The following is a 72089-nucleotide window of genomic DNA, read 5'->3' as shown; positions in this document are numbered from 1 at the left end:
TAGGACACTTTGAATAAAAGTTCCTGAGTTGCAGGTTGCCGAACTGATAAGTGATTGATTATCAAGTTGATCCTTAGATTGTTGACACCTTAGTTCCCCTCGAAGACCGCTGTTAAGACTATTACCATATACTATTATGTCCTATCCATTATGTTATATCTATATTATCTATGATGGAGCCATACCCAGCTCACTCGTGTAAACAATTTGAAGCACATAAAAGCGATTAACGAGTCTCTATTAATGATAATATGAAATCCCAGACCTGTCCCCCATACTCTGATATTAAGAGCCCAGCCCACCTTCATATTCTCTATGCAAAAAGTAAATTTAAGACAAATTTGTAAATCAATGCACAGTCTCTCTATTGTACTAATATTTGTGATTTCATTAATTTTCAGTATTTTGTATAATTAGTAATAATTAGTAAACCTAACCTACTGAGGCAACCTTGAGGCATTTCCTTTTAGGAAATTAATTAAATCCTCAAACATAACTCTTAATTCAAGAGTTTGTAACTAATACAATCATAATATAATATGAGTATAGTACATTTCGTAATATTTTTTTATAATATTTACTGCTAGTGAAATATTAAGTTTGTATTTCTAATATAATACCTATATGTTATGATATTTATGGACGACACTTGCACCATGGTCCCTCGATATAGTAATGTGGCGACCCGGCACATCTCTTTTAGATAAATGATTAAAGACTTAATCAAGTCTTCCAATTTACTAAACATTTATGTTTTGTAGATAATTTGAAGAAAAATTTAAAATTGAAGAGAGACTGTGTGAATTAACAAAATTTGTGGTATGAAATGTTTATTTGAACACCTGTTATAATGTATTATATTGAACTTAAGTTAATTTTTTATAATGTACTATAGTAAACATTTGAACATTTATTACAATATACGTATATTATACATAGATTTCAAGTATGATTTTTTTTAGTTTTTTGTGGAATAACAGTTCCTAACCTTCTATTATAATTTGTTATGAATATAATATTTTAAGTAATAACTCAAATTTAGCACTTTTACGGTACTTAATACATTTTCCTAATATTTTAACAGAAATTATGGAGCTAAAAATATAGAAATACCTATATTATGTCATGGTCCATAGTTGATAGTTTTATTTCATTTATAATAATAATGCTTTTTAATATACTTTTTCATAAATTAATATTTATTAAGGTTGGCTTTTATGATTTGTTTGAACTATTAGTACGTATTTTTTTGGGGAGATCCCTATTATTACAACACCGTTACCAATATGCGTTTTTTTCTGGTTAGTTAATATAATTGCATGTTTTCATGATTTTTTCGTATTTATGCTTATTTTCGTAAAATGTTTTTATATTTTCGGTTCATCCGTTACCTACCTACCAAGTGTGTAAATAAAGAATTTTTTTGTAAACCAATTTGAATTATTATTTATTAATTTAAAAAAATTTTAATAAAAATGTTTTCATTCAGTATTTTTTTGAATATTTTATTATTTTTAATATTTTTGAATATTTCAGTGCATATATTTGCCTGTTTTTAGTGCATACATGCAGGCAAATATTTAACACTTAAGAGGATGTCAGATTTTTAGCGCACCATTTATTTCTCTCTCCGACCCACGCACAATCATTTTAGTGTTTTCTTAATCGTACATTTGGTATGCTACGCGTGGGTCAAAGATGGAAAACAAATAGTGCGCTGACATCCCAACCAGCAACAAGTTTACACGAGTGAGCTGGGTATGGCTCCATCATAGATAATAAAGATATGGATAGGACATAATGGTCTTATCAGCGGTCTTCGTCCTTCGAGGGGAACAATTGAGGCCAAATAAAGTATACTCATATCGAGTATCGACTATCAATATAAAGGAGCCTCAATTGCCTTCCCCTCCGGGAACGCGGCCTCAAATGTATTTAACATAGGCGTGGACTATCCATGGTGTCAACAATCAGAGGATCAACTTGATAATCAAACACTTAAGTTCGGCTACCTGCAACTCAGGATCTTTTTATTCAAATAGTGTCCTAATGAGTCATAAGGTTAGTTAGGTAAACCTATGGTTAGTTGAAGCTAGTGGCCTTTGCAATTCAAGATTTTTTCCTACGTATTCGGCATTGTTAACATAACTATTCTACCTTTACACTTTTCCTTCCCCCGTCTCTCACAGCTATATACAGGTTCAGCCACTCTCATTCCACACCTCCATATGATCGGTATTCTGTCTATCCATCTCTTCTTCAGTCTTCTCACCCCTCATTTCCCACCTAAATTAACTAACTTCTATAGCCACTCTCACTATCTCTTATCATACAGTGACCGAACCACCTAAACCTATTCTCTCTTGTTTTCACTACAATATGTACACTAACCTACACTACCCTTAATTAATTAATTTCTTATTCTATCCTCTTTTGTACCTTAACACCTAACTTATTATTCTCATATCTGCTACCCTCACTCCACTTACCTACCCTAACCTTACATTTCTTTTTCATCTTTCCCTTTCATACACCAAACATTCTGAAATCCTGTTGACCCATTTCCTTATCTTCGCCATATTACACACTACCTAATTCCTATTCACCCAGTCTCTAGTTACCTACAAGTCATCGTACTTGATTATCGGTGAAAATATTTAAATATCATTGAGCGAATACCCTACTCGAAAGAATTACTTAAAAAAATATCATACCTCCCAATTTTCTAATTTTTAACACGACTTTATTGATAGCCGGAATAGTGTTATACCAGTATAATTACATTACAAATATTGAAAAATTTCGGGCAATACAACCTTTGATCAATTAACAATAATAAAAAAAAAAACCTACTGAGAAATAAGAAAACACATACCCCGTGACGGAATCTAGAAATCCAGAGGTACTAGAAAACTGAGACGAGTGTGTTGAATGAAATAAATTAAAAAATTGATTAACACAACAATCGCTTAAAAATTAATTTAATTCAAATAATGAGATGAACCTTATTAGATCATTTAAATTTTCCAGAACAAGCCCCCAGTTGTTGGTCGCATGCCAATTTTAACCATATACTAGACCACAAGTTTATAGACATTCTATAATGCATTCTGCTGCCGGTGGCCCTAGACACTGTTGGGGAAATTATATTTCTTTAGTAATTAAATTACGATATGAATTATAAGTTACGTAGGTACTTGTCCAATACTCGACTACCAGAATTTAAATTAAAGAATGTGATATACCTAGGTAACATATCGATCGATTCTAAAACAGAAACTTAACCTAGGTACAAATAATATCACAATATCAAATAGTGAAATGTGAAAATTTGAAGAAAATTTCCTATAGGTATATCCCGTAAAACCCCCAAAATAAAACGTACGTTTGAGGTGTTCTCTTAAAACCCAAATATTTAATGCCCGCATCCCGTATGCATAGAAAATGTATGTTTCACATTTAACGAAAACTAAAACTATCGTGACAAAACTGAATTACGAAGAACGTATAAAACAAAAATAATCGTCACCAAGTGATAGGTATAATCTGCTATGTATTTACAAATCATATTAAATAACATTAATCATTATGCATTTTCTTATTTTGTTAGGTAGGTATAAAAACCTACCTTCCTACTTATAAAAGCATTACCTAATCATTGATTAAAAATTTTAAAAATTATTCTACTATAACAATAAATTAACAGTTGTAGGCAAAGTATTATAATTTAAGGTATTTTTCATAATATCCTAATTTTTGTACACCTATAACAACTGGATTTTAAAAACTACTCTACGCCTAGCGAGTATATAAGTTTGTCTGACAATAAATATTTACATAAAGTCTACCGTCCTAATCATAGAAAATATATATATGGTCCTAACCAATGGATGATGGATATTTTTACATTATCTTCAAAAAAACATTTATTTGTTTCTACTAGACGCAAATGCGGTAAATTGAATTCAAATTTATAATATAGATAACGGTTTTTTTTCTTGGTAACCATTTATCTATTACTTGGCTTATAAACAAATTCTAATTGATATAAAATAGTAATTATATAAAAATAGTTTTATTGATCCCAATATTTAAAAATAACGTTTCAAATAAAATAATAAAAAAAATTTAAGAAATACCTATTAATTAATATGTATTACCTAAATAACAAAATAACTAAATAAATTCGTGTTTTTTTTTAAACATTTTCACGTCCCCCCTCCCCCTTACGAAATTGTGTCACTCCTCCTTAGAGTGGTGCGCCCCTTAGGTTAAGAGCCCTTGAAATAGTGCATGTTAAAAAATCAGCCATATCCTCCCCCCCCACCCACTGATAAAATCATTTGACTCATTTAGCTACTTTATGAATGAAGAACGATACATTGAACGTACAAAACTGTACCTACTTACATAATAGTTATCAACCTATTAACCCATCAATATTATTATATTTTTTATTGTGTACACTAATCGATTGGTATATACAAAATAACGTTAAGTTATAAATAGGACGTGGATTGAAATGCATTAAAAATAAGAAAAATGCCTTAAAAATACGATTTAATGCACTTATATTACAAAGCTTAATAAAATGGCCAGAAAAATTAAAAGTCCAATTTAAACGAATATAAAATAGAATTTAGATAAGTGTATAGGTATAGTGTATTCGTTATATTTTGAGTTTCATTATAGCACATCAGTCGATCAGATGCTATTTAATATTTTAAAATAAAAAAATTCGCCAGTAATTCCATATTGGCAAGTGTTGTTTTCTATAACTGAAGACTGAAGTTATAGTATCGAAGTATTTTTTTCTAATAAGTTTTTAGTTTTTATAAAATTGACTTTATCCCATATAAATGTTCTAATTTCATTTTTCAATTCGTTGATAATATATGAAACGAATTCTTTAGTTGGAAAGCTATGTTTTAGAAAATTCAGAAAATGCAGTTTATATTTAAATATTATAAATAATAATTTCTGATGCATTGATGCGGAAGAGTGAGGGGGTGGACAATCAGCCGAACCGAAATCTAACATCTTTAACACTTAATATAAACAATTTTTCACACACGCGTCATGGTATGAAAATAAAATATATTTATAATTCATATTTATACCGATTTTCTACCGAAAAAATAAATTACTTTAATCTCAATATTATTTATTAGTCAACGATATCTTTGCTCAGAATCGTTTTTCGTTTTGTATTTTAATAATTTATACGTGGATATATTATTATTACTAATAATTATAGTAGTTGTGTTTGTTTTATTTCATTAATTTATTTAGTACTATACCAATAAATTATATATTAATGAATAATTTTTAAAACATTGTGTTCAAAAAAATAAAAAAAAATGTGATTTTAATTAGAGTCTTGTAATGTACCTACCTATATTTAAAAAATAAATAAATATAATAATAACTGTTGAACTTTTAGGAACATAATAGGTAACACCTTCGTGTATGTAGTATTACACTATTTATATAGGTATATTTATATACCTATACGAGTATATGAGTAGGTATATTATTCATAAGTGCGCACACGTCAGAATAGGCAGTTGACCATTCCGTGAATATACTTTTATGTGTACATGGTTATACATCCCTAATCCCTATGATATAGAATATAGATATTAGGTGAACAACAGAAGTTAAGTATGTGACACTAAATTAATAGTTACCTATAACTTATAACGTTGTATTTGGAAACAAAATTACCAGTTATTAATTAAAATTGTATCTTATGACTATTATCAGTTATAAGTCATAACATATATTTCTATAAATTAAACCAAAATATTTATATATTTATATTAAGTACCCTGTATAGGTATGCACCTATTAATTATAATTATTCTACTAACAGGGACTGGAAAAACGACGACGGCGTTTATATCTCGCGTATTTTATACATTTCTAGTCCGGAACTAAAATATGCGCCTACAACACTTGGATAGCACATTTTTCCTGACATTAAATATTTGTTTTAAGTCTTAAAAATTAAATTTAAGCCCCAAAAAAATATAAAAACAAACTTACTTTAATTATCGACTCCTTCGGCGGAATCCGTGACGTGTGTGAACTGCGACGGCCATGAGGAAACGCTCCAGAATACAGCCAGAACTTAGAATATAGTGATTTATGAAAAATAAAATTATACGAAACGCAGTAAGTTTTTTGCTCATATCTTCTTTGCTTATTGAAATTTTAGAATATTTAATCGACTGTGTCTTCTGCAACGACTTTGAGATTTGCCATAGATTAAATAAATAAATGATAGATATTATACTAGGTACGTCAATATGATGAATCCACGGATATAATATAATGCAACTTTTTATATCAAAGAGTTCTGTGTTAAGGACCAATTTGTTCATTGAAATTTGATATGATAATAAACCAAAATAGTTTATAATTTTGAATTTGAATTATAATAATATGATATATAGGTATTATTTAAATTATTATTTTCGTTTATCAATTTAATTATTGATTAAGGTGGTGAATAGATATCAGAAGCACAAGAATATTTTTATAAGAGCACATTGTATTAGCAGTAATCTTGTTCCTTTCACAAAATGTTTTTTAATTATTTTTTATTTAATTTACATTTATCCCAAAGTGATCTCTGAATAATCATTCAATGATGAATTTAATAGTTACATTCTCGGTTACATTAATTGGATTATAAATTAAAATAAACTACAGTTTACAGCTTATACTACAACATTATTTTATATTTTATTTTATGTTTTTAATTTTTTAAACGCAGTCTGCACCTTGTGTTGGTGATTTTACACGTAATATAATAAAATTGATACTAGTGATGAATAGGTAAGTACCTTATTGTTTAATCAAATTATTTACACGATTATTAACTAAAAAAATATCTATGAAATATAAACATCCGCATTTCCATTAACTATAAATTCATAATTGTATGAGCTATACATGTTACAAATATTTTTCGAAAAAACTATTTAAAAAAACAAGAATAATTACTATTTGATGTCACACGGGTTGATCTAGCAACTGACTGCTACGACAACTGTGCAATTTTTTTTAAGCATAATACGTTTTGAAAACGTCCAGAAAAGAGTTTGTTTTAAGACTGTCTGTCTTGATAACAACTAATTTAATTTAGAGTGTATTGTTATATTATATTATAATATTATATAATTGCAAGACATTTAATACCTATATCTATAGCCATCTAGGGTATAAACTACACTAAAAAAGGTGTGAGTATGCTAATAAAACATATGAGGTGTATAATGTATTTATGTATATAAAAATATAAAATATAAAGATTAATAACATTATACTGTTTTAAATACTTCGCGCAAACCTAAGGTGATACCCGGCGTATAGTATAACATGCAAAAAGGTGCTTATTAAACTTGGCGTGGTGAAACGAAGACGGTCTCTCGTATTTTATACATTGCGCTATTGGGATTAAACTTATAAATGCTTCTACGTCACCTAGTTAACAGATTGTCCGTGGCAATAAATATTTAATTTAAGTCTAAAAAGTAAATGTAAAATAGTAGGTAATAATATGAAAACAAACTTACTCGTAAACATCTACTCTTCCGGTGAAACGTAGCTAGAGTGCCGCCATCGCCGAAGAAACAGCTATCTTCATCCATCTTTATCTAATCATCTCACTCCGATGAGCTGAAACTTGAAAGTTTCGAAATATTTTATGAAAATAACCGGATCAAACGAAATTTGCGAGTTTGTGTTACAACTTATCCGGTTTAACGAACTGTCCGTTTATATTTATTATTTTTTTGTTCACTGAAATCAAAATATACAATATATTATATTTATAATACAATAGTATTGCTGAAATTATTAGAATTGTTAACCGTCGCCGACGAATTTCGACAATTGACGATTGCCATAGATATCATAAAATATATTATTTACTATGATAAATCCAAAGAACTTATATATTATTATATAAGTACTCAGTATACCTTATACCTATACGGTATATTTATAAATCGTATAATGTTCTTTTACAGAAATCTTTGTGATCTGCAATGCACCTATTCTGGTTTTCTATTTCAATTATAGTTCGCATGCCAAATTTAATTATACAAACTGGTCCGCAAGTTTATAGACATTATTCTAATACATTCTCCCGCCAGTGCTAATAGACAAAGTGTTTGAGAAGTTATATTTTTTTGGTACCTAATTAATTTACAATATGAATTATTATAAGTTACCTATGTAGGTACTTGTTCAAAACCCGACTACCTGCAAATCATTGGTTTTTATGGTATAGCAATACGAAGTTCACGATTTTCGGTGTTTTACGCACCCGTACAACGCTTAAAGTTTACCGAGCTTAAGTATTACAAATTAATTTTTTTTTAAACTAGGTAAATCAACGTTTAAAAATTGATGATGCAAAAATAATTCTGACACCCACCCATGGTGGTTTTACATAACAAGTCGAGGGATGTTTTTGATTTTAATTGTTCGAGCAAGCGCAGTGTGGTACACCGGGTACATATAAAAATACCAAAAATTTCAATTAGTTATAATACATATAACTTAAAAATAAGACTGACCGCCAATAAGTTCAGACTTCCCTGTCGTTTTCAGTTAAAAACTAATGATTTCCGGCAATTATTTTTTGCAATATCGTTCTTAATTCGTTGTTACTTGTAATATATACATATTATGCCTATTTTAAAAATATTATTCGTGGATTATTGAAAGTTGAAACGTCTAAAATATATTATCATATACAAATACGATAATAAACAAATAATAATAATTCAACTTAACCGGGTACGATATTAATAATATTTAATAATATCAATATAAATATAGTATACAATATCCTAGGCTGACAAATCGTATCCACTTAAAATCGTTTTTCGTATCCTATGATATTATACCATTGAATTCAAATTTAACACTATCCATAACAGTCACCCACTTGTAACCTACTGTTCAGCAGCGTTACTTCCAATTTTTTTTTTTAGATTCTGAGGGAAGCGATAAATGTATTGATTTTACAATGATGTGTGTTTTTTTTTATTTTTTGTGTCTGTCATCACCTTTTAGGACAGTAAAAGTGGTTGAATTTTCTTTAACAGTAACTTTTCTGAAAGTGAATCTAGTTAGTACTATGGGGGGTCAAAAGTAAAATTTTCGGAGTAGTTTTCAAAAGCGACGTGAAAAACAAAGGAAAAACTGAAATTTTTTACGCAAAGTCCGTTTTTGAGAAAATCGATTTTGGTTTTTGGTGCAACTCTAAAACAAATGACCGTAGGTACATTAAATTTTGACTGAATGCTTATATTAGCATTTTCTATACACCATAACATTTTCCAAATATTTTGACTTATTTTGAGCTGTTTACGGACATTTTCAGTTTCCATTTTATTTTAGTTTATTTTTTCTATAAATATCAATAAAATGTTATTTGTTGGTTAAAAAAGCTTGAAAATTTAATAGAAGGTTCCTAGGTTATTGTTTCAAAGGCAGATGAAAAAAATTAAAAATCCTTGGTCACGGTTTTTATTTATAAGCATTTAAAGTTCAAATATTGACAAAATACGGAAAAATCACGAAAATTATCAAATTATTTTGAGTTGAGAATTCATAAAAATTTTTCTTTTTCAATCTAAGATTCAAAAATGTAATACAAGATTATCCATAAGTTTACCTACCTATATCAAAAAAAAAAAAATGTCTACAAGAAAGTCAAATTAAATTTTTATGAACGTTTGAAATTCATATTTTTACAACATTTGATATCCACTCGATTTCTCATTATTTTTGTCTTTTAGTTTATCTAATTTTGTATGATTAAAATATGTTTCCTTTATACCCAAATAATTTTTAAGTACCTACAAATAATATAGAACTCAATTTTATTTTAACAATAAATACTTTTATTAATACAGTGTTGACTTTGTAGATGGGTAGTAATAAATTAACTGTACATTCAGGATTACATGCATTCAGGTGAATAATTATAAGATTGCAATGATAGATGTAAGATGTAAGATGTAAGATGTATTGTTGATTCATCAATACGATGCTTGGTGGACTTGAGGACTTCCAATGTTCAGCGACCGGCGTCGACCCGTTTTGTGGCACAGCGGAAACTTCGTACAGCTGACTGTTCGACAAAGACACTGAAATATTATTTGAAAAATATTATTTCTACTTAATCGTAATAACTGTGTATAATGAGTTTAATATTATATTATATTACAATAAATATTAAGTACCTATATTATTAGCTTCTAATAATTGGGACGTCATTTTTGTAGATATTGATCCGGACAAAATTATGCTGGCCCAGCGCTTTGCCACGGTTTATGGCGTACCTATCCGATGAAATTTTTGGAGACTCTTTCAAACTGGGCAATCTGATAAACGGTGACGTGATCGTTACTTCGCGGCCATCATAGGGTAGACCAGAATACACAAAAATGTAGGTCATCGGGCTGTCGGCTGTATGTATGATAAAGTCCTGGAAGTGGGAATTACAATAGTCCCTAAAATGCTGTTACACCTCAACCTTAATAAAAACAAAGAATGATTAAAAAATGGCAACGAAATTGGCCTACAAATCTGAAAATAAGCTTATGGACAGATAACTTCTCAACGTAATATTATGACTGATCCAATAATAACTTTCCATAGGTACATCAGACCTATGTGCGACGGCTGCTCACCAACGTATCGACATCCACCAGATAACTTTGGTAAGTTTTCAAACTATACCGCTCATTCTTGCGGAATGCTAAAGAAAATTAATTTATTAGATAAATATTATACTATAACAATTTTTAAATATATACGTTTTCAACTCACAGTTATGCAGATGGATGTCGACCGGTTTGGGAGCGACGTCTGATACGCCATTGTTCTAATGAATTCAAACATAAATAATATATTATTATAATATTTTTATATGTATATAGGTACGGTTAGGTATATTAAATTAATTAAGTAGGTAATATATTAATATAGCCTATTAATTATTTTTTTACTATGCTTTTATTGTATTAAAATATACACAATGACTTATAACTTACATTATTGGACCGGACATACAGCAACGTCGAGTTGAGGTACCTGTCCATAAACACATTTTCATCAGCAAAATATAATATAAAATATAAAGTAAAGAAATGCATAAAGAAAAAACTGTATTTATTCATACAATTTTGAAATCAAAAACATTAGAACAAGATAATGCTTTCTTGATAAATTAAAAATATTTGAAGATTTTATTTGTCATACGTTTACATGGCAATAGTAAAATTCTATTAAACCTATTAGGTACGTAAACAACATTTATTAATATGATAAATATTTAAAATTTCAAAAGAGGGAGACCCTCCTGTTAATACCCCTCACTTTGTTTTTTGGATAGCGCTGGGAGTTTTTGTGCACAAACGTCGGGACCTGGTGCACATTTCTGCACAAACGATGCACAAACGTTTGGCACATTCAAAAATCCAAATATTCAATGCGGGGGGGGGCTACTGTTTCAATGCCCCCCCCATTTAGTTTTAGGGATAGAGCTTTCAGTTTTTGTGCACAAACGATTGGACTTAGTGCACATTTCTGCACAAACGATGCACAAACGTTTGGCGTGGTCAGAAGTTCAAATTTCGAAAGTGGAGGGGCCATTGAAATGGACCTATTGGTCGGTACTCAAAATATGTTGTCCGGTATTGATGATTTAAAAATTATAGTTTTAAGTATCATGTATATGTAAGTATGTAACTATACTGTATACATACCTATATCTATATTTATTGCGTAAAATTGAATAAATAAGTTATAATATAAATCTTTCCGTTTAAGCATTCTGAACCTATTACTACGACATTATTGATAGGTCATGCGTGTTTAATAATAGTGTAGCTTATTACATTTATTATATTATACGCATTACGCTTAGCAGCCATATTTAAAAAAAATTTAATACATTTAAAATATAGACATTACATTAGGTTGGTGCTGGTCTGATGGCGTGTGCGGTGTACTTGATGATAATGGCAAACATTTTAATAATACGGCTTTTTGATTTTAAAAAAGTTCGATTAAGTGGAAGGTATTGTTGAAAAAAAATTAATTCACGCAGAAACATCAGAGAAATTTACTGTAAAGGCAAAGTAGAAAAAAAAATTTATCTGAGACGTTGTTTTTTTACCCTTTCGTCTTGTTATTGAAAAAATATCTTTTTTATTTTTTTAAAAATACTATAATTAATAATTCATTGTATATTCTTTAGAGCTGGTATATATACTGTATTGTGTATTTAATGTTAACACTAGCAGGTACCTAATCCCGTGCAAAGCAATAATTATTTATTATTCTATATAATTGTACTATATTTAATATTTATACACCATCGTATATTATATTGAAGATATTAATACAGGTACCTATTAATTTAAGGCTAGGGATTTCATGCCCTAAAAAACTTTAAAATATAAATGCGTTTATGATTAGAAGAAACACTAAATATGCATTTAAAAAAAAATTTCATAGTATTGGATAAAACTTTTTTATTTTAATATCTAGATAATATTTACAAAATTATAAATTTTATAAACTTTATACATTTATAATAAAAAAATTGCGTTAGATTAATTTTCTTTTCTGATTTGTTGTCCTCTTACATCGAGTTTGAGGGAATCATGCGTGTGATGTAGGTACCAATAGGCAATAAGCAATAATGCAAGGGATTGGCAAGGAAATCAAACACTAATTTTAAAATATTTATTTTATATTAATAAAAGCAGCATACCAATATCTCAGATCCAGATAATCTATTTAAAATTAAGTTTTTTTTACATAACTATAAAACTTAAACCTTGATATAAAAAAAAAATACAAATATGCTCTTATAAATGAAAAATGGTCTATTATGCAATATATATATGCAACTAAAAATTTTAAATATATTAACTCATATTGCTATGAAACAAATTTCTATATTACCTATAGCTACTTTTAATGATTATTAACAACCATGCAAAGAAGACTCTAGAAGTCCCTAGACCTATATATTACACATATTTTCCAATAAAACTGTATATAATTTAGTGATTTTGAAATCAATTTGATTAACACAGTCGTTTTGAAAATCTTTCAAATATTATTATATATTAATAATTAATTTCATATTCCGGATATTTAACGTGTTAAAAATTTGAACTTCAAAGGCTTAAAAAAAAAGTATGGGCTTTATGTTAAATTTCAAGTTTACAGTTATTAATTTCTGAATAAGGCACAGAAAAAAAATCGCTGAAATCGAAAACTGAAAAACTTCAAATGCACCTACTATGGATCAAATAATTTTCTACCAGAAACATTGATACTAAAGTGGAAGATTAAAGATTTTTTTCTATTATAATTAACCTCTCCCACCAAAAAAAAAAATGGGGTATAAATGGTATAATACATATAATACTAATAATAGTTATACATTTACAGTAAAAGTATAGGCAGGGCTTGCAAACGTTATAATAACCTTATGATTATAACGTTATATTTGACAAATTTGAAAACGCAATTATAAATTTATAACGGAAAACAATAAACAAAAATAATTAAATACCACAAACAAAAACCATAACGAATAACAAAACATTATAATATATCATTAAACATTAATTTAATCATTAAACTTAAAACGTAATTTATAGAATACTAAACAAAAAATAACGCATCATGAAATAATTTAAAATCTATTTATTTAAAAGTTTGGTTTTTACACGCAATTTATTATTATCTTCAAACAATCTAAGAATTTATTGTAGATGAATAGGTATATGATTATATTTATTATATATAATAACATAATATATTACCATATTACCAGCTATATACCAATAGCTTTTAAATAGACCAATAATTATATAAATGCCTGGGTGTTATATAGAATGCCAAAATAAAATATGAATAAAATAATAAATTATAATTTGCTGCTAACATTTCAAATTATGTTGAAAAAATTAATTTGTAAATTACTTCTTGGATTATTAGAAAATGTTGAGTAAGAAAATGTTTTAATTATAAATATCGGTAAACGCAAAACTTGCACAACGTTTTACTTATAAATGAATATAATCGCAAAAATTGTGTATCGTTTTAATTATGTGTTTGAGTATTTGACATAAAACGAAATTTTTATCAAATGCGAGCCCTGAGAGGAAACAATTTAAAATGTAGTCTTGAAGGTGGTAGAAATCCCGCACAAACGCTATTTGAATTCAAACGTCGTTTGCCCGCCACGGCTTATGGTTCTGTGCCAACCACGGACTAAGATAGTAGTGCCAACCATAGACGATAAAACCTTGTAAGGTATATAAATGATCCAAGGTGCCAACCACCTGTGGCCTGTAAGAACAGCGTGGCCACCATGATGGGTGGCGATCGCAGGGAATTGGCAACAGGTTTGATATTACATCGCCCATTGGTCGATTTTGTAGATACGGACAAGCAAACAAACAAGCCCGCCGGTCTAGATTATGACTTTTTGGTTAGTTTTTTATTTTTGTTAAATTAAATAAACCAGTAACCACCGCCAGTGAGTATTCTAACTTGTTTTTTTTATAGTTTTTATAGTTATAACCATGATATAATTAGCATGGTTATAAGTTATAACTACTACTGCTGGCGTATACTCAATTACTCGGTCCGGAGACAGGAATCGGGATCGTGCGCAAGTGTGTAACCAGTGGGTAGTGACTAGTGAGTACTGAATACTGAGTAGTCAAGGTTTTTAGATTATTATTTTTTTTATTATTATGCAGAGTAGTTACCAGTCAATAAATAATCGCGACATAGAATGTCTATAGCCCTAGACTCCTAGTAGTATTCTTGTCTATGGCCTAGTGTTCACATCCATCGGTGTTCGGAACGTTTACTAAAAAATTGAATTCGTTCACAATCACGTTCATTGATTAAAAAATGAACTCGTTCACGCTCATGGTTTTTTTTTCAAATATACACATTCACGTTCTTTGAAAAAAAAAATGAGTTCAATTAAATTATTATTTTTATGAATCTATTAAATATTAATACAAATTTGTGGAAATCATTATATTATTGTTGTTATATGTCGAGCCGAGCACACTACTGCACATTGGTATTACACGTAGATATTTGATTTTTATAACTCGTAATTATATAAAATATATAATGGGAATATTATAATTTCAGAATCATACAGCCTCCCCAGTAACTGACAAAATAAACAAACGTAAGTGATGTTGCGAGTTGGGTTTTTTTATTATTTTCACCTTAGCTATGTTGTTGAAAAGTCAAACAGAGCGGCCTAACCGTGCCAATAAACCTGTTGCCATTATAATTTTTGACATCGATGTTATTGGTTTCTAGATCTCAGCATTTAAATTGACTGTTGCTGGGATTTAGAAAGCAATATAACAGTTGTGCAATTGACAGCTCAAGATGAAACATTGTTTGAAAGTCAAACCGTGCCGCCATAGCCATGCAAATTGTTGACATCTGTTTTATTGGTTTCTAGATCTCAGCATTTAAATTGATTGTTGCTGGGATTTAGAAAGCAATATAACAGTTGTGCAGATCACATCTCAAGCTGCTACGTCGTTTTGTTTGGAAGTCGGAGTGACCAAACCGTGCCCCCATGGCTATGCAAATTTGTGACATCGGTTTTATTGGTTTCTAGATCTCAGCATTTAAATTGTTTGTTGCTGGGATTTAGAAAGCAATACAACAGTTGTGCAGTTGACAGCTTACGATACTACATTAATGGGAAAGCAAACCAAGCGGCCAATAAACATGCTGCCATGGCCATGACTATTTTTGACATCGGTTTTATTGGTTTCTAGATCTCAGCATTTAAATTGACTATTGCTGGGATTTAGAAAGCAATATAACAGTTGTGCAATTGACAGCTCAAGATGAAACGTTGTTGGAAAGTCAAACCGTGCCGCCATAGCCATGCAAATTTTTGACATCGGTTTTATTGGTTTCTAGATCTCAGCATTTAAATTGATTGTTGCTGGGATTTAGAAAGCAATATAACAGTTGTGCAGTTGACAGCTTCACGATACTACATTAATGGGAAAGCAAACCGAGCGGCCAATAAACGTGCTGCCATGGCCATGCCAATATTTTACATATGTTTTAATGGTTTCTACTTCCCAACATTTAAATTAATTATTGCTATACAAGCATCAAAGCATTATAAGAAAGTGTGTTAAGTGTCTTTTTTTTTTAAGATGTAAATATTTTTATTTATCTGTATGGCATTAGTATGAATCTGATAACGTGCTGGTTTAATTTTATAGTTTTAATGTTTTTTAATTCATTCAAAATTGTAATATTTTAGGGTATACTATTAATTGGAATTGTTATTAATGAAGCAGATATTCCATCATCTTTAGTAGAAAGCAACACCATTGAAGCTTATCAGCTACATATTGGTCAAGTTATGCTTGGATTATTTTTGCTTAATAAGTTAAAACAATTCTTAATATTATATTAATATTGAATTGTGTTTTATATTATTACCCATTAAAAATTTAACTGTATTCAATTACATTACCTACCTAAAAGTAAACTATTAATTTCAATTATAAATCCTATAAAATATTAAAACCTAATGTATTTTCATTCAAACCGTTGTTAGTTACGAATAATTAAAATAACATTAGGTACCTAATCAGTTTACTTAGATATTATGTAATAGTTTTATTAAAATACAGTTCAAGAATTTGGTAATTTGTTCAATAAAACAAAAAATAATTAAAATAAGGATGGCAATAGATATAATAATAATATAATAGGTGCTTTAACTTTTTTTCTGAAGGATATTTATTATTAATAATAATAAACCAAAAAAAAAACACAATATTCACTTGAGTTTAACACTGTAATAAACAATGAATAAAACGTTTAAAACAAGTTGTTTTAAATATAATATTATGTAATACCTAGTATGTAATTATTGAACTTTGGGCATTTTTACAAATTATTAAATATTGTTGGCTTAAAATAGACTAAATTATTAGTCTATTTTAACACTAGTTCAAGTAACCAAATCTCTAAAACACATTATCATGAACCTATTTATCCTAGATAGGTATTCTAAGTTAAAAAATGAAAATATCTCTAAAATTACCTACTAATGGTTTGATTATATATTAAGAAATATCAAAATTTTCAAAGAAGTCATCTGATGGATAATTTTTAAGAAAAAGGGCGATTTTCAAATTTAAAAAAAAAATCAGTTTTTACTTAATTTAGCGACATGACACTTAATAAATGGTACAAGTACAAATTCTAAGTATAAATATAATAGTCCTTTAAATTCAAAATAAAAAAGGTGGGTAAGTGGATGTCGCTCTGCTGTACAGTAGGTTACAAGTGGGTCACTCTAATGGATGGTGTTAAATTTAAATTCAATGATATAATATCATTGTATAAGAAAAACGATTCTGAGCAAAAACGGTCAGTCAGCCTATGATTTTTCCAAGTATATTTGATGATATTATTGTGAATAAAGTAATTTATACATAACCTATTTACGTGGAGCCTTGATTTCAATTTTCAATCCTTAATTATAAAAATTGAACATTTTATAAATTTTTAACTACAAAATAATTATTAAATTATAAATTTTGTCAAAATTCGAACTTTAATCCTAATAAAAAAAAATTGTGCCTATGTATTTTTAATATTTTTCAACTGCTATCAGAACGATATATCAGGAGCCTTGTATTACATTTTCACGCATTTTTACCCTACATAGAAAAATGAAAACAGACAACTCAAATAGAGCCATTATTTTCAAAATTTTATCGTGTATAGAAAATGCAAATACAAACAACCAGTAAAAATGTCATGTATATATGTTACTTGTTTTAAAGTTGCACCAAAAACCAAAATCGATTTTCTCGAAAACAGATTTTGCTTAAAAATTCCCGTTTTTCCTTAATTTTTCTTTTGTTTTTCACGGTGCTTTTGAAAACTACTGGGATCTTTTGACCCCCCAAAGTACTTACTAGATTCACTTTCCTATTAGAAAAGATACCGTTGAAGAAAATCCAAGCACTTTTACTGTCCTAAAAGGTGATGACACACAAAAAAAAATAAAAACACATCATTGTAAAATCAATACATTCATCGTTCCACTCGGAATCTAAAATATATCTCATAATTGCATACTTTGATTATTTCAGTACTTGGTAGAAATTTCCTTTATGATTTCCTGATTGATCGACATTTTTCAACAAATATAATCCTATATCTTAGTCCGCAAGTTGAATACTAAATTAAGTATATCTCCCTGAGTGTCTATTATTGTATAATATTTCATGAATATAGAAAATATAATATATTATACATGGTGCACCTCATGCATATTATACATACATGTTTTAGAATTTTTTTTTTTAAATTTTAGATGCCTATAATTTTTGTAACAATACATAGCAATATGCCAATATACAACATAATTTTTAATCATCAAAAATTGTTGATTGACTGGACTATACCTTAGACTATATTAAAAAAATTAAATGGATACCTAAGTATAATTTGATATAAATAAAATAAAAACATATTTTTACATAGTATAAAAATAAAAGGCATAATGTTACTTCATAAAATACAACCAATATTGAGAAAGTAAATTGCTAAGACACATTGAAAAGCACACTAAAGCAATACAATTTTTTTTTAATTATACTATTTTATCTTACTTTTTTTTTTAACTAATTGAACTTCTATGTACTCCGTTCTCCAGTGAGTTCTGAATATAAAATGTATGACAACTAACCAATTCCTATTTTTATTGATTATACAACATATTATATAATACATAAGAATTATTTAGTTTCTTATAGATATTAAATACTTCTGATACTTATCTAAAAGCTAATTATTTTATCTCCAAGTGTTAGGTGGTCACTTATTGGGATACACACATTTGACTATTTGATGCGGTTAGATTTTATAATTTATTCAATTGAAATAAAATAATTCAACATCAGTTTTTTTAATTGCTATTTATTATTTTTTTTTAGCCACTGTTGTAACACTAGATGAAAAAAAAATATCGAAGAGAACTAGTTAATAACTGTTAATGGTTTTTTTTCTTCATCTAAAAATTATCATCAGCTTGTTATAATTTTCTAAACAATTCAAGATATTCATACACAAAAGTAAAATAAAAAAAAAAAATAAGAAAATAGGTGAAAATTAGGTAATTATATAATAATAAAAAAGATGGAATGTTTCCAATTCCTGAATAAAGTTAACACAAAATTCAGCATATTTTTAAATGAAAATGTTAATTACCGAATATATGTAAAAAAAAAAAGGCTTAAAGTTCTCCACTATTAGCAACAACAATTTTCTTTTTGGTCTCTCCTGTATCAGTTCCATAACTCTCTAATTTTTTTACGACATCCATACCTTCGGTAACAGATCCAAAAACAACATGTTTACCGTCTAGCCATGTAGTCTTGACTGTAGTGATGAAAAATTGACTACCATTGGTATTTGGACCAGCATTAGCCATTGACAAAATACCTATGAAAACACAACTGTATATTAGCTTATTTACTCATAATAAATTAATCAATATAAATTCATACCGGGTCCAGTATGTCTAAGGGTAAAGTTTTCATCACCAAACTTGGCACCATAGATGGATTTGCCTCCAGTGCCATTATGATTGGTAAAGTCACCTCCTTGGCACATAAAGTTGGGGATGACACGGTGGAAAACACTACCTTTGTAACCGTAACCTTTTTCTCCAGTACACAAGGCACGGAAATTTTCAGCAGTTTTTGGCACAATGTCTTTTCGTAACTATGGGACAAAAAATTAATTTAATAAAAGCTAGAATAATATATTTATTTAAAAGCATATTAAATTGACATGATAGTTTTTTTTTTAAATAGGTAATAATGATACTAAAAATGGTGGACAAGTGGGCACCCCTCTGCTGTACAGTAGTTGTCAAGCATGTTGTTGTAATGGATGTTTTATATTTGAATCCAATGATAAATCATTGAATACGTAAAATGATTTTGAGTGGATACTAGCATTAGTGTATAAATAATCGGATTTAATAGTTAAAAAAAAAATTAATAAAATCGAAAATACCTCATACCATAACTTTTCGGTGAACTTTTTTTTTTATAGAAGCAGAAAAACTTGTTGAGAATCTTCTATTCAAGTTTATAATGTTAACTATGAGAAGAAAAACTTTAATGAATTTCTAACCGAAAAATAATTACATCAATTTTATCATGGCTATAAAGAACTCAAAAAAAGTCAAAATAGTTTGAAAATTTTACCATGTTTGGTCGTTAACATTGAGTAAAGGGAGCCGGAAAAAAAGTCCGACAAGAAAATTATTTTACAGAAAAAAAGTCCTGTTTAATTTAAAAAAAAATAAAATTACTAAATGTATAATATATAATATTAATTTAATTTAAAACTATAAATAATTAAAATTTAAAACTAATATTTATTTCGTTTTCGAATGCAATGGCCAATATTAATTAAAAATTGTTCCACCGATATTTCGTCAATGGCCAATCTAGAACATAAGTTTTTTAAACGTTCACCGGTACGTTTTTTTGGTGTTGGAATCCCATCACCTAATTCTTGTAACGCTATTTTAGCTCTATCTACTCCTAACTCTTCACGCATTTTAGAAATTAACTTCCATTCATATTTTATCTTATAATACAGATTAATTATGCTATCTTTATTGCCTTTTAATGTACACGATTTTTCTATCATATATTCTAGTATATTTTTTCTATCTACCTTACCTTAATACCTTCTATTTCTGTAGATTGTATAACGACGTGAAATTTTAATTCTTTATAGTTTTAAATTATATTAGATCATACCAATCATATATATTATTAATTTTGAATTAATTAAATAAGTTTAAATATTTTTTATGAAACAATAAATCAAACCGGACTTTTTTTCCGTATAATAATTTTCTTGTCGGACTTTTTCCGAAAAAAATTAAATCGGACTTGTTTTCCGTGTACTTTTTTTCCGGGATTCTTGAGTAAAAATGACGAGTGTCTAGGGTTATTTGTTTTTGAATTACGACAAAATATAAGAAAATCGATAGATATAAATTCGTAAATTTATTTACCGGTGAAAATCCAATATCGTAAAAATTCTAAATTCAAGCACTTAAAACTAAATTAATGTAACTTTCCACTAAACTTTTTTTTTTGTTTTATGTAGAAAAATTTGTGAGGAAACTTCTATTATAATGTACAGGCATAATATTATATATTAAGATCTCAATATTCTCAATTGAAAAAAAATTATATATTATACATTTAAACGACATGGCCCACGTCATATTCCATTGTGAACACGCCTTGGTTATATTTGCATTGGGTATTTCTGAACGCTTCTCGGAATTAATGTATAATGACTATATTATAATGGTACTATGGTGGGGGCTCCGTAGGGCCATCTAAACAAGCACCAAACTCCGAACAAAAGTTCGTCGAACAGCTGTGAGATGTGAGTCACATCAAGTGATAACCAATGTGGTAGGGACAAGGTCTTTTTTCATTTTTTTTATGGAGTAGTGCTTGTACAGTTGTACGTACAATATGCACTTCATAAGGGCATGAACTAGGAACGGAGCGCAATTATGACGGTAGTCTGTGCGGAGCGTGTGAGGGCCCGGCCATCCACATTAGTATTCGATTTGACCTCAAAACGCGCGCTGAAGCTAATATGCAGAACATAATTTGGACGAAAAATTTCATATATAACTGTATTTTTTACGAGCGAAAATCCATTACAATCATATTATGTGTGTCTGTGTGGGGGGGGGGGGGGGCACAACAGCATAAGACTGACCATTTTTGTTGGAGGCGTTGAAAATATTGGGCACTTTTGGCAACGGGTCAATATAAATATCAAGCGCCGCGAAAAATGTTCGTAGCTGTATAGAAGAGGTTTTCGAATTTTTTTTCATACACGTCATAGCAACGAACGTCGTATAGAGCATAGGCGACCCCCCACTCTACGACTTCGGCTACTTATAGTTAAACAATTTTTTTTTTTTTTTTCATTAGGGTTAAGGCTTCGACTGCTCAGGTCATTAGCCTGTGGTACTGTAGGGGGGGGGGGGGTACTGTAGATCTTTACACGTGATTTTGTTTTGGCAGAATTTTTAATTTGGGCACCCGTAGGTATCTGCCATGCCCGGGTGGGGGATGGCGGCACTTGTTCTCCGGACACCGTGACTTGCCAGAAGAAAAATGCCGCCCTCGGCCAAGGTATCGAACTCGGGCCGGCTGCGTCGCAGCCGACGCCTTAGTCCGCTCGGCCACTTCGTCCCCCAGTTAAACTATTGTAAATATGTAAATATCAGAATATTATTGTAATCACCTTACTTATGTATATTTTTATTACCAATTGTAATTATCCTTAGTACTTAAAAATTAATTATCATGTTATAATGTTAAAAATTATGTATACTTTCAATATCCCTAGATTTAGATAGCCTTAGGCTAGGAAAGTCTTATATTTAATAAAGAAAAAAAAAAAAAGGCGATTTATGACGGCCGGCTCCTCGGCAAAGAACGTCAGAACACTCAAATGCCTACATACGTTGCCCCCCCCCCCCCGCCCGTGGACGATGACATTGATCAATATATTACTGTTGACTGTGTCCGTGTACCGGTGCGAAACAACTTACTTCGATAACGATCCTGCCGGCCGGTTGTCCGTCGACGGTCATGTCGAAAAACACTTTCGGGTTGGCCATTGCGCGGGCGGGCGGGCGGCTGGATTGTCGGCACTGAAGAGGCGTCGTCGAAATAGCGACCGAAGGCGATGGCGATAACGAGACGACGCTGCGGGACTGAGAACGTTGAGCGTGCGACTAATCATTAAAGTTTAAAAGCGGCAGTGCGCGACGATCGGGATTCGGGACCGGGGTCCAAAAATCGTCGTCATACTATCGATATTGTTGACGATTCGATAGTTGCAGCACTGGTGGTATGGGACTATAATGGATGACGTGTTAGTACAACTCATAATCGTTTGTTTTTGTCAGACATCGATGTCTATAGATTCTGTCGCTGGTCAATATGGCGTCGGTTTGCGGGCGGCGGCCGCGGGGGGGGTGGCTTAAAAATCGATGAGCGGTCGCGTTATAGTCACCACTCGGCACTCGCTTTGTCGCGAAATGGTGCAAAATTTTAAAATACACTCACGCGGAAGCGGGAATCGCTGTCTCGGGAGGGAAGGAAATGATTTTATCCAGTAGCCCCGCCTCTAAAGTTAGGACTCCGGAAACTTTTGCATAAGTATTATAAACAGCCTAAGGGGGTGGGGGAATTGATCCCCTCCCATAAATACACCACTGACGTGTAGTACACTGTCGGGTAGTGTCACCTATTTACAATTTGTACTCTTCTTGAAGCTGATGTAAACTTGTTACTTATAAATTATATAATAAACGCAAAAAAAAATATTATTTCGTATTTTATTTCCATTTTTAAGAACATTCTATGAACATTCTTGTTCCATGTAATTTCAAGCTAAATATAATTGCATTTGAAATATTTTACAGCTTCCTCTCAGTATTATGATTAATTTTAGTCTTTAGAACCTTTCATTATATCAATTATATTGTTATGATAAGATTTATAATTTTTTTTGTGTCTATCGTCATTAGCTGTGATATTTAGGAGCTTTAAAACTGATGCTAAATTATGTCAAAGTACTAACATTCAAATTGATGTTAATTTCTGGTACTAAAATACCAAATTGGAATAGGATCAAAAGTAGAAAATCCCCAGTTAAAAAATTCAAAATAATCGCCAAAAGAGAATACACAAAACCAGTTTTTAACAAAATTTATTTTTGTTTTTTATTGTAATTTAAAAAGGAATATCCTTCAAGAGTTTTTTCACCTAACATTTATATTAGCATTTTCTAGACATCAAATAATGAAAATAATATTTTGGTTAATTTTGAGCTATCTATAGCCATTTTAAATTTACGATTTATTTTTGGTTTTATAGTGATTAGCATTAATTCAAGCTTGAAATTCTTTTGTAAAGTTCTTCATAAGTTGGTCTTACAGCATTCTAAAAATACATAGGCACAATTTTTTCGATTAAACATTTAAGTTCTAGTTATTACAACATTTTATATTTAAATGACGGATAACGATTTTTCCTTTATGCTGTAATTTAAAAAATATCAATTCAAGGGATTTGAAACTATTTAACATAATGATGACACTATTTTTGGTAACGGTGTCATATGCGATCTACCATAATTTCCATGATTGTTATACACAATAATATACATTCAATGTGCTGGTCATTTGTTAGGGAACCAGTTAGTGGGGCCATAAATATGTCCCTTTAGTTGATATTAGGAAAAAAAGTCCCCGGAAAAAAAGTCTCGGAAAAAAAGTCCCCGGTGAAAAAGTCCCACGGAAAAAAAGTCCCATGGAAAAAAAGTCTCCAAATTAATATTTGATTTAAATTCAGTCTTTTATCATATAGGTATTTATATAGGTACATAGCCCATAGGTAATACATGTTACATATTTTATTGAACATAATTAACAAGCAACTAAATTAAATAGGTACCTTTCTAGGATTAAAAATTATTGTAGATAAGTATTCATATAGATAACTTGTTATCTATAATTAAATAAATCTGCACAGCCATTCTCAATTGATGAATTGTTAAACATATAATAATATTATTTAAAAAATATAAAAATGTATTTATTTAGATATGTACCCCTCGTAAAATAATTAAAAATTGAATACAATATGTCCTATAATATTATTTAAAAAATATAAAAGTGTAATTATTCAGATATAAAAGATCTTTCTTATATTTTGACCTATATTTGATTTAAAAAATTAGGAACATCTACAGATTTGCCTTCATCAAAACGTTTACATAAAATGTTCAATCGAACTTCAATTTTTTTACCAGCTTTTGTTTTTTTCCGATTAATTTCTCCTAATTCAGCCAATGCCATTCTTGCCTTGTCCGTTCCAACTTCTTGACACATTTTTGTTAGTAATTTCCAAATACTGGGATGTTTAATGCCGACGAGATGGGAAAACCTATTGATCCAGCCTTCACAAGCATTATTAGTTCTGTGTGGATTTGTTGACAGAGTTGTTATATTAACGTTCCATGACTCTGGTACAAACAATGGTGGTGTTCTTCTTAAAATTATATTGTTTGTTTTTTTAACTTTCCTGAACGTACCTCCAACATAATTTTCATCAAAATACTGAAGTAGATCTTCTGCTCCAGTTGGACAATTTTATTTTAAATAATTCATTCCCTCACAAACTTTATCCACAGGGAGAAAAGCCAATCCATCCATCATAGCACAGTATAAATTGAAGTTTTCGTCCTCTCTATATCGCTTACTCAAGCCCAGGTTTTGTATTTTTCTGTAAGTGCTTTGCGATAAATGATAAAAGCACCCTCGAATTAAAATTTGTTCACCAAAAACTATTTTGGCAGCTTTGTGAACTGCGATTTCAAAATCAACATTAAAGTATAACGGATCTGGGTATAGTTCGCGATTGTTACACTCATTCAAAATTATTTTGAACATTTCTTCATAAGTGTTTTGCGTTTTTCGCTCAAGTAAGCAAAACACTGGCGTAATAAAAATTTCATTTACTTGGATTCGAATGACGTACAGTTGTAAAAAATGCTCGGGCGCTAAACCAAAGTTCCCATCAATAACCATATCGGAACTATCTAACGCAAATATTATAATCCGTTCACTTGACTCTAGACCATTATCTTTCAATCAAAATCGCTCATTCCCACAACGTGTCCAATCATCTAAAACCATAGTACAAATAATGATGAATTATTTTTCCGTTAGTAATACTCCACATTATACACATTTATTATTATGGAACAATTCTATTTTAGCTTTAAAATTAAAGCATTTTTTGAACTTTAAATGCTTATAAAAAAAACTGTGACTAACGATTTTTAATATTTTTCATCTGTCTTTGAAACAATACAGTAGGAGCCTTGTATTAAATTTTCAAGTATTTTTACTTGAAAACATGTACGCAAAATCTGTTTTAATTTTTATAAAATTGATTTATAAAATTTAAAAACTATTTTATAGTAAACCAAGCCATTTATAAATTATTATAATAATAGTTACCTAATGCAAATTACCTTCAATAACAAGTTCTTGTAGACTATTTGGTTTTTTCGGGTTTAAACTGCTTCTTTGATTACGAATACTTCTTTTTATTGAATCTTCGGATGGTAATTCAATTAATATCTCTTTTGGTAAATTTTGTACAGCTTGAGCAAAAATTTGTCCTGGATTGTTGCAAGTCTGAAGTGAACAATCTTTTATCGTTTGTTTGATTTTCATTGCTCCTATTTCACCTTTATTAGCACTATGACTGTGTTCTTCTTCAAAACGTATGATTTTTTTCATTTTCAAATTGGTAATTAACATTGCTGGACACTTAAGTGACGATTTCTTGGAACATTTCCATCGGATTATACTTTGGCATATTTTTTTTATAGTATAAGTATAACCTTTTAGTGCAATTTTATGATTTCCCTTGTTTGATTTAAGAAGTTCCATGGTTAAACACTTAAACTACACTCGCGTACAACTCGAAACTAATACGAAACTGGATACGTATGATAGGTTAGGTTATTAGGTATCTGTATATGGTACTGTGTGTAACTGTCAAACTATAGATTATGTCAATTAATTGTCATGTACTATCTACAGATAAGATTTGTCAACCCAACTTATTTTATAAATAAAATAAGAAGTTTAGTGGAAATATTGTTTTATTTATACTGCAACGGGAGACTTTTTTTCAATTTTTCAATTTTTTTCAAGACTTTATAAGGTACCTATTTAATTTAGTTGTTCGTTAATTATGTTCAATAAAATATGTAACATGTATTACCTATGGGCTATGTACCTATATAAATACCTATATGATAAAAGACTGAATTTAAATCAAATATTAATTTGGAGACTTTTTTTCCGTGGGACTTTCTTACCGGGGACTTTTTTTCCGTTTACCCCTTTAGTTAGCAGTTAGCACAAACAATTGTAGATAATAAAATTATGGTAGAGTTCTTACAACACTAGTGAAGTACACATTCATTGCTTATGACAAGTCGACACCGTTACCTTATTTTCTATACATAATGACATTTTCAATATATTTGTACTAATATTCTAATTTCTATGAAATTATTTATACTGTTCTACTGTACAGTATGGACTTCAGTTAAAAAAAATAATCTATGGTATAAATATATAATATTATAATAATAATTTTATTACATATGTGATGGTTATGGTCTTTTTAGCAAAAATAAGTTCAACCTACTAAAATTACTAAAATAAAAAAAAATTAAAAATAGTAATATAAATGAGTACAAAATATCATTAGAAATAAATACTGGCAGTATATTTTCATAATTGAATTTAAATTTAAATATTTATTTTAATACATTAATTTCAGTGATTTACTCAATTATGAGCAAACCTCTAGTTATACAGCAAGTTGGCAGGGCAACTTACCCATTTTTAAAATTTAAATTTGGATGATAACAAAAATGAAAATAGTGTTATAATGATTTTATTATAATTTATAACTTTATAAGTAATATCATAAATTGGTTTTTTCAGATAGGTAAGTAAACAAATGTATTGTTAAAAGTGTTAGAAAACAAAAAATACCAACCGTGGAGTTAATTTAATAAATAAGAATTTAAAGAAAAGCCAAATTTAAATGATTTTAGTCTTTAGAACTGCCTGGTTGATTTTCTTTGTCGCTGCCAACATCTCTTTTGCGTTGTACCATTTCACGCAAATTATTCTCACTTTCTTTCAAATTACCTTCCAAGTATTGTTTAGTGTTCTAAAGTAAAATAAAAATAATGAGTATTTTAAATTAATCTTTTTGATAAGAGATATACTTACTTCTAAGACAGTAATTTTTTGTTCTGTATCGCTATTAACTTTATCTAAGTTTTTAAATACTTCATCTCTTGGTGTTAATACAAATGCACGACCTAAAGCTTCATATGTGTTCACATCTTTTGGAATTTTCTACAGATATATAAAAAGAAAAACATTTTAAAACTACTGTGACTGCGGCACTGCATTACTTTAAATATCAGTATAAATGGTGCATGCACAACTAAACAACAAAAAGAGAAAATTATCGATTATGGATGAAATTATTAATGATTTATATTTTATATTCATTAATAATGTGCTTGTTCAAAATTTAAATTTGTGTACACACAAATTCTCAAAAGAATATTTAATTCTGGAATATGAAAAATGTATGTTCACTCAAAAAAATAAAAATTTAAATAAGACAACACTACAAATGGTAAAAAAAAATATAATTTTTTTAAACATGTGGTTTTTTAATGATTTTAAATAATGTAAACTACTATAATAATGTATACTTTTTGAGATAATGAGTGTGACTAGTTAAAAGTACTATCCTATTTCTATATATATAAATAATATATATTAATATACACTAATGTTACGTATTTATAAACTCTAATACCTCTAGTTCTTGCTTAGTAAGAATATTATGTTGCTTTGTACGACGAAGAGTATCAATTTGCAAATCAGCCAATTTTATTTTTTGAGATGCATATAATAGTTTTTCATGAAGTTCTTTGAATGCCTGAAACAATCATATTTACAATAATATGTTATTACCAGTAATATGCAATAGTTCTGATTAATTTAATTATATACATTTGTATACTATTAATCAATATATTCAACAAAACAATCATAAAACATTTTTTATGTTCAAATTTCTGGCTTGGTATTAGAAATATTGATTCTAATAAAATTGTTAATTTAATTATATTATGATTGCAATAACTTAATGAAATTTAAAATTATATTTTATTTTTAGTGTTATGTCAAGTTTTATCACAACTATTTTTAACATTAATAAGTTAACTACAAATTTATGACCTCAATGACTAAATTTCAAGCCAAGAGAAAACGTCAGCAAATCAATAAACATGATTTATTGTTTAAGAGCTTTATGATACAACATAGTAATCAACATGGTTTTGTTAATAAATCTAAAAGGGGATAGCATCAGATCACTTACATACCATACAATTTTTCTAAATGGTATCATAACATACATTTTAAGACGTAGCCGTTTAACATAGTACCTACTACCTACAATAATGATCAGATGTTTACCTATTAAATTTGCAACCTTCTGCCGGGCTTCTGGTATTGACAATATACTAAAAAGGATCATGGTGAGTTACTTATATATGATAATCATTCATAAATATCAAATATTTTGGTTGATATAAATTCGAAAGAATGTAAAAATATTTACCTATTTTATGATTTATTTAATAATATATACATTACAAGTGTTAGTATTAAGTAGTAACAAAACTAAAATAACGAACGGATTTACTTACATTTTTTAAGTCCATATCTACAGCCATATTTATGATTGCAATTTCAATATAAAATATTCAGTGGTAAGTAGATGCAATATTATTATTATAAACCCTAATAAAAATATTGCAATACACCTATATAAGAAAGATTTTGTTAAATGTGAAATGAGATTACGAATCAGGAATTAAATAATAAGAAAATAGAAATAAGCAATAAGATTATAATTTATAATATATTATAATATTACACCACAATAATATATAATATAAATGCATACCCACGCGACGAACTATCAAGAGACCTTTAAAAGTGATAGTGAATAATAGTTATAATAATAATATTTCATATTTATCATGGACTTGAGATATCTGATATACCACCATACGATAACACCTTGTCCCCTTATCTAAATATACCATATGGTCATAGATAATACATATTATAATATGGTATACCACCCTCACATATAGACCATATTATTATTTATTAAGCCCCATAGATCAGAGATCTTTTAGGGCCGTTCTTACAATGTCCGGTTAAAGTTAACCGACACTTAACCGGAAAATGTAAGAACAGCCCTTAATATATTAATGAGCAGGGTCCGGAGGCCGGAAGTCGGAACCATTGACTAACTTGATGCATTCAATTTCCATATTATGGATGTGTCTGTCATCGCCTTTTAGGACAGTAAAAGTGTTTAGATATTCTTCAATAGGTATCTTTTCTGATAGGAAAGTGATTCTATTTGGTACTTAGAGGGGGGGGGGGGTCAAAAGTAAAAAATTCCTAACAGTTTTCGAAATCGCAGGGAAAAAGAAAAGAAAAATTAAGGAAAAGCCGAAATTTTTACGCATTGTCGATTTTGGTTTATGGTACTCTAAAACAAACAACAGTATTTACTATTATGTACATGACATTTTCACTGGTTGTTTATATTCACATTTTCTATACCTACACGGTGTCACGATAAAATATTTTGATTTGTTTTGCAGTGGCGTACATTCAAATTTGCTCGGGGGGGGGGGTTAAAAAAAAATAACCAGCACTAAAACCTTCTCTTTGCAACTACCCATTCTCCTAACAATCAAACACATTACACGTATAAATATTAATAGGCAAATTAATAGCAAAACAAATACAAAGGTTTACGTAACTCATGGCAGTTAAATATTATTTAATATGCACATAGTAAGTACAGAATATTATAAATATTATATTATTAATTATTTATAATAAAAATTCTAGTCTCCTTTTTTTATTGGATAGTTCAACCAGCACTTCATCAGGAGTAATTGAATCATTTTTGTTGATCGAGAGCGTAGCTAGACCATTAAGAGTTCCACTAGAGGAACTTATAAATGTTTGAGTTGCATTCAATGAATTTGACAATGAATTCATTATTGAGGGTGGTTTCGAAAAAAAAAAAATTGCAGTTTCAATTGTTTTTTTTCAGCCATGATTACTATTTATTTTACCTTCAAAACCTAAAATATATCGAAATCGAATGATAATGATTATGATGTGATAATAAATCATTAAAAATTATTATTAACAGTATTGACGTTGATAGTTAGAACATTAAAATTAAAAATACCTACTCATCGTATTATGATGTACACAAATAATATCTGTTTGAAAGACAACTAAAATATATAATACTTATTTATTATTATTTATTACTTATTACTTATGTGATAGGTAACTTCTGTACTTAAAAATACAATATATACTATATATATGTGTATGCATATTAACTTAACTGAGTTAAAAAAAAAAAAAACTTCCATTTCACCGTATTATTGTCACTCACGCAAAATTCAACGATTATAACGCAATTGGTTTTTTCTCCGTTGTCTGATCGAGTCGGTCGAGATAAAAACAATATTAATATGTATTTATATCCGCACGCAACTAACTAACTTAGTATACTATATTATAGATTGTGTGCAAACACGTTGCAGACACCTATGTACAGCAGAGCGACATCCACTTACCCACCTTTTTTTTATTAATGTCAATAAAATTGTATGATGTTTTCGATTTTAATTGTACAATAGCGTCCACGCCGGGTGTATAATATTATATGCTTTTAATAAATTTGTTTTAATTACGAGTCTCGTCCAAGGTGGATTTACCTTTTACATAGCAAATCGAGGCATCGTGAGTTGTTGTTTTCGAATTAATTTAATTGTCCGAGCGAGCGATTTGCCACTCCGGCAGCCGGGTGTATATTGTATTAGGCGTAGGTAGTAGCATTGATTATAAATACTAGTATTTATAATCAATGGTAGTAGGTACCTATATAGTATATAGTATATGAAAATACTAAATAAATTTTAATTAGCTATAACAAGGTATACCACAATATTTTATTCAAGTGTTGTGTACAGACTGTACAGTTAGTCATACATTACAATATTACGGTATTAACATTATTCATTAATTTAGTAATTGTACACAACCACGATGTAGAAAAAATTCTCTCTGCACCGAGGAAATTCTATAGCGGAAAACGTTTTACAACGCCAACGTTTAGCAAACGAACGTTCCGAATTTCTCCGTTATCAAACGTTTGCAGCTACAGAATTTCCTCATGGTGTACAATACCACGAACATAATATAATAGTACAATACTATAATATTATAGAAGTCTGTGTGGGTGATGGGGACAGTTGGGTCCCGTGATAAGAAATTATAATTGACAATCTTAATGACTCGTGCAGTTGTGCACACTGTACGCAGTTTGAGGCCCCGACGTGAATCCGCCTACATACATGATAAAGAAAACCTTTCGATCAGCTCGAAAACGAATTCCACAGCAACAAATTGTTGTTCAACGAATAATAATAAAGTTTGTTTCAGCGCACAGTTTTGTGATAATAATATTATTCCGGGTTTTTTCTCTCTATCAGCGCTGCTGCCGATCTTCGTTCGACACGACCTACTTAATTTGCCGTCGACATCGAAGCTGGCAGTTAAATTTTAATCCGGTTGACGGTCGTACTGGTGGTGTTTTTATATTTATCATCAAACCGTTTTCGGAAGACATAACGAAACCATGACGTCCTCAAAGTACTGTTTGAAAACTCGCAATAGAATGAAACTTCCAAACGCCAAGGCAAGTGTTTACCAGCCTCAGAAATTATTATTATTGCATTAATGTAATACGTCGAACATTTTTTTAACGTTTTAGAAGTTAGATAACGAACAGGACCATGATCTGTTTTTGTCAAAGTTTACTTCGGCACTTTGTGGCGACAGTTTCAACAGACTCCCGTTGAACTCCACATTAGGACGTCTGCCATTATCTGGTACGAGATACATTATTTCACCACAATATTTTATCATACTAAAGATATTAAGTTAATGTGTGCCTTTACGGCTTTATGTAGTAGGTACCTGATTATATTTTGTGTTAGGTTTCCATGTTGACAAACTAATGTACCTATGCATTTAACAAAATTAAATGGGATTTTTCGTTTTAAATAATATTATCTAGATGTTCTAAATGTACAGTAGATTTTTTAGCACGATAGTATTAAGTAAATTGGGTTCTAATTTGATTTGGTTCTCAAACATATTTTATTAAATAGAAGTTCATCTGGTACTTGGAAGTTTCACTGTATTACAGTGATCAGTAATAATTTAATTCTATAAGAAATATATTTGATTAAATACTACTTAATAGCTCACTATATAAATATATTCTTACTATGTGATTAATTATATTTGATTTAATTTTAAACAATAATTTAGTAAAATATACATTTTACCTTTTTTAATTACAGAATTAGCCCAGGAACTCAAAACAGGGAAATTGATATCAAAATTTGAAGATTTTGATTATTACACTGATGGCGAAGATGAATCACCATATGTTTACACATGTTCATTTGTATTGGCTATAATGTATTTTGAACGACTTAAAGTATCAAATCCTAACTATTTGAAATCTATTAACTCATCAGAATTATTTCTGATATCTTTGGTAAATCAAACAATACTATTGTACGTTATCAAAATGATGAATTAAACATTAAAAACTTAAATGTTTTTTATAGTTAGTTGCAAGTAAATATCTCCATGACGATGGAGAACTTGATTCCGCGATAAATAGTGAATGGGCCGTAGCTTATGGTATCAGTCTTAAAACTATCAATCAAATGGAAAAAGATTATTTATCAGCCATGGTAAGACTTAAATTTTAATCCTAATTGATACTGATCTCACCAATAAAATATATTTTTAATTGGTATGCCATATTTAATTATTATTCAACATTTGAATTGATTTATAGCTATTGTTATTAAATATTTTACTATTAAGTAAACATTATAGAAGTATATTAAATATTTTATGTTCTTATATAATATATTCAAAATGAGCTCCATTTATTAAATATTATGAAAAATATAAAATCTTATTTATCTAACAATTAAAATTTAGTTCACAAGCTGGTAATGCCAAATTAATCTTTTTTTTTATATTTATATAGAATTGGGAATTTTTTATAAGTGATGAAGAATTTACAAATAGACATAAAGAAATAGTTAATCAACTATACAGTGATATAGAGAAATCCAACTCTGTACTGTTAAAGATGTTCCTATTGATCTCATCAGTTGTACAAAAAATAAGAAAGGTAAGTTAAGATTTTTTTTTAGTTCAATTACTTGAATTTCATTATTTGTTGTGTTATTGCTTATTAGTTGTACCGAAGGAAAATTGTCCGCCAGAAAATGAAACATATGATCGCCATGTCAACTGTTATCACTGTGGTCACTGCAACTACTATGCAACTTAACCATGGAAATCAAAATTTGGTCCAAGAATTGTATGAACAAATTGAGTCTAATCCAGATTACCCAACAATTCCCTCCACCCATAAAAATGACATAGTAAAACCTGAAAACGTAAAAGACATATCTAAAGGATGGAATTCGTCTAAATTACTACAGTTATTAGACCATTTATTACTAATGAACACATGTGTATCTGATGATGATCATCAACTATCATTTCAAACAACCCTTAGTAAATCAAACAAAAACCAATTTAGGAATATTACACATTTCAAAAGTATTATATTTTTTAACTATTTACAAACCATAAACTATACGTATTGAAGTTAAGTCTTACTTACCTTTGTGGGTTCTAATTTACTCAAATATATTTTAACTAATATTTTATGTTGTATCAGTTTTTTTACAAATGTTTTGTACCAAACTCAATAACAAAATGCATATTAGAATATATCATAAACAATTTATTGTTACATAATAACTTATAAAAGCATTACAAACATTGTATTTTATTTAAAATTTATGTGAATTTATTTTTAAACAACAAAAGTTTACAAGATAAATATCACATATTATATTTATAAACATTTTTTTTATTATTTTTATTGAGTATTAAGATAATCATATGGTTTAAAATTAACTTTATTTACATATTTGATATTTTGATTATTAAATACTAATTAACAAGAATAAGTTTATGTGCAATTGAATTTATTAAAGTATAAAAGGCTGAATAATAAAATATTATGTTTAATACATTTATAATTTAGTTTATGAATGACCACCATTTGATAATAATTTTTATTATACTGGATTATTTAAATTTAAAGACATTGTGATTGTTGAAACTTATAAGACAAAATCAATTTGTAGTATATTATATAAAAATAAAATGATTCAGCAATGTTAAGATTCAAACAAATGAAAATCTATATTTTTATTAGCACAGTCCAATTCGACTCTTTTATCTTATAACAAAGTTCCCAAAAAAAGGTTGCATCATAACTTGCATAAAATGTTGGAAACAGCGGTATGGTGACTGGTAATTTCAGAGGAAATTGCCTCTTGAGATTTTTCTTAAATAGAGGGGCGGGTGGTAGCCGGTGGGTCCCCTAGTAAATGTAATATGATATACTCAATAGGTAGTCGATAATAACGATCTGAAATATAATTAGTTATATTATATTAATACATTATTATGTATAAATACTTGAGAAATTTGTAACTTGCCTCTGTAAAATTTTTATTTTGCCACGCCACTGGTTGGAAGTTTATTTTTGAGATTTCTTTTATTATACTTACTGCATCTCAAGTTAACATTGATGCTTATATCAATACACTACGCAGTGATCAAGAAAAATAGAAAACAAGTAGATTCAATCAATACATTAAATAAATACATATTAAACAGTTACATTTTTTTTTTTAATAAACTGCTTTTTAAAAAACTATTAATAAATAGTTTCATAGAGTCATGTACGGTTTCACTGTATTGTAAATGTAATTATTTTTATGTGAACATGTTAAGAATGATAATATAAATTATTTATTCAAGGAAAAAAATAAAAGTCATTGTTATGTTGACATGTTGTGGGTCTCAAACATTTTCAAAGTGGGTAGAATTGTTAAAAGTTTGGGAACCTCTAATTTACTAAATGTACAGCTGCCGTCACTAGATAATTACAGACCATTCCAGTGGTATTTCAGAAAGTTGTTACCTGTTATTAAATGTGTAGTGTAAACTGCTGTAGTAAGCATCTGATTATTTTTATAACATGAATGAATACTTGAGATCACTATCCTAACTTTTATTTTATTGGTCTCAAATATTGATTGATATCAACTTTCTAATGTAGTGTACTAATGTGAATAGTGGTTTTAGCTGAATTTTAGCACAAATTGCATCTTATTTAAAGTTATTTCTACCCTCCTGTGGTATTTTTTCTTCGGCAAATTTAAAAGAATTTATATTTGTTAAAAATACTCATGCCGTATGAACAATCACTAAACATATTTTAACAAATCAATAATGAGCTAATGATCCCTTTAACACAATTTGGTGGCCCACAATAAGTCCATTAAATTTATACATTTTGTTTACAACCCAGTATTGACATTTTTTAGTTATAAGGAATCATATTGAATTAAAATAGATTGCATGAGCTAATTTTGAGTTTATAGAGAAGCTGTCTTTTAACTGAATAATTGGGATACGTGATTTCACCAGATTAATTTTTTTTATTACATTTGGCAAGGTTTACTTTTGATGATACACCAAATACTATTTAATCAATATAATTTATTAATTTAATTTTAAACAAAAAAGGCATAAACAATTTAATATTTACATAGAGGTTGTTTAATTTTCTAAAATATGTATGTATAAAAAAAATGTGATTTACATTAAAGTTTATGAAACACAAGAGAATGAATATGAATGTGTTTTTGTGTACCATACTTTCAAATATTATGAATAATCCAATATTTCTTAGTTACATCAGCTTTATTATTATATTATAGTGAAATAATGACATTTATGTTATCATACATTTTAACTTATTTAACCGCCTGTTTTGGCAGCTGCTGTGCACAACTTGGCTAATAATCCTGACAATTGAAGTAATGAGTTCATTCCTTCCACAATCCTTATGTGAACCATTCCAATCTCCTGAAATATAAATACATTTTATAACATTTAGGTATTTTAAGCTTAAGTTTAAGATAACAGTTCAAAAAATGAATAGACTTATAAATATTAATGTTTAGATTTTAAATATTCAAACACAAAAATAAGTTTATCGGTTAAGAAACACATAACCAACACAAAAATATTATTGCAATAATTTAAAACCTTATCATAATTGTAATAAAAATTTTAAATAGATCAACTAGGGAATGACATGGTCTCTGCTGTTATCATATGTTAAGAGGACGCTACCTTGCATTTGTTGTTTCTGATATTTCACACGTACGAGATAGAATATTTGTATTCAATAGTTTCAATAGTGTGCTGCAAGTATTGATATTGGAGTAAATTAATCTATTATTAAAATTTGTTGATAAGAATATTATCTGTGCTTAAGCGTTGGCTTATTGATTTCTTCTATATTTTAATTTTCAAGCAAGAAATAAGTATGTGACATTTCACAAATTAATAATGCTCATACCTCGCTTGGAAATTAAAATATCGAACACAAGCCGACGCTTAAGCACAGGCTATATCAATTCACTCTAATAATTAACAGCACACTATTGAAACTATAGTGAAAGAAAATTTGCCATGTGTATATAACAAAGACAACAAATGAATGGGTAGCGTCCTCTTAATATTGTCTTCAAAGTTTCAACTACTCAATTTCAATACAATGTAATATTAATGATTACCAAATGGTTTTATATAATACAAGTTGAAGAATGCCTAATGTATGATAAACCCTTTTATTTTACCTGTACAAATTTTAATTTCAGAGATTCTTTGATTTCCAAATGTTTAGCAACTCTAAATATGTTTGTAATGATGTCTTCAGGGGCATAACCGAGTTTCCATAAATGGGCCATTATCTACATAAAAAAAAACAATTTAACTCTTAGAATCTTTGAAACTAACATCTTAATAATGATCTTACTTTATAAGCCTTAGAAATATTTTGGTCAGCACATTCCAATAACATTTCTTTAACAAGTAAGGGATGTGGCTCGTCACAAACTTTAAATACGTTTGTGCTATCGACGTGTCTAAATCCATTCCATGTAGATTGTAAGTTGTTTAACGCTTGTCGCATGTCACCTTGAGCAGTAAATACAACAGCTTCCAAACCATCGGCACTGAACGATACCTGTACGCAGAAATTAATATATACACAGGAACTTATGATTTAAAATAATTATAATAAGTACATAATGCATATTACATAATTACATTACCTCTTCGGATTTGCAGACTTTAAGCATCTGAGTCATGACCTCTTGATCAGAAAGTTTTCCATATCGCAACATGGCACAACGTGACTGAATCGCTTCAATAATTTTGTCACTATTGTTACAGGCAAGTGCAAATCTTGTTGTATTACTCCATAATTCCATAGTACGTCTAAGTGCTTGCTGAGCTCCATCAGTCATACTAATAAAAAAGAATATTAATAGAGTAATAAATAAATAATATTTTAACTTAGTATTTAGTTACCTATCGGCTTCGTCCAAAATAATTATTTTGTGTCTACCAGGGGGCAATGTGACTTTTTGTTGGGCAAACATTTTGATTTTGTTTCTTACAGTATCAATACCACGGTCACTGGATGCATTTAATTCTAGTACAGCTTCTTTGAAAGCACCTCCTAGAAGTATTCTAGCTAGAGCCAATATCGTTGTAGTTTTACCAACACCAGGAGGACCCTATTAACCATATGTAAAAGTTAATACAATTAGTTACTACTGTCGAATATATTAAAATAATAATAATAAAAAAAAAAAAAAATGTAATTTGTTCATTGTGCTCACCGCAATAATTATGTTTGGTACATTTCCGCATGAAGAAAACTTTTCCAATCGCAAAACAGTTTCTTCATTTCCAACAATGTCTGTGAATGATTTCGGACGATATTTTTCAATCCTGAATATTATACCATACAAATAATGAGAATACCTCTTATTACCCCCTATTTTCTTACCCTACTATGGATAGGTACTATGTTTATCAGTAGGTCCATGTTGTACTTACCATGGCGTATTTAAATCACTTTTAACAGTTTTCGTTTGAGGAGGCACAGTAGTAAACACATTGTTCGTACTGGTAGAACATCCTTCCATGGGATCTATTACGGCCAAGGTTGAGGTTGAGGCACCTTCTTCTGGGTTATCGACTTCCATTTCAAAGTTGCGGTTCAAATGATAAATACAGGCGACCTTAGCCAATAAACACTAGATATTATACGTGTATTTTACAGGCAAAATATGATTGAAAAGCACTGTCCACAAGAATCAATTAGTCCTATGAATCAAATTTGAAGAAATTATTTTTAAAGTATAACATTTTTGGGTAGCATCTCGCATAGTCGTCGCATGCAGAATGTAGAAGTGGGCATTTTGGACAGCTTATGATACAGACAGTGATGTTTGGAGTTTTTGCCTCATAATAATATTGTTTGAAAGGGCGGGAAAGATAACACTATCTATAACATTTTTTTGTTTGGAAAAAAATTAGGTTATGTAATTTTTTGGACATCCGCAAAAGATAATATTATTATTCTTCACGATTGACATCGTCCATAGATAATAGAAAACAAGTAGATTCTATCATTACATTTACAATAAATATATTATATTAAACAATCAAATTTTTTTTTAAAATTAACTACTTTTTAAAAAATTATCAATAATTGATACGAATAAACTGTTTTAGAAATATCAATGAAGTACAATATCTTAATTCGTGATTTTTATTATTCAGTTTATGAATAAAACTATAGCTAACAAATATTCGATAGTTCCTAATAATATAGACTATCGAGCAACGTTCGACAGTACAAACTATTCGGTAGTGCCCACCACTAATAATTATAGCGTGAGATATTATCGACTACCATCGTAGCTTCTAAATTGATGTTCTTTTTATCCTTTTTATTGAGTTTATGTGATAAAAATGTCATAGCTGCATTTTGCACGCGATTTAAGATATATGTGATACAGCAATCTGCATAGATACATTCTAGTTTTCTGAAATCATTATTAGGCATGGCCCAAAACAGTGCTCTACGTTTTTCAACTATCTAATATTAAAGTTATAAGAAATCAATCAAAAACAGTTGAAACACGAAAAGAGGTGAACTGTATGGAATCTGCGATTCCTAGCGGTTAGCGGGATGTTTCAAAAATTAATTTTGAATCTTGATCCTAACGGACTTATGAAGGGAATATGAAACCACTAGTGATTAGTGATAAGAATATAAGGCATAAATTCTGTCCGTGGTGTTTACTGTTTACACTTGATTACAAGCATGCATGTTCGGCGTTCGCCATGTCCATGAATTCATGATTACAATTTACAAGTTTCAACAATAATAATAGAGATATAATTTTGCATTAGATACTTATGTTATAATTAAATATATATGAATTAAAATGCTGAATGGCAAATGCGTGTAAGTGATCAGTGATGTGACAAAATAGATACTTGATAGTTTAAAGTTTAACTATTATTAGTCATGAATTAATGTTTTTGTCTTTTATAAGCTATGGAGAAGTCAAGTACAAGTATTTGGATCGGACACTCGTGACGAAAGTAACAAGAGGCTATTAAACTTATAGAAGTCTACCATAAGTACAGCGTAACAATATTATTATGCTATACTCTTGATCTGATGTCAAATGTCGTCTGATGAGAATTAGGTATTGAACTGTCAACGAAGTGTGATAATGGATTTATCAACAGAAGAACTGCTTAGCAGAAAAGAGACGTTGAAACAATTTGAAAACTATATTGATAAAACAAGTAACACGTTAAAGTGTTTTATTGAAAAAATTGGATGGACATTGGATAAAACTCCAGTCAATGTAAATATTAAATACTTCACTAATCTGTAATCTCTAACTTTGATGAATAGTTTTATAGCTTATTTTAATATTGCATGGAATTCAATTCACAAGTCAATTCTAACAGTTCCAAAAGATGTATCGCTTATTATTAGATATTGATTTTTCTTATTTTTTTAATGAGTAATTAGTATTCCAAGATCAAAAGTCTATATTAATTATTAGTAAAATATTATTAATTTATAACAGCGTTTCCCAAACTTTTCATTCAATTTAGACTCTTAGAGATTAGAACAAATTTTTATTTTCTAAATAGGACTTAATAACCCCATGCGTGTCTATTTCTTAGAAATAATGTACAGCATAGACAATTTTATGTTTAGAATATTACATTTTTTAACTCAGTTAATTTTAATACTAGAATGAATTGACCTTGGAATTGAACCTATTATCAATTTTAAAATTAAGGCAAAATATTATCATAATATATTATTTTCTATTCTATTACCACAGAATAGAAGAAATCTATTACTGTACCTACCTATATTATGTAGGTTTTTTTTATATTTTAATTTTAAACTTAAAAAAAAGTTTTGAAATTGTAATTGTTCAAAATTCACTTTAGTTTTAAAAACAGATTATTTTAAATGTAAAATTTGCTAAATTATATGTTACCGAGACAGAGACAACACATATTTCATTGGTATTATATTTTATTTTTGAAAAAAATTACCTTTAATTCTATATCTTGGATAGTTATTTAAAATTAATATTTCAATATTTAAGGACAAGTTTATGTATCCCAATTTGAGAAACTGTTATTGACACAAAGAAACCTCCCTTGTGGTAAAATAAGTTCAAAATAATAAATAAATTGTCAAAGATTTATATAGGCGGTTTTATTTATTATTTTTCATTAATTCTACTATGAAGATATGCAACATATTATCAAACTGTAGCTTATTTTTTTCTACATGTAGTTTTTTTTGTATTAACGACAAAATGCTGTTTTAGAAATATGTCAAATAATTTGAAGTCCTTTAGTCATATTACTAAAGTCTACTTAAAACAATTTTAAATCAAAATTATTAAGACAGCTTTACAAATGTATTATTAATATCTTTATTTATGTGTACTTATTTCCTTTAAGGATAAATTGGCAAAGTGTCCATTCAATAATGAACACAGAATGCCACCATCCACACTTGAAGTTCATTGTCAAAAGTGTATATTGAAAAGAAATGGATACGATTCATCTCATTCGTTTTATCCTTCTTATAATTTGTCAACACCTTTGGCCCACACTGTTAAAATAGGTATAATAAATAAAACTTTTTTCTTCTTTTAATACTTAATCAATTATTATTATTATGAATTTATACTTGAAAACCAATCTTGTAGTTTTTACGATAAATAATAGAATTTGTGTTTTTCACATAATATGTTAGATGTTAAAAATGACTTCGTTCCTTGACATCAATGTAGTGATAAATTCAACAATATAATTTGTATGTTTCAAGGGATACATTGATTATTTTATAATTTTTTTTCGTTTTATTTAATAAACAATATTTTATCTTACCTTGTTACAGATGAAATCACTCAAATGCGTATTTTGAAAACTGCCTTCGAGGAATCAAATTCAACATTAAGTTAGTAAAAATAGAAAACTAATTAATATTATTTATTGAATACATCAATAAAATAATTTTTATAACAGCTAATGAATCTTTTTCAGATATGATAAAAGAATATTTGGTACAAGATATTTTACAATATCTCATTATACATAACAAAAAAATACTTATATCCTTTTTAACTATTCTATTTGATGATAATAATAATAATTATAATATTTTGTTATTACTCCAATTATAATAAAAATTGATTGTACCTATTAATTTCAACAGTTTTTCAACTATTTGTTCTTTTTTTTTAAATTTGACAAAAACATTTGGATTTATATCTTGCTTGAAGAACGTTATTATACATTCTTTTCTATTTGAGGTAAATAGACCTCTTGAGAAAAAAATATCTTTATTTACTAGCTATTTTTCATTCATGTTTATTTTTGCAGTAAATATTATGTACATTTCTAATACAGTTATTAAAAAAAAATATTTATACTTTTATTTTAGATATAAATCTTGAGCCTAGAGAAGTTTCCCAAAGTATAGAACGTTATGTTTGTGATTTTACTCCTGACGAGAGAAGAGTATTATATGATACTGCTGTAAAATACACCAAACTACCTAATCACAAAAATGTGATAAATGATTTAACAGGGTAATGTTCAAATAAAATATATTAGTTATTTGTGAATCATTTTTAAATAAATTATTATTCATATTAATTTTAGTGTGGATGTTTATAATAAAACTGACGATAAACCCAAAACTGAGCTTGAGGTTTTGCAAGAGCAAAGAGACTTAAAACGTAGGAGTGCTGCTTATCGAGGAAAAAAAGTTCACACAGATAGAAAATCTTATGTTGAGGTAAGTTAAATGCATGCAAATTAGTATTTAATTTTTCAATTAATCTTTTTGATTATTTAGATTTTAAGAGAAGTAGTTGAAGGATTAACAAATAATTTGGCCCATTCAGAAGATAAATCAGTGTGCGTCCAAACTTCAAATACCATTGCAGAAACTATACCAAATGATCGTTTTGTGTACAAGTATGCAGGTAATCAAAGTTATGATGGTAATCCATATACTCGCTGGCTTGATATTGAAACAGAGGAATCTAAATTATTTAAGTATTGTCAAAAGGAGAGTCAGAATTCATATCAAGAAGCTTCTACATCTAGAATTTATTGTAAAGATCAAACTGGTTTTAAAAAATCAAGAAAAAGTAAATCTAAATCAAGAGAAAGAAAAACGTCCACTAGTGAATTAAAATTAAGATCTAGAAGATCTTGGTCTCGCACAGTATGTAAATCAAGAAAAAGTAGATCTAATTCAAGAGAAAGAAAAACGTCCACTAATGAATTAAAATTAAAGAGATCTAGGAGATCTAGATCTAGCTCAGCATGTAAAGAAACCAAATATAAGAAACCTAAAATTCGTTCTAAATCCAAAGAATATGTATCAGTAGAAAGTAAACATAAAAGATCTAGAAAACGTAAAACTCGATCAAAATCTAAAGAAAGTGAGTCTAGAAGGCACAGAAGTCGATCGATATCTTTAGAAAATACAGATAAAAGATCTAAGAAGCATAGAACTAAGTCTGAGTCAAAAGAACTTGAAAAGATTAAATGTTCTAGAAGTCTTACAAATTATAATAAGTTGTTAAATGAAAAAGACTCTGCAATACAATTTAAGCCAAAAAATACTCATAAAAAAAAAAAAAAACATAAAAGTAAAAAAAATCGTTCTAAAAGTCCAAGAAGATCTTATAAAAATAATAAAAACAACGCTATTGAAGTTAGTGAAAACATTGATGACAAAATATCAAATGATAACGATGTCGTCCATTCCATCTATCAGTCATAAAACTTGTCGGTTAAAAATTGATGATTGGGTTTGCACCATAATGTAATTTATTATGATGTGCTGTCATTAAGCATTTTTATTGATTGAAAGTTATATCAATTATTTAATATGGTATAATGATTTTGTGTTTTCATTAAAACACAACTATATAATTTCAAAGAAAAATAAGATTTATTAATAAAAAATATTTTTAATTTGTAATAATATTTGTAATAAAGACAATCTATCAATTTAAAAATTGTAATTTTCACGTGTGATTTTGAATCATTAAAACTTTTTGAATTAAAAATTTCATAATTTTTTTAACTGAATATTGAATGTAGTTGATAATTTAAATATTGAACTGTATAAGGATATATTATTTTCTATTTGAAATGTGAGCCATAAAGGTATACTGAAAATATAATATGTAGTATACAACTACTAAACTAGTATTTTTTCTTTAAATACGCAAACTAGACATACATTTTTAATCAAATCAGTACACAATGGTTTTTAATTTTTTCGTTTGTTTTAGGGGATCAAATTGAATTTGAATTCTGTATTGCATCTAATAAATTCAACTATGGTATAGGACACTATAGGTACATTAAACATAATTACACAACCATTGTAAGACTGATAATATTATGTGTATACTAATCTACAGAGTATAGATATTTATATCAATGCATTGATTAGAGTGAAACTTCCTTATAACAAAGTATAGGGAACAAAATAAATTTCTCATATAGAAGAATTTGTTAAATAGAATTACAAATTTTTAAATTTAAATTAAATTAAATTAATTGCATATTTTTTATTGTATTAGAAAAAGCATAAAATATATTATACGTCATATTAGGTATACCTTATTTAAACATATTGAATGAGTTTAATTAATTTTTTTATCTTAATTTAAAAAAATTAATCATAATAAACGTATGGAAAATTGATAAAAATTAATGTTTTGACATATGTTTTGAACGTATTCAAAAATAGCAGAAAATTCGATCATTTACGTCAATATTGGAACTGCAGTAAAACTAACCAGCTTGCCTACCAATGTCTTATCTTTATCAGATACAATAAAAAGTACATGCTTTTCACCATGTTTTGTTATACTATGATCTATGTTAAGTAAATATGCCTATTTTGATGATAAAAATTAAAAACTCAAATTTATATCTTAAGCAAATTAAATTATAGTAATATATTATATAGATGATGTAACAATAATAAATAATTTATTTGATTCATTAAAAGCTCAATTTGATTTTTATGTTTAAATTATTAACTTTATCAAGAAAAGTTTTTATTTTGATGAAAATCAACATTTGTTAGTTTGAAAGTTTTTTGAAGAAAAATAAATTAAAGATAAGTTCTTAGCTAAAAGGAAACAATTTTATTATTATACAATTTGTTTTCAAACGGTAAAAAAAAATATTTTTATTTTTATTAAAATTGTTTACTCAATGTAAAATGTATTTTACACTAAAATGATCACACGGCGTTCTAGGTAGGCAATTTAGCTACACTTATGTCGTGGGTCCTATTTTTCGATATCTCAGTCATTACTAATTAGAAAAATGAAAGAGTGCATTTGGACTTGAGATGTAAGGTGAAAATATTGGAAGAAGTATAATATTTTTATTTTATATAAGGCGAAAAAAAATATACTTATTTCAATAAAATTATGTCCAACCGAATTTAATTTTGTAGGTACCTAACTAAAAATTAATTTTATGCTAACAAAAAATACTTTAAATAAACCTACTTGTGTTATTGATTCAATAACGTTAGCGTGTTTTATAAAATGCAGATACTATTTAAGTATTTTTTTTGAATTTTTAATAGTCTTTTTTTAGTGACAACTTTACCATGGCCGGTGCAAGAAAATAATAGAATCTGAAAACAAAATATACATAATAGAGTCCCCTATTATAACGATCTTTAAGGGTTTTATATAATCAGATCATTATATCCAGATGACAAAAACAAACTACACAGCACACGTGAGATATAATTATATAAAACCAACCAAGTACATGGCTGGAAATCGTTTTATCCGGAATATCGTTATATATCATATATACGGCATTGTAATATGCTGATTCTACTGTAAATACGTCCACCGGGCACCGAACTTGACCGTAGCCCGCCTTTGTATAGTTGTCCTCAACATGGCTTGGAGGTTAGTGCAGTGGTTTTCAACCTTTTTATAATCACGGCCCCCCTATTTTCTATGTTTTTCTAATGCGACACATTCAAATACATTTTTTTTATTCATCCAAATTGAATTTAATTACCTAGGTAGGTACTGATAAAATATTTACAAAGTATAAAACCACGATTAGCTTACATTTAAAAATGTAATTTTTAAATATAATATATAAATGCAAGTACAAGTTTACCGAACAAACAATTTGGTTTAGCTACCTTCTTTAAAGCGAAGCTTGAGTTGAAGGTAGCGAGTTATTTTCTTAGATATTACACAACATATACAATTTACAATTTACAATTTATAACAAAACCATTATTTCGTTCATTATTTTTGGCGACGTCCAAACTATCATTCACGACCCCCCCCCCCCCCCCCCAGGTTGAAAACCACTGGCTTAGTGTGTGTGTATGTAGTATGGTACTATATAGATAATTAATAATTAAATGTCTATGTGAATAATTTGTGAGTGTGTTGCATTAACAAATTTATCGGACCGTAAAAAATAGTTTTTCAAGGGAAACATATTAAAGTGTATTGTTTTAAAATATATAGTATTCGGGATATTACCCTAAGGGGCATATGATGTATATAGGTACTAGGTATATACTATATATTCTAGTATAATATTATGTGGTTTTCGGTGTTATCGCATTTATACTAATTGTCATGCGAAAATTGTATGGATTTTAAATAATGATAATGAAAAACAGTATACCGACACGCTTGACCAGACTTGGGTCGGCCGAATTGTCTAACTGATAATAATGTATGCGACCCCGGGGGCCATCTGGAACATTTTCATTTGCAGATAGGCAACTCCGTCCTCACACGCGTCCGTATTATACTTATCACATGTTCACATTTCATTGTACATTTCAGATTGTGAAAATAAAAATTGTGTTAAAAACAAAAACTCTCGCCGGTGCTCAGCCCCTGGCTGTTTGCCCACGATTGTCGCGCCACTATATTACTTATCATTCAGTGTCACCAACTGCTGGCGTGTTCGAAAGTTCAAAGCATATTGTTTTTAATTAAAAATATTTATCTCCGATTTAAACTTCAATCCCGCAGACACTGTAGACTATAAAAGTATAAATCGTCGGGTTGGGTTTTCTCATTGAAATCTGTAGACGCTTGTAACACTATACAAATAACAGACAACAGTAATTCACGGTCATATAATATCATATTATTATGTTGGTCACCAGTGCCGTGCTGACTTTCATTGGCGACCAATGGCAATAATATTTGGCATCCCTATTAAACATACATATTAAAAAATTTGCCGCCCTTTAAGATGTCACAGCGTTTGCCGCCATAGGGCACTTGCCCCATTTGCCACCTCCTTGGCACGGCTCTGTTGGTATCATAGTATACAAAATATTATTATATTATCATCCGAAATCCAATCTTCATTAACACACCCCCAGAGAAAAAAAAATTACGCGATCAGTTAATGACTGGTCATAAACAATTTAGAGAATAAAAAGCTATTAAAAACGTCGTATTATTTCCGTTTGTTAAAATACTGCAATGATTATATTATCATGTTTGATGGTTATTAATTTATTATTATTACACATAGGTTACGTATAGGTCCGTACAATCCGCAACGTTATAATATGTTAATATAAAATCATAAACATATATATTGTACAGTAGGTACCTACTAGGTATAGATTTCCATTGTATATAATATTATGTATTATAGAGGTACCATTTTAATTATTATCGATAAGACAACGACTGCTGCTATAAAATATGCGCGAATGTGAATAATGCAAACGCGAAGGGTCGGAATCGCCAAGTGCTAAAGGTGACCGCACCGACCGTGTACAGCTGTTTATATTACAATATTTTAATATTAAATACACTCGTATTTCTTACGGACGCGTCCCATACGCCCAACGGTATAACTGTCTTTGTTTGACCGACGTTGAATTACAGAAACTACAGTGCCGTTATATTTTAATAAACGTATTTTCTTAAATATAAAGAGGAAAACTCGATAAAAATAAACGAAAAGATCACTTTATTTTTACGCCTTTTCGGTTTCCATCGAACGACCTCGAAAATGCGTATTGTTATACTATTACTACACTATAACATAAACTAATAGAGTGGAAAGGCGTGGGGCACGGACGCTCTTATCAATATTGTGTCGGTATAGACATTTAATCTATTCTGTGGTATATATAGGTAGGTATATTATAATATATACACATCGGAGACGACCGCGACGACAATTGTATACGTGTGCGATTTTCACCACGAAACCTGTACCGTATAAATGTAGATACAGGGTGTTCCGTTTAACTGGCTACACTCATTTTCCGAGTCAAATTGTGTGGGGGGGGGGGGGGGGTTAGAAAAACCGTTTTTATACAGTTTGAACCACTTCGGTGTATAATTTTCATATACCTAGGTAATCATATATATAATCACTACGATTTTTACAACTTAGGAATTCAAAATATGTTGTTGATGCGAACCACGAATTCTGCTGGGTATACCTACCTACCTATTGGCGACGCTTTTGCATGTTATTACGAGTACATTCACAATCCGCTAAACTTTAAATACTTATTAATAAAAATCAACACGGATTTACTAATCATCGTTCATATAGGAACATTGACAAAAAAAATTTTTCTGCTCTTGATTATGTAATTGAAGTTGAAGATTGTATAGGCGGATATCTAATTGTAATTGAAAAAGGTGGGTAACTGACTGTTTTCGCTCAGAATCGTTTTTCTTATACAATGATATTATATCATTGAATTCAAATTTAACACCATCCATTACAGTGACCCACTTGTAACCTGCTGTACAGCAGAGCGACATCCACGTACCCACCTTTTTTTCATCTGCCTTTGAAACAATAACCTAGGAGCCTTCTATTAAATTTTAAAGTTTTTTTAACCAAAAAATAAAATTTTATTGATATTTATAGAAAAAAAAAACTAAAAAAAATGGAAACTGAAAATGTCCGTAAACAGTTCAAAATAAGTCAAAATATTTGGAAAATGTTATGGTGTTTAGAAAATGCAAATATAAAATGCTAATATAAACATTCAGTCAAAATTGCATGTACCTAAGGTCATTTGTTTTAGAGTTGCACCAAAAACCAAAATTGATTTTCTCAAAAACAGATTTTGCGTAAAAATTCCCATTTTTCTTTAATTTTTCTTTTGTTTTTCACGTCGCTCTTGAAAACTACTGAGAATTTTTACTAAAGTACCAACTAGATTCACTTTCCTATCAGAAAAGTTACTGTTGATGAAAATCCAAGCACTTTTACTGTTTTAAAAAGTTAATGACAGACACAAAAAAAAAAAAATTAAAAATTAAAAAAAACCGCACATAATTGTAAAATCAATACATTCATCGCTTCGCTCAGAATCTAAAAATTTAATAAAAAATAATAAATATCTACGTACCCAGTACCCAGTACCCATATTATTTATTATAATATACCTACAACAATCAACATTGGAATTACTAATTAGTCGTTTAGTAATTTATTCGTATCACTCCGTATAAGTAATATAATACATAATTATTTATCGGAAAGCGAAACGAAGAATGAAAGTCAACCGCAAAACGTGTTAATCGTCGTGCACTGCACATTATTGTGTTTTATCGGTATTACACATACAGCTGACATTATTCTGTGCAGTAAAAAAATTATAAACGCCCGAGGTGATGTCTATGTACTTAATGGCTAACTACACGCATACACATATTATACAGAGTGATTCTACAAGCATCACAATTTTTTTTTCTTTAATAATGAATTTATTTGAACTCTGATTTTTGGACTTTTTATGTATACGTACCTACACATTTTTGTTTTCAATCGGCAGATTGGTTTACAGTTAAATAATTTCTCCATGATTCCCTCACGTATTCCCTCTGGAGTAGTTGAGTTCGCTATAACAGTAAACTATTGCATACTTTATTATTTGATTAATATAATTTGTTCTTGGTCTTCCTCTTCCACGTTTCCCTTCTATCATAGATTTTAGTATAGTGTTATGGCCTATAGGTCCTCGTTGTGTCTCAAAAAAGAATGACCTATCGAATGCCACCGTATTGTTTTTATACTGTTTACCAAAGTTCTTTTTTCTTTTACTAAATATAACACTTCTTAATTTGTATTTCTTTCTGTCCATTTCATTTTCTTCGTTTTTTCCAGCACCATATCTTTAAAGCATCCAACATGTTTTCTTCTTATTTGTTTGACGTCCATGATTTACTACCATATAGAGGTAAACCCCATACATATGTTTTGATTAAATGTCTCCTTTTACAGTAATTGAACCACCTATTTGAGAAACAACGTAAGTCAATAAAAGGTAATTCGGAGAAAACAAGAAAAAACTGTTTTTACGCTACCAGTGAAACATGGTAGTTAAACCGAGAGTCTAATGGAAAGAACTCGGCTGATACACAATTAAAAAAAAAATAAAAATAAAAACTATGTGTTATCTTGGGGGGGGGGGGGGGGGTTGCGCGTAAAGATTCTGGACTTACGTTGTTTCAACAATACGCGATTCTCCGTAGTATAAATGCTTGGCTGAATTTTTATAGGTTCATATTGGACTTACGTTTATTCTCAAATAGGCGTAGTCGGCCTAATTACGACTATAAAATATTATTTTTATTTTTCAAATCCAGGACTTACGTTATTTTACTTCCATACTGATTATTGATTATTTATGATTATTTACAGTGTGTAAAATAGTCTTAAAATTAAATTTTTGCAAATGTTTACACACGATCCGTCTATCATTTGATAACACATTCCACGCATTATCTCAATTTGTGATATTTTGTGACTTACGTCGTTTTTCAAATAGGTGGTTCAGCTAAAAATACTTAGATTAGTAGTGTCCTGTGGAAATTCTCAGTAAGAATCACTCAATCACCATTGTTCTAGTAAAGTGTAAATCAAATTACTTTTTGAAAATGTTAATGTATCGCCACACGACACTCCTTAAAAGGTATAAAAAAATTATTTTAATAATTGAAAATATGGTTCTTCAGCAAGTGTATTTAAAAATTCAAAAAAATCCTAGTTTCCTTGAAAATTCATTATTAAAGGGAAAAATGGGGATGAGCGTGATTGGTGAATCATCCTGTATATATATATTAAATAATTAATTCCACGAGCAGTAGGGCGATGCCTCCTTGTCGACGACGGCAAAATGAACAAATGAATAATGGGCCTTATTAGCGCGTGTCGTCAAGTTTGCACTTATATATACTTATTTGTATAATATAATGTCATGTGTATCGGCGCGGAATAAAGTACAATCGAATAATGTGTGGAAAAAAACCAAGACGCAACGGAAATGGGGAGAAATTGTCAGATAATTCACCTATAAGCACATTTAGTCGGTGCAAAATACACGACGGGGAAGTGCGAGCACGTGTACGCACGACCGTATAATTATATATTTGTCCGGAAAATCGAAAAAACGATTATATTGTTGTTGTTATTATATAACCGTGTGTGTGGTATACTTTTCGCACCCGATATCTGTCCGGCGCCTATATATAGGACTTGGGGCCCGACTTCTATGGCGCTTGTCGACCAGCACTCGCACGCGTAACTCTCGCAGTGGTATCGTACTATATCCTATATTATTATTATTATTATTATTATTATTATTACTATTACTATTTACCACGAGTGAGTATACACATTGAAGCCCGCCGAATCCTGAGCCCTGCACGTCAGACATAATAATATACGCGCGTGACGATAATAATCCCGAAACGCGTACGGATCATATCGGTAATAATAATAATAATAATAATAATAATAATAATAATAATAATAATAATAACAATAACAATAAATACGATTCGATCGATATCAGGTTGACGGAATATTTTTGCTATTAAAAAATCCGTCGCGGTGATGACGGGCGGCGCGTTTTATTATTACATGTACGTGTGCGCGGTCGCGAGGATTTTGTCGTGTTCCCCGGCCGGTCTGCAGGACGGACAGCATTTCATCAGCTCGCTCTTGGAGAGGTTCAAAGAGGGTTCGAAGCCGCCTTCTCATTACACTCCGGGTAAGACGACCCGAGACATCGGTATTACTGTCGCTGTCATCATACTTTTCCCCCGCGGACCGGATACTTGGTGTCTGGTGACGGAATAAATAAAATGTCGATCAGTTGCACACTGTATGCCGGGGCTCACCAATTCACATTTTTGAAGGGCCACATTAGGAATCGGGAAATTGTCCGCGGCCCATGAAAATTGCCGACGTCGGTAAAAACCAACGAAACAAAAACGATGAATTACAACATTATAGAGAGTATAATATTATCGGTTTTTACTTTTTTTTCTTGTCTCCGAGCCCGGATAAAATTTTTCCGCGTGCCGCTGTTCGGTGACCCCCGCTGTATATACCGTATAAAATTGTTTTCTTCGTAAAAATGTGGATCCGGCATAGGTGTTCACCGACACCCCCAAAGGTGTAAGTATACACCTATTGGCTATTGCAGTTTGACGATCAGTGGGCGTACCATGATGTTTTGATGTTTTTTTTTACAACTGTATTGGGTACCAGCGAATTTAGGACATTTTCATTTCTCGTTAAATATTATTATTTATTTTTATCACATCGTGCGTGTTCGTTTTTAAAGTATTTTTTTTTATTGAAGCATTACAATATAATATTTTACATCAACAAATATAAAAATATTAGAAAAACTGAAATAAAATTATTTAGCTGCAAAAATACGACAACACGAAATAACAATTTACCATAACACAGCACAATGCCGGTGGAGTTGAAGGAGTGAAGGACGCATAATAGAGGAACAACTAAAAGGAAAATCATATAGAATGATAATCACGTAGATAAGCAATGCCGTTGAAGGGTAAAACTAAGACACCGTTGGACAGAGGGGGAGAACAGTAAAGTATTTAAAATTATTTTAATGTCTGTTGCAGAGACAAATATTACAAAATAAATATAATAAACAAAAATACAATTTTAATATTATACAAATTTGTTAAATTAAGCAAGTACATCTAGTGGTTGGCATAAAAATAATTTGAGGGAACAAACAGTTTACAATTAGATTACAATAACCAAATACATTTACGGTGCTTAATACATTTATTTGGCCTAGGTATTACTTAATTAAATTTTCTATAACTACGGGACTATTTCGGTAGAATCTGTGATTGAGTGTCCTAAGTTTCAAACTTTTTGGATAGAGGAAATTGCATTGTCTATAGTTGGTACAGCAAGTGTTTCATTTTGAAAATACTATCTTACAGATAAAAATGATGGATGGAAAATTGTTTTGGCACCACTAAACAAAATACATTTTGTGTAATAGGTATACTTATGTTGTAAATTTTATTTTAGAAAAAAATAATCTTAGAGATTTTATATTTTTATCAATTATTTGTCTCAATATAAAAGTAAAATATATTTTTAAATGTTTATCCATATTTTGGGTAAAATATAAAAGTTTAAGATTATTAAAATTATTTTCGACTTGAGGGTCTTCTTTCTTACACTACTGCACATACATTTCAAATTACTCTCATTTAATACTATGAATTAGTTTCAAACAATATTAGTCAATCCATTTGAAAAAATACAGGTCATACAGAAAAGGATTTACAGTTTAAAATGTCTTAAAGTTTATATTATTCAGAACTGACATTATAACTGTGAAAGTTCGGAAGTTAAGGAGGAATAAAATTTGTCAATTTCTAGTTATTTTTTTTTTGAAAGGCTTAAGCACTGGCCTATAATAATAACAGATGATGGTGGACATTATTTATTATTTTGTATTTATCTGACGATAAAACCAAAATTCATTTTTATCTTTACAATCATATTATTGCATATGTTGGGGTTCACAGACGTCCATTAGAGTTTAACAGTTCCTTAAATATTTAACAGATTCTCTCACACATCAAATAGTGACTCATGAATTCATGATTGGTCCATTAAATTTTAACGAGTCGTTAAATTTATGAAATGTTTGCGCAACTCGGTATCATTAACTCTAACCTAAAATCTACTTAGGTTGTTAGCTTTTAGTCATCATATAATATTTGAACAGCTTTGGATTCGTTCATTTGTTACTTATCTGAAAAATAAAATTAAATAAAGATATAATTTATTATTAAAATCAACAGATAGAGCCATAGAATTAAACATTTAAAAATATTTCGTTAATAATTCGTAATAGTTTTATTACATTAAATATATTAGTTTTTAAATAATTTTAAAAATGTGGATTTATAATATATTACATTATAATAATAGTTATAGAAGTTAAAATATGAACAGTCCATATTATATTATTGTAGTGTTGAAGTGGCCTGCAATTTCCGTTTGCTGTGGGCATTGAATAGAATACAAATATGTCAATATTACCTCGTAATATATTCGTTTAATATTTTCAATTAATTTCTCCGAACATTTATTTTTACCATTAAAGACTCGTTTGCCATATAATTCTCGTGGTCGGTTTTATTAATTTGTATTTTAATACATTTTATTATTTTTTAAGCTTATAATTTAAAAATAGGTTTTTAATTGGAAATTTCACTCTTTTTGAAATATTGGAAAATATTTGTTTTTATATAGGTATACTTATACGGCTCTAGGTATTCTGATATAGATAATTATTGATTAATGAATGATTACTATTTACTTATAGTAAACATGGATAATAAATAATCTATAAACGTTAATAGTCGTGGTTCAGGAATTGGCAATTGCTTAGTTAATGGATCTATAACTCTATAAGGTCATAATAATTTATTAAGTTACCACTATTAGTAAACCATTACTATTACAAATGGATTTACTCCGTAAATAAATAAATAAAATAAAACCACTTATCAATTGGGTCCTTGTTTTTTGTTAATATGTATGCTTTTTGAGTTAAATGCGATGTTGTGAAGGTTTGTAACAATTTATGTAATATTATAAATGCATTGCAGTATTGAGTATTTGTATGTTTTCCCTTTATCAGTAATTCATCAAATTAATAATAATTACTAATGAGTAATAACACTACTAGGTGTAATGTGTATGTTTATAAATATATTATGTTTTCAAATAATTATCAAACTTTAATATTAACGAATAAAACAATACTAAATATACCTTCCCAATAGGTACATATTATTATGATATGTAGGTACATCAACATTTTTTTATTTTAGTTTTAAATTGTTATATGTGTTAGGTATGACTTATGAGTTATGCTTATGAGTTTGTGACCTATGAGTTAGGATATTCATGAGGTTATTTGGTTCTATTTAAATTGTTTTATAGTATATATAGATGCGTATAAGCCAACTTAAATAACGCAGCATGTTAACGGTTTATGTTTGTATCATACTATAAACATATTATATACTTTAAAAATGTTCTTTCGCTCTAAGTAGTAAGTGTATAAAATTATTAGAATACAAGAAATTTAAAAAAAACAATTTATTTGTGATTCAAGATTTATTTTTCACTTAAATTAAATATTTGAAGAAAAAAATGTACAACCCCACTTATGAGTTATGAGTCATCGTCACGTTTTGATTATAATTGGCTTTCATTGTCGTTGATAATTATATTGGGTATCTACATATCCTACGGGTAGTTATTTGCATTTATCTCTGTATAGACACAACCGAAGCATAATATTTAAGTGAACAAAACGCTGAATTAATTAATCGTGCATTGTGTAAATATGTTCAACAGCTATACTTTACGGGACTTGTTGGGGTTGATGGATCCCTTTTCCCGGAAACGTCCGTTGTCAGAAAGTCGGAAAAACATGAACCATTGTCGCACTTGATTTGTTCTCGGAAAGTCATGCGCTATATTCATATTTAAATATCTTATATGCGTGTACCTACATGTTATTGTGCACAAGAGTCCCGACCAAGTGCCAACAGCAGACGGAACTGTCATTCGAACATTACTCTTAACATGGCTGCGATGGCAAACATTTAGACTCAATAGAAGCCGTATGCGTAGCAATGACTGTTTGAGAGTAGGTACTCTTAAATCGTACATTTATTTTACAGTATAATACAGCATGATAGATGGGCTCCGACGTCACACGCCGATACATCATATTATTATAGCAACCCAATATACTTTGAAATGCATACACAATAATATATATATATAATATATTATTATTGATATAATCCACGTTTCGAAATCGAAAAAATTTCATTTAAAAACCGTACCTCGAGTGATACATAATAATATTATATGGGTATCGCATTAAATAGAGATCGTTATTTTCTGATACACCTATTCCATGTAATATTGATAAAAAAATAAATAATATATAGCTACACCAAGAATAAAATATTATAATAGACGATATCATTATTATCTGTTGACTGTTTTTTTTTTTATTCAATGTGAATAATTAATTTAATACCTACTCATCACCATCACGTAATAATTTCATTCTCATTTCTATACAACCACGCGCGTTTTATATAATCACACATATGGTTATAATATATATTATGATATACGATTTATGAGTATACACGTAGTTATACCCTTCACGGTTCACTATACCATTGAAATACATCTATTATGTTTAGTTATTTACGATGTGCCCAAAAAGCCTACGTATAGTAGGACATTGGATTAAACACCTCCTTGTAGTATATTATCGTTCGTAATGGGTCGTGTTTATTTAAATTGAACGCATTTTGGCTATAATAAAATAACATACACGGTTTAGCTATTGGTATATTACAGTTTGAGTATGTGTTGAAAGCAGATGTAACTTCGCGCTGTCGTCCTCTTGACTCTTAAAACGCACAAAGTAGTAGAAAATGACAAATATATAATAGATCTGCGGATCGAAAACCAGATAGGTATGCACAAATAGTGCGTTTATCGTCTAGTATACCAGTCCATTGACTGCACGTGAATAAATAAAATTGTATATATTATTATATTATAATAATAATTGCACTCGAGTTTTATCATCTGCAAGTGGTGTGGGAACTATAGGAAGTTTGAACGTTTCACTCGGTGTCTCTAATAAAACAATATAAATCACGACAGATTGGTCACGGGTTAAATTAAAAAAATAGTTTAAAAAGTCAGTTATGAAACAATACATTAGGTAGGTAGGTAGGTAGGTATTGTATTTATTAGAGTATTTGTTTGAACACGGGATGATTGCTATTGGTGCTATAATATAGTAAAGGTTTTATAGCGATTATGTATTTTTTAAACGTAAAATCCTATTGTTATTCTTACTATTCCTAATTAACTTATCATGTGTTGAATACTTGAATGTACTATAAAATAGAGTAAAATTATTTTTTAGATTGAAATTTAAATTTTTTAGACATTCGTTTATTTTGTTATCAGATATGTATCCAGAATTGAGATCGCGGTTGTACCAAGGAGACATAGTACTGCCAGTTTCGAGGAATGCCATAATGTCAGATTACTATAAATGGCCCAAGGCAATAATTCCTTATACAATCCATTATAATTTTAGTGAGTAAATCGAACTATAGATTTAAAAAAAAATAACAGTTGTATTTTGTAAGTTAATGCAAAAATCGGCATTTCAATAATGAAACAAAAATAAGATTACTATAATACAATATATATTTTCCGTACCACGCTAGCACTTTTTATTTTGTTTTATATAAGTAAATATAAATTACTTTAAAAGCTTTTAGGTTTTACTGTTTTAGTAAAAATGGGGCTTCGAATAACCCCATTATAACGCGCATATATGCCACCCGTCTCTTGCCTTTATCGTTTACTTCACATTTAACGTTTATAGTATTAAAGATTAATTTTTAAAACGTAATTATTTACTTTAGTGCAATTGCCGAGAACTTCGATTGTTATTAGATTACGTATACGGTATACACAATGTATATATATACATTATATCTATATTTTATAGTATTTATTTAAACAATATAGAGTGTCTTGTCGTACTTGTCTCCATCAATTAATATCTTTTACATTTAGTATTTGAAAACCATTTCAATACTGATAAGTGCCACACACCCACACTGAATAATAAGAATAGTTTCAAGCATTTTTTGACTTTAATCAAAAATCCGAGTAATACGTTGTAATTTATGTAAAGGTATAAATATTTAAAAAATTAAATCACTAACACTTTCCGTGCAGTGTTTGTACAATGTGTGAAGTAGGTACGTTTTAATGCCCTGGTAGGAACTGGCGTTGAAGAAGTTCAGACCTATGCTGACCCCAATATTATAGGTGTGTACAATGTACATGTATATTTTTATGTGATTAATTGTCGAATAGGAATGCGCTATCTGAAACGTTCGATACTTGGATAGGTGGAAAAAAGTTGGAAAGGGATGCACAAATTCGGTACTGCGTTATGCGTTTTTTGTAAACTATAACTTCTTGATATCGATATAGTATAATATAATATATCTGTTGGTATCTACCCATAGCACACTCTCCTCTTTAATCTACCGAAAATTCGATCCGATCGGCACGAATCAACTGTTGTTTTTTTTTTTCGTCACTTTTTTTTTCCGCGCGCAGCACAAGACGAACGGTCCAAGATCCGGACGGCCATGGACTCGATCGAGTCGAAGACGTGCCTGAAGTACGTCGACATGAACGTCGTGAACGCGACACAGCTGCTGAAGGAAGTCGGACACTCGGAGTACGTGTACATCGGCCGCGAGCGGAACAGGGGCTGCAACGCCATGATTGGCTATCACCGGGAGATGGGCCGGCCACACAACATGAACTTAGAGTCACCGTCGTGCATCTCCCACCAGGGCACGGTGCAGCACGAACTCCTGCACGTGGCGGGGCTGCTCCACGAACAGGCCCGCGCCGACCGCGACAACGCGGTGATCATCTACTGGGAAAACATCGACAAGAGTATATAATAATATAACTACAATTCATATTATAAAATAATTATAACACGAAGGATATTATTATTGTTCTTACAATTTTCGAAACGAAGTTTTGAGATGGTTTTTGAAAAGTCTAGAAAGCCCGGCTAAATATGTATCAGCGGCCTGCAGGTGCACGGGCGCGCTCAGGTGCGGGGCTAATGGGGTGGGTATTGGGGATTGAAACGTTGAAACTCCACGGCCCCCTCAGTGTATCCATGGACATTTGGAAACTAGAACTTCTGTTTTAAATTTAGAAATCATATAAAACAAATAACAATTATGAATTCCAAAATATAATACATAATATTCTACGATATTTTATTTTTATATACCTACTAAAAATATGTATAATTTTTTTTATCATTTTCAAACTTTTTTTAAACATGATTTTTGCTTTATCCAAAATTACTGAGCACGTTATGAGCACGTTAGAGTTGTAACCCGTTTGACTGCTGTGGGCCTCTGGATGTCAAAAACCACGCCTACTTTGTGCAGTATTATAGTTAAGATGTATGATCTACCTATTAGATATTATATACGACAATTTCAGAGGGTATAGGTACAATGGTATCCGTGGTGCAATTATGTGTACCGTATTATTGGGTATATGATATTATACAGAGTGTATATTGTATTACACCACGATATATTTAATAGGTTCTGTGTATATATTGTATATTTATATAGATAATATATATATACGAAGAATGTTTAGTAATGCGATGGGTAATACGATACCACTGTAGGCGCGTAGCCAGGATTTTATTTCGGTTGGTGGGGGACGGTCCGTTTGAAAAACTGTCGTTTGAACTTTCAGTATATAATATTACAAAACAAAAATGTACGTCGGAGATGAGTTTCAGATGGTTTTAGACCCCACGCCCCTTTCATATTTGTACAAGTTCTATATATAATACATCATCAAAAACAGTTTGAATATGTACGACAGCGATACTTAATTAATAATAATATGTTAATATTATATTATTTACCACCAAACCTTTTGGGACGATTCAAAACTAATTTATTGTTTATTTGAAACCAAATGCCCTATTATATAATGATCCAGACTTTACTTAGAGTTTGGATACGGCTATCTGACATAACAAATTTTCCCTTTTATTTCATTTTTCCCTCACAAAAGTCTGAAAAGTCAGTCGACCAAACACTCAAACATATGTTACAAGCTTTTATCGTAGTAAAAAGTTGTTGAACATTTTTAATTAAGTAGGTAGGTACGTTATTACAATATCTGTACAATAAACTGTCTCGTTCGCAGTTTGTCGGAAAATAATTTTGTACAAAATCTTTGATCTGCAACGCTTTTGAGACCCCGTTATCTTCTATAGAAATAGTATCAACGAGTATAAACTGCAAAGCAAATAATCACAATTAGTTATTAATACTTATCGTATAATATAATTCGACATTTTAAAACTATTGTTTCACACTTTTACAACTTATTTAATAATAATAACGGTTATTTTAAAAATATGTACAACAGGTGGTATTTTTAATGGGATATTAATTATTTCGTTTTCAGCATATTGGCCAGACTTTAGCAAAGTGCCCGATAATGTAACATCTACTTTCGGACTACCTTATGATTATACTAGCGTAATGCATTACCCACGTTATGCTTTTTCAAAAAACGGTAAAGAAACCATTGTTGCTAAGGTGAGTTGTAGAACATATTATATTTTTTATTTAGTTTGAAATAGTATGAACAATATTTTCGATTTTGCAGTAGAATTTGATCAAAGAAAAATTAACCATTATTACAAACTTTGATGTGATGGTCGCTTATTCACTAATACTCATAATATGTTTACCGTTTTCAATAACACTTAATGATTGAGGTTGAAAATAATAGAATTTAATATGAACACTGTTTGTACAGAATTTTAATAGGGCGAATATTTTTACTATAACATAATCAATTTACGGACAGGATACAGTGACTGATTTTGGCACTTATCTCGTGCCATCGTGCCGTTATCCCTCGGTGAAGCCATTGTGTTATGTATGAAATATATTATATTGTATTTTAAAGCAATGACAAATTCATCTAATTTTAACCAAACTTGGTTAACTATTGTGTTTGCATAATTCATATAACGCAGTTTTAACTACATGAATACATTTTCATCCAATAATGTGGTCGAATAACGAATATTTTTTTTCTAGGTAGAAATTTATGAGTAGAAACGATTATATTTTAAAATTACACTTAAGATAAAAGCATTGCAAAAATATTTTTAAAACATTTTAAAATTCTTTGTAGAGAGTAAAATAGGATGAAAGTTATCATGGTAAATACATATAGACATATATAGTGTAAAGTTCAAGCTAGAAATAATCGAAAAGTTTCTATTAAGTGGGAACTATACTAGAATTTCCCATAAGGTTAGTTTGTGTTCTTTTCGTATTTTTTGTGGAATTAAGTAGGAAGGAATATTCACTATTATTACGTATATACGTATAAATAGAAATTTAAGAACAAATTTTATGTTATAGGTGTAACATACAATAAATCCACATAAAATATAATTGTAAACATTTTTAATTTAACGCATGTCTTAAGTTAATATTTTTATTGTGTTTTCAATGGCATTTAACCAAGTAATGAAGTCACATGTAGGTTTTATTAATTTCAAATCTAAAATTAGTAAAAAAAAATGTATGAAAAAAATTTAGTTTATACAATTTTGTCTAATCACCTTAACATTATTTAATTATAATTGTTTTTATTGGCTAAGTAAATTTTGTAATAATATTATTTAGTAAACTGCGATTTTATTGATTTTTTTATAACAGGGTGAATTTTAAAAAAGGATTATCCTTAGGGTGATGTTTAATTCTAAAATTAAATTATCGAGCACTTAAACTGGATTGTTGTATACAGTTAGCTGTCCTGTGTATTCACCAAATTGCGATGAAAGTTTATTTTCACTAATTAAAAAAAAGTAATAATTGCGTTGCTGCTCTCGGGAAATAGACCAAACGAACGCTATAATTAGATTTGAGTTAAGAGTTAAGTTTAATTCGATTTTAACATTAAACACAAATCAAAAAATGCTACAAGGAAAATTATATTTGAGACTTATTTATATATCAAAATTTTTAGTTTTTATTTTTTTTTTTATTGCTTTTACCAATTTAATAAAGAACGATATTGACAAATTACATATTTTTTACATTAAATTTGAATAGAATATTTTATTTCTGTTTTCGAATGCACCAATAACATATTCGTCTATAGCAAATAATATTAACACATAATTACTATACTATAACCTAGATATAGTGTGGTGAACGTGGTATACGTGGACTGAAATACTTGACTTTTTACTGTATAGTAGCAGGTGGTGTTGTTGCTGTCATTGAACTATGAAATATTTACTTTTATAAAATGGTATCTACGAGTGGAATGTGTTATAGTAAATTACTTTTTTTTTTCCAAGCACGAACCAAGTATGAGTTTGGGACAGAGAGCCGGAGCCACGGTCAATGACTTGCGAAAAGTCAACGCAATGTACAATTGTAATGGAGCCGCTGCAACACCCAATACTAATTCAGGCGACTACCGAGGCGACGAATATCATATTTTTTAGTTCGAAAATATATTATTATTATAATTGACATGAATGTATTATGAGCTATTATTTTCTTGCACAATGTCAAATTTAATAAAATATAGGCACCTTATTATAATTGTTTAAAATAGTATGTTTTATTATTATTGTGTCGATGATTATTAAAATAAAGTAGGTATACACTGTAGTCAAATTATAATACAACAATAATTTAAATATACAGTATCTACCCATATAGTTTTATGTAGGTAGACGGTAGAATATATATTTATCATGTAATTTCTAAGTTATAATAATACTGTTACTTAACTATAATCACTATAGGTATCTAATTTTCAAGTTTCATTATTAGAATATTATAATACTATACGTATGAAACGATTTAGCCATAGAAATTAATTTTACTAGTGCCTAAAATAAAGTTAATTATATTTAAAAAAATCACTGTTTTTATTATATTTTAATCGTTTTTGAACGATTTTATAATTAATATAATATATAGCTTGGAAAAATGATTCATATTTGTATTTTCGAATGTCTAATAACTTGTTTTATAACAATGATATTATAATTTAATATATAAATGCTTATATTGTAAGCTACTATGAATGATTAATCAATAATGACTAATGAGTACACTAGATGTCTGCTTTATAGATACTTACAACTATACAAACTGAACATATTGTTATATTGTTGGACGCTTCCGCGTAAAGCTGAAATATGATTATATTGTATAGGTTATTAGCGCATACCTAGGTACTTACAAATTGTTGAAGTATAAGACGAATTTTGTATTAATATCCATGTACAATGTACATAATATATAATATTATGTTGAAATGTATTTACTATAAAATACCTACGTGTATTATCAAAGGGACGAATCGATAACACAGGAGAAATAATACAATACCAGTCACCTTTATGATATTATTACATAGTACTCTATGGTAGGTTGGGGATTGAAACCATTGATATCTCTGAAACGATAGGGGTAGGTTACAGGCCGCAGCAGACCGATATAGGTATTTACCGTTGTCTATAGTTATATTTTGTATTTTAGATTCTGAGCGGAGCGATGAATGCATTGATTTTACAATGATTTTTTTTGTGTCTGTGTACACGATAAGTAGTCAAAATAATGCTTCGATTTTCAACTTCAGTATCTTGTTCGATGAGAAAATTAATCTAGTTTGTGCATTGGGGAGGTTAACATCTAAAACTCCCAGTAGTTTACAAGTGCGCCGGGAAGAACAAAATAAAAAATGAAGGAAAACCGGGATTTTTTTTTCGACAAAATCAATTTTGGTTTTCGGTGTAACTCTAAAACAAATGACCATAGATATATGCAATCTTCACTAAATGATTATATTAGCCTTTGCTATACACCATAACATTTTAAAAATATTTTGACTTGTTTTGAGCTGTTTAATGACATTTTCAGTTTTACTATTTTTTTTGGTTTTTTTTTCTATGAATGATAATAAAATTTTATTTGTTGGGTAAATAAGCTTGACAATTTAATAAAAGGCTCCTAATATATTGCTACAATGAAATTTGAAAAATATGAAAAATCCAGACACAATTTTTTTTTTACGCATTAAAAGTTCAAAACTTGACAAAGTATGTAAAAATGACAAATATGTGTAAATTATTTTGAGTTAGAAATTTATAAAAATTGTTCTTTTTAAATCTAAGGTTTTAAAATATAATACAATATTCAAAAAATTATCAAAAAAAATACGTCTATAAGGAAGTTAAATTTAATTTTTATGAGTGTTTAAAATTTGTACAACATTGGATATTTACTTGATTTTGCAAGTACCGATTTTCTTTATTTGTTGAAATTCAGAAACAAATAACCGTATAGATACTTGCTATTTATATCACATGTTTATTTTATCAATTCCTATATTTGATAAAATTTTCAAAATATTTCAACTCGTTCTTTGTTGTTTACAGACATTTTAATTTTTTTTAGTTTTTTTCAGTAAATGACAATAAAATTGTATTTGTTGGGTCAAAAAGCGTTAACACAAGGCTTCTGATATATTGCTACAATATTAGTTGAAAAATATTAAAAATATACAGGCACAATTTTTTTTTATAAGCATTTTAAGTTCAATTTTTTAAAACATTTATCAAATTTAAAATTTAAAAATGATTTTGTAGTTAACAATTTATAAAATGTTCAACTTTTATGCTTAAAATTTAAAACAAGGTTCCACGTAAGTAGGTTATTCTGTAACCAAAAAATCTCAAAAATATAAATACACAGTTTTTTTTTATAGTTATTTTATGTTTAAATTTGGAGGAAACTACATATTAAATAACCAGGAATAACGATTTTAGTTATTTTATTGTAATTTTATAATATTAATTCAATTTACCAGCTTCCGAATTATTAATGAGCAATAACAATATTAAGTCAATATATTTATGATATAAAATATCCACACTGACATATTATCGTCTCCGCTCAGAATCGTTTTTCGTATACAATGATATTATATCATTGAATTCAAATTTAATACCATCCATTATACAGTGACCCACTTGTAACCTACTGTACAGCAACGTGACATCCACTTATCCAGCTTTTACTTATTGACTTTTACAAATAATTGAAATAATTGCTAATTTTACTGGGTATCGCTGCTGCAGACCTGCAGTAATGACAATAGTTTATCCACCAAGGTCAAAGTGTTTATGCAGTTCAATAGTAAAATTATAAGAACTATTATACCAAGTTATAACTTATAACAAATTATACTTACAAAATTATAAAAAAAATAAATAAATAATAATTAGCTTCCGGTTGTACGTTCTATCGGCCACTATATGTTTCAACTTTCAAGAGCGTAATAAATGTTTAATGCAAATTAATTATGTATTCAGAATATAAACACCCAAATTATAATTATAATTATAATAATTATAATAACAGTAATATATGATGATGGACGTGTTTAGTGTTAATTTTAACAAACTTAAAGATCCAATAACAGTATTGTAGATATACGATATTATGGGACAGCTAAATAATAATACATACCTAACTTACTGTATCATAATTCATAATATTATTAGTTTGTATACAGTATAAATAAGATGGATAAAAATTAATTAAGAACCTTCAGACTTGTAGATAGAAAGACATCAGAGGAAATATGACAGCTAAATTCAAATAAAAATAACTAATAATCTGATAGAGAGTGAGATATAATTCGTGATTTATACAGTTTGATGTTATCAACCGCGAGTAATTTTCTTTTCTTAAAATGATATGAGAAATAATAAAAATATAAGTTTACAATATTTACTTTAGTTAAAAGCTTTTGATTACACACAACTTTAATTTTTAGTTATGTCTAGTATATGCGCGAACTGTTAGTAAAACTGTTTAAATTTTATTTTTATTAGTGCTTTTATATAAAGCTTATGTGCAATACATTTGCTTAAATACAGTGAGCCAAAAACTATTCAAATTATTTTCATAAGATATATCGTTACCCTAACAGCAACAACACGTATCTGCAAATTTTCGATTTTTTTTTTATGTTATCAAAATATTTAGAATCTCTTTGCGCACATGTTTCATTGACTATATTTTCCGTAAACAAACTGATAATCTCAAAAAATAGATTATAGTGACAACACGTATCTGAATTTGATATGTGACAACACGTATGTACAAGATTTACCGTAGTGTTTTGTGTTACGAACGTTTGACTGTTGCCGTCTACTTAAATACCAGGTAATTATTATTTAAGTTATTTTAAAGTCATAAATGATCATTTATTTACTATAAAATCAATCAAACATAACTTCTAAAGGAAGATCTACGTTAATAACTGACATTTTGTTTGTGTTTTCACATACGTGTTGTTACAGATTTAGAAATTTACAAATAGTGACAGTTAAGTGGTATTTCTATTGGAATTTTATCAATGCTGTTTTCTTAAAAAGTAAGTTAATATTCTATACTTAAATAATTAATATGCAATATGTAAAGATATTACATCAATATCTAAATTTTAATTAAATTATTAAATAGTGTGCTAATTAACAATAATAATATAATATTATGATACAACAAAATTATCTTGTTAAAGGGCATACCCAAATGCAGTGTGACAGTGTTCACAGCCTTATCGAGAGAAAACTTAAAGGACAGGACATACACTTGCCTTCAGATTACATTAGAATAACCAAAGCAGCAAGAAAAACTCCTTCACAACTAGGAGCTATATTGTTAAATTATGACTTTTTTTTAAATTTTAAAACACATCAAACCTATGCATCTATTAGGCCTGGTCGCACAAAAGGGGATCCTGAAGTTAAGGATATTAGATGTTTACTTTATAATCCAACTACAAAGAGAATTATGTACAAATTATTATTTGATGAACCTTATGACGATATACCTGTTGGGAGAATACCAGTATTAATGCAAAATGAAATAAAATATGAAAACCTCTATAAAAAACCATTAAGTATCACTTTATCAAAATATCAAGATCTTCAAAAACTCAAACAATTTCTTCCACCAGACACACATTCATTTTATGACAGTTTAGAGCATGCTTCATATTTCAAAACTAAGAAGGGTAAAATTTAATATTTTATTTAATATTAATTGTTATTTTGTATGATTTTTATTTTATGTACAACCAAAAGACTGGTTATTAAATTGTTTAGTGCAATTTGTATTGTTATACTAACTTATTTTTATCAATTTATAATTATATTAATATTGTTATTGTATATGAAACCAAAAGACTGATTATTAAATTATTTAGTGAAATATGTATTCTTATACTAATTTTTTTTTTTTTATATATTATTAGGTTAATATTGTTATTTTATATAAAACCAAAGGACTGGTTATGAAATGATTTAGTGCAATTTGTATTGTTATAATGTTTTTTTTTATCACTTAATAGTATGTTAATTGTTATTTTAATATGATTATTATTTTATATGAAACCAAAAGACTGGTTATTAAATTGTTATTTAATCGTATTATAATATAAAAACAAAAAACTGATAAAATAAAAAAATAATGTTTTTATATCATACTGTTATTATTTAAATTGTTAAATATCCACCCACTAATTGAAATGATTAGAACTTATTGCTCTTATATAAATGTGCTATATTTGATGAAATATTTAACTTGAAAATCAAATTTAATAAGTTTTATTCAACAAAAAAAGGTAATTTATTATTAATTTAAATGATTAATACAATTCAGTTACGTGCTGTTATACCCTCAAATGTATGAATCAATAACATGTATCTACTAGTAACAACTACACGTAACTGAAAATAAGTTGTTAATAACTCGTATCTACACTAAATAATCTAATAACAATAATAAATTAGTGTTTGTTATGTATAAATGTGTAAGTATAACTTAAAAACTTAATTCAGAATCAAAAGTTGCTAACATTTTTAAACTTTCAAAATTAAACAGTTTTTTGGTCTTCCTGTAAAATTGTACTTTTGGAGATAAGTGTTGTTGCTGTTAAGGTAACGATATGCTCAGTTTTAAGAAAAAATATTTAAGCTACGCCACTTCTAAAATGGGTATGAAAGTTTGATTTAATTTTCTTTTATTCTTAACAATCTACTAATTTAAAGTGATACTTATGGTTAGCTTCTGAATCACGAAAATCCAATGTTTATCCCCCCCCCCCCCTTACATATATACTTATTTTTTCATATATCTGTATAGATTGTAGTTTATATTTTTATTGAACATTTTTTTTTTCTAAATTTCTATTGAAGCATAAAATACTCATATAGTATTTGTTTATTGTATCATCATTTATCACTACTTAAAATTAATTATTACTTAGAAAGGTGTGGGTATAATGGATATTATCGATTATTTAAAAACTTATTAAGTATTCCGATATCTGAATAGTTTCCAAGCAGCATAGAAATTAAAAGTTTAATTATTCTATTTTAAGGTACCAGCTACGGTTTTCTACGAGCATTTTTTTTATTGCTTAAATAAAATGTTGTCCTATATAACATATTTATAACCATTGACCTGAGATAAAATCTTATCACAACAATAAATGTATTTCCTTGTTATTTTTGTGAAATTTAAACTTTGTACCTATCAGGTACAATACGTTTTGACAGTTAAAATATTAAATTTAAATGTAGGTACAAGGTATTAAAACGTCTATATTGAAAATAAAAATGAAGATATTATAAAGATACAAAACAAAAAATGAAGTTATACAGCCTGTATCATCATGGTTAAAGAAAGATGCAATAGAGAATAAACTAGTTTTTTTTAATGAGATATTATTCTTATTTCTATTTTAACGTGTGCTTATGATTACATGGTAACTATATATGTATATTATATAATATATACGCACGTTTACTGGCTGTAAATGTGATCAATTAGAACTCACTAATTAAAATTATCGAATCCCCAAAGTACAAGGCATATAAATCACTATAATATACAATAGTATAATAATCTCTAATATTAATATTAAAATAATTAGGCAGGTATATTATTAGATAAAATGTAATATTTATTTTGGAAGACATATTTTAGTGTTAGTAATATTATTATATTTCAACGTTTGAATTTGACAATAACTAACAGTGTTACTGACTTTTTAGTTGCCTAATCAATATAAATTTAATTTTCAATATCTCAAGAAATATCTTTTACCACTTCGATTTGATACTTTCACCAATTATTAATAAATTGATTCTATTTTTATATTTTTGATAATTTTAATTTTTGGCACTGTTTGATGAATTTCAAAATCATCTAGGCAAATGGCCAGTACGTGGGGCCTATAGGGATTACGAGGTCGTAACCTAAATAGGAGTCATTTCTCTTTAACCTATTTAATGGCTTTGATTTATTATCGTTTAGACTACTGTAAAAATGTTACACATAAATCAAAACATCACTTAATATTTTTCAAAGAAATTAAAATGGAATACAAGTATTTTGAAAAACTAATAATTGATAAAAACAGATTTTAAATTATTTGAGTGCGTATATTACTTTGAATCGTTATTTCTATTCTAACAATAATACAATAATAGGTACCTAGGTAAACACACATAAATACTTATCTAGTTTGAACAAAATATATGGAAAGAATAGTTATTAATTTATTAAAATAATAAATATTTAAAGAACTGTCAAATTGAATAATATAAAAAAATGTAAAACTTAATTATTAATAAGTCGTTTAAAACAAAAATGTAAAATTATTTTATGCCTACAACGATATAGAGTTAAACAAAGAGACTATTGTTTAAGAATAACGACACTTAAATATATTATTTAAAACACTAACAAGAATTGTTTAAAAGTCCATAATAGTTCATAATATTAATCAAAATTATAAAGATAATATTCCTTTAATATAATTCAAAGTTAGTTATGAAATATATTCTGTAATATTTTATTGTAGTTAGAAAACCTTTTAAATATATTCAATTAATTAATTAAATTTATTTTGTGATGGAAATTGAAAAACATATTGCGTGTAATGTGCATTGAATTTTTGTAAAATATTCAATTTACATATCATTATATCAAAATCATAATTAATAAGAAAACTATTATTTTATTCCAATTAATATTTAAGTGGAATATTTATGACGTACCTATGTAGTATATTAGTATTGTAGTATAGCGGGAGTAGATGTAGATATATTTTTATCGACATTAGCTATTAACAGAGTTATTGAGAGATTTTGCAGATTGCGCAATCTATTCCGTATTATAATATTTTTAAAAATGGTGTAACACAAACATTTTAAACAAAAAAAAATAATTAACATAAGTTTTCACAAACTAGGATATTGTAAGTTCAACTCTATAAGCATGATATAGCATAACTTATAATTTATATTGATCAATACAACGCACGGGTATACATATAGGTAATACTATATGATATATTCATGTACCTATACATGGGAGAAACGCCAATCATGGGATACAATATAATATTATAATATAAATTGAGTGAGGTAGCAAGGCCATAAACAATTCAAAAAATATTCGACATAATGTTTGGCTATAAAGTGTATAAGTTTTAACCACATGCGCGTAATAACCACTGTAGGTTATTGACATTTGTTCGGTTTCGTATCAACTTTGAAAAGTACGAACAATTAATTATTTATCTTAATCAAACAAACTATGTATAATATATGAATATTATTTGCCTATTTCAATAGTTATTGTAATTGTCTATATTCGTTATTGCCTATTATAGGTACATACATGATACATATTTTATCAACCTGCCAACATCATCACATAAACAGTCGATAGCCAAGAATTGTAATGAATTCGATATAACAAGTGAACACTACTCGAGGTAGAACGTACTATGTCAAAAAAATATTTATAATTAACTGAAAACTTTCAACAAGTTTAAAACAACGGACACAATTACTGACAAGAGTAAAATAACATTTAACCCGTATCGAGAACTGTCGCAAAACCAAACAATAAAAATAATGATATTCACAGCAAACTTTAACTGCTGTCAAATATTAACCGAAACGTTGTGGTGAATGAGGTTTATAGTAAAATACAGCACTAATATAAAAGGAACCAATTCGAAAACTTTGTTTTACAACATGGATTCGATATTATTTAATAAAACACTAAAACAGATCTATCAAAAACTAGGAAAACATAAATTAATAATTGTAGATCTGAATTTAATTATACCTTATTTCAGGGTCGTAAAATGTTTCGAACACCATACATTGACAGCGAATTTGAGTATAATATCGAATGACAAGCATCACTGAAGTAAAATTGTATGTATTCACTGTTAAAACTAAATTATCATAAATTAATTGTTCGGTATTCCTCCTACGCGCTGGATTTTGAAGACTTCATTATTGTTCCATTAACTAGTGAACGTATTTTTACTCATGAATATTTATCGACAATTATTCGTAAACCCA

At 28.7% G+C, this 72089-nt stretch overlaps 7 protein-coding genes and 1 long non-coding RNA gene across 15 annotated transcripts; 3 read left to right on the top strand and 5 right to left on the bottom strand.

The window, feature by feature from the left end:
• Window positions 1-9870: 9870 nt before the first annotated feature.
• On the bottom strand, window positions 9871-13424 carry LOC132952639 (uncharacterized). The gene is made up of 4 exons (XR_009665481.1): window positions 11082-13424; window positions 10858-10912; window positions 10269-10786; window positions 9871-10172 (listed from the first exon to the last, which is right to left on the bottom strand). It is a non-coding gene; the product is annotated as an uncharacterized LOC132952639 (long non-coding RNA).
• Window positions 13425-19042: 5618 nt separating this feature from the next.
• Window positions 19043-22968, bottom strand: LOC132952635 (peptidyl-prolyl cis-trans isomerase-like). Its single transcript, XM_061024971.1, has 3 exons — window positions 22757-22968; window positions 19653-19869; window positions 19043-19587 (listed from the first exon to the last, which is right to left on the bottom strand). Exons 1-3 carry the CDS (start codon window positions 22823-22825, stop codon window positions 19379-19381), a joined length of 495 nt encoding a protein of 164 aa, XP_060880954.1. The 5' UTR covers window positions 22826-22968; the 3' UTR covers window positions 19043-19378.
• LOC132952636 (uncharacterized) lies at window positions 22752-27213 on the bottom strand. The gene is made up of 2 exons (XM_061024972.1): window positions 26254-27213; window positions 22752-25902 (listed from the first exon to the last, which is right to left on the bottom strand). The coding sequence occupies exons 1-2, from the start codon at window positions 26675-26677 to the stop codon at window positions 25868-25870; spliced, it is 459 nt and encodes a 152-aa protein (XP_060880955.1). The 5' UTR covers window positions 26678-27213; the 3' UTR covers window positions 22752-25867.
• A 469-nt stretch (window positions 27214-27682) lies between these two features.
• On the bottom strand, window positions 27683-29841 carry LOC132952637 (prefoldin subunit 1-like). Of its 2 annotated transcripts, XM_061024974.1 has the most exons (5): window positions 29805-29841; window positions 29545-29661; window positions 28647-28769; window positions 28043-28171; window positions 27683-27980 (listed from the first exon to the last, which is right to left on the bottom strand). In XM_061024974.1, exons 2-5 carry the CDS (start codon window positions 29569-29571, stop codon window positions 27858-27860), a joined length of 402 nt encoding a protein of 133 aa, XP_060880957.1. In that variant the 5' UTR covers window positions 29572-29661; window positions 29805-29841; the 3' UTR covers window positions 27683-27857. The 2 variants fall into 2 exon arrangements, with proteins under 2 accessions (XP_060880957.1, XP_060880956.1); XM_061024973.1 differs by lacking the exon at window positions 29805-29841 and having other exon boundaries at window positions 29545-29798.
• A 2389-nt stretch (window positions 29842-32230) lies between these two features.
• Window positions 32231-35071, top strand: LOC132951903 (uncharacterized). 2 transcript variants are annotated; one of them, XM_061023954.1, is made up of 7 exons: window positions 32231-32378; window positions 32440-32645; window positions 32721-32838; window positions 33316-33515; window positions 33589-33717; window positions 34023-34169; window positions 34237-35071. In XM_061023954.1, the coding sequence occupies exons 2-7, from the start codon at window positions 32586-32588 to the stop codon at window positions 34651-34653; spliced, it is 1071 nt and encodes a 356-aa protein (XP_060879937.1). In that variant the 5' UTR covers window positions 32231-32378; window positions 32440-32585; the 3' UTR covers window positions 34654-35071. The 2 variants fall into 2 exon arrangements, with proteins under 2 accessions (XP_060879937.1, XP_060879936.1); XM_061023953.1 differs by having other exon boundaries at window positions 32295-32645.
• A 105-nt stretch (window positions 35072-35176) lies between these two features.
• On the bottom strand, window positions 35177-39483 carry LOC132951902 (replication factor C subunit 2). 2 transcript variants are annotated; one of them, XM_061023952.1, is made up of 8 exons: window positions 39047-39483; window positions 38827-38938; window positions 38513-38721; window positions 38254-38449; window positions 37956-38165; window positions 37777-37890; window positions 36878-36997; window positions 35177-35668 (listed from the first exon to the last, which is right to left on the bottom strand). In XM_061023952.1, the coding sequence occupies exons 1-7, from the start codon at window positions 39193-39195 to the stop codon at window positions 36890-36892; spliced, it is 1098 nt and encodes a 365-aa protein (XP_060879935.1). In that variant the 5' UTR covers window positions 39196-39483; the 3' UTR covers window positions 35177-35668; window positions 36878-36889. The 2 variants fall into 2 exon arrangements, with proteins under 2 accessions (XP_060879935.1, XP_060879934.1); XM_061023951.1 differs by lacking the exon at window positions 35177-35668 and having other exon boundaries at window positions 36666-36997; window positions 39047-39482.
• An 828-nt stretch (window positions 39484-40311) lies between these two features.
• LOC132951901 (serine/arginine-rich splicing factor 4-like) lies at window positions 40312-44640 on the top strand. 4 transcript variants are annotated; one of them, XM_061023949.1, is made up of 8 exons: window positions 40312-40466; window positions 40558-40645; window positions 40714-40878; window positions 42008-42173; window positions 42450-42509; window positions 42996-43143; window positions 43217-43352; window positions 43413-44640. In XM_061023949.1, exons 3-8 carry the CDS (start codon window positions 40741-40743, stop codon window positions 44349-44351), a joined length of 1587 nt encoding a protein of 528 aa, XP_060879932.1. In that variant the 5' UTR covers window positions 40312-40466; window positions 40558-40645; window positions 40714-40740; the 3' UTR covers window positions 44352-44640. The 4 variants fall into 4 exon arrangements, with proteins under 4 accessions (XP_060879932.1, XP_060879929.1, XP_060879933.1 ...); XM_061023946.1 differs by having other exon boundaries at window positions 40558-40878; XM_061023950.1 differs by having other exon boundaries at window positions 40337-40645.
• Window positions 44641-51991: 7351 nt separating this feature from the next.
• LOC132952234 (low choriolytic enzyme-like) lies at window positions 51992-63500 on the top strand. 2 transcript variants are annotated; one of them, XM_061024459.1, is made up of 6 exons: window positions 51992-52357; window positions 52443-52640; window positions 57962-58093; window positions 59138-59485; window positions 61049-61182; window positions 62970-63500. In XM_061024459.1, exons 2-6 carry the CDS (start codon window positions 52484-52486, stop codon window positions 63117-63119), a joined length of 921 nt encoding a protein of 306 aa, XP_060880442.1. In that variant the 5' UTR covers window positions 51992-52357; window positions 52443-52483; the 3' UTR covers window positions 63120-63500. The 2 variants fall into 2 exon arrangements, with proteins under 2 accessions (XP_060880442.1, XP_060880441.1); XM_061024458.1 differs by having other exon boundaries at window positions 51992-52640.
• The last annotated feature ends 8589 nt before the right edge of the window (window positions 63501-72089 follow it).

Source organism: Metopolophium dirhodum, chromosome 9, assembly GCF_019925205.1.
Source record: "Metopolophium dirhodum isolate CAU chromosome 9, ASM1992520v1, whole genome shotgun sequence".
NCBI lineage: Eukaryota > Metazoa > Arthropoda > Insecta > Hemiptera > Aphididae > Metopolophium > Metopolophium dirhodum.
The sequence above is the reverse complement of the archived record's forward strand: the minus strand, read 5'-3'. Positions and strand labels throughout refer to the sequence as shown.

Bases quoted from the DNA above. Each gene is read 5' to 3' on its own strand.
- LOC132952635 (XM_061024971.1), bottom strand. From the start codon at position 22,825: ATGGCCAACCCGAAAGTGTTTTTCGACATGACCGTCGACGGACAACCG. The intron at 19,870-22,756 runs GTAAGTTGTTTC...TTTGTCCCATAG, and splicing joins CCGGCAGGATCGTTATCGAA to TTACGAAAAGACATTGTGCC. The intron at 19,588-19,652 runs GTATGAATTTAT...GTGTTTTCATAG, and splicing joins CCTTAGACATACTGGACCCG to GTATTTTGTCAATGGCTAAT.
- LOC132952636 (XM_061024972.1), bottom strand. From the start codon at position 26,677: ATGGAACTTCTTAAATCAAACAAGGGAAATCATAAAATTGCACTAAAA. The intron at 25,903-26,253 runs GTAATTTGCATT...CTATGGTTTTAG, and splicing joins ACAAGAACTTGTTATTGAAG to ATGATTGGACACGTTGTGGG.
- LOC132952637 (XM_061024974.1), bottom strand. From the start codon at position 29,571: ATGGCTGTAGATATGGACTTAAAAAAT. The intron at 28,770-29,544 runs GTAAGTAAATCC...TGATTGTTTCAG, and splicing joins TAGATATGGACTTAAAAAAT to GCATTCAAAGAACTTCATGA. The intron at 27,981-28,042 runs GTAAGTATATCT...ATTTTACTTTAG, and splicing joins AAAAAATTACTGTCTTAGAA to AACACTAAACAATACTTGGA.
- LOC132951903 (XM_061023954.1), top strand. From the start codon at position 32,586: ATGACGTCCTCAAAGTACTGTTTGAAAACTCGCAATAGAATGAAACTT. The intron at 32,646-32,720 runs GCAAGTGTTTAC...TTAACGTTTTAG, and splicing joins TGAAACTTCCAAACGCCAAG to AAGTTAGATAACGAACAGGA. The intron at 33,516-33,588 runs GTAAATCAAACA...TGTTTTTTATAG, and splicing joins AATTATTTCTGATATCTTTG to TTAGTTGCAAGTAAATATCT.
- LOC132951902 (XM_061023952.1), bottom strand. From the start codon at position 39,195: ATGGAAGTCGATAACCCAGAAGAAGGTGCCTCAACCTCAACCTTGGCC. The intron at 38,722-38,826 runs GTGAGCACAATG...TATGGTTAATAG, and splicing joins TACCAAACATAATTATTGCG to GGTCCTCCTGGTGTTGGTAA. The intron at 36,998-37,776 runs GTAAAATAAAAG...TTTATATTTCAG, and splicing joins TGAAATTAAAATTTGTACAG to GAGATTGGAATGGTTCACAT.
- LOC132951901 (XM_061023949.1), top strand. From the start codon at position 40,741: ATGGATTTATCAACAGAAGAACTGCTTAGCAGAAAAGAGACGTTGAAA. The intron at 42,174-42,449 runs GTATAATAAATA...ACCTTGTTACAG, and splicing joins GGCCCACACTGTTAAAATAG to ATGAAATCACTCAAATGCGT. The intron at 43,353-43,412 runs GTAAGTTAAATG...TTGATTATTTAG, and splicing joins ATAGAAAATCTTATGTTGAG to ATTTTAAGAGAAGTAGTTGA.
- LOC132952234 (XM_061024459.1), top strand. From the start codon at position 52,484: ATGACGGGCGGCGCGTTTTATTATTACATGTACGTGTGCGCGGTCGCG. The intron at 58,094-59,137 runs GTGAGTAAATCG...TTCCGCGCGCAG, and splicing joins TACAATCCATTATAATTTTA to CACAAGACGAACGGTCCAAG. The intron at 59,486-61,048 runs GTATATAATAAT...TTTCGTTTTCAG, and splicing joins CTGGGAAAACATCGACAAGA to CATATTGGCCAGACTTTAGC.